Below are 57,776 nucleotides of genomic sequence, written 5' to 3'. Positions count from 1 at the left end.
TTGGCGCTCTAGGCAAGCTTCACTCCTGGCGCCCCCCCCCCCCCCCCCCCCCCCCACACGAAAACTTATTATAAAATTATTTCTTTCTTCGTCGAAGTTGCTTAGACACACACACACTAACCGTAACGCCGGGTTCACACCGGACGCGTAAGCGACGCCGAAGCAAGGCTCATTTTACCCTAATGTTAGATTAATTTTTTTAATGTCAAAGTATTGGTTGGAGATATATGTTATGGGTCCCAAAATTGATACCACAGTAACAAAGTATATCTGTAGAATACAACATGAATGCAGCAGCAGTAACAACACAGAGCATTCAGTTCCACATCCAGACTGCATCTTATTCAAATTAAACACAATTTCAAGTACAAGCATTTCTTTGAGTGTAACTGCATTTTAAAGTGCATAAAACATACATTCAATTATTATGGTGTCTCTTTCATTTACAATATAGACCTATTGAACATTAGCTTATAACTGGTCTTTATAAGACACAACAACAATACATGAATTACAGAGTCTGTGTGTGTCGGAGCTGAACTACACACTGTAGTGTAAAGTAAACAATATACTAGCGCGACCCGCCTGCAAGACGACGTGCAGGTAAAATAAACACCTATACAGGCGAATGTAGCCCCGCCCACCTGGTGCGCGAGTGTCTCCTCTCACTGCCCAGCTGAGTTTCTAAGTTTTACCAGTCAACACGTCTCAATGACACCCGATGGATGGAAGCAGCAGCAGTAACGATACAGAGCATTCAGTTCCTCATCCAGACTGCATCTGACAGTACGGGGTGCAACTGCTCCCGTGCCAAACGTTCCACCTGAGTGCTGCTGTCATTTACTGATTTCTCTAATGAAACTACTTAAATTACTGTCAGAGTACTTAAATACAATATTTTTGGCTATACCACATAGAGAAAGGGGCGCAATTTTTTTTTTATTTTATCTTATTTTTTGCTCTGCGCAGTTTTTGGCGCCCCCCTCTGAGTGGCGCCCTAGGCAACCGCCTATGTCGCCTGTAGGAAAGACCGGCCCTGGTGCTGCACTCTGATATGACCCTGCTCATCCAAAGTCCTGAAAAGATGAATCGTCTTGAATGAATAGTAAAGGTTACTGGATTCTCTGGTTGGGTAGCTCAAGCCATTTAGCTTGCTGAGCTGCTGTGAGTGGCTGTCAGTATGTTCCTGGCTCGCATGCTAGCTGGCAATCAATTCATAAGGTGGGTGGAATACATAATCATCCCAAAATGCATCTGTTTAGGTGCATTTGGGTAATATTAAGTCATCAAATATTTTTTTTACATTTTATGAAACCACATTAGATGAATTTTGATATTTACCAACACCAGGGAAAGATTCGAACACATACATTTTAAGAATGAATCACGTGAACCCATTTATCATCCACAGCATGTCTGGAGGATCACATGGGAGCGGCCAAAGATCAACAGGTCAGAGTTAGTTGGTTTCCGCTCATTAAAGCGATCCCCTGCCTCCGTCATTAGACTGAGCCCGGCTCCACCATTGACATTTGACTTCTGTGCCATCATCAGTAAACATTAATGCTAATGTCTTGTAACTGCAATAAAGAGTAAAAAAAACGCTCCCTCTTACCAGCCTCATTAGAATCTGATGGAGAAACAGCAATAATGTGTCTGTTGCACGCATAAATCTGTGAATGTAGATAGTAAGTGTGTGTGTGTTCCTGTAAGTATATCTTTGTGAGGACCATTAGACCCTACAGAGTGAGGACCTTTTCGAAAGTGAGGACATTTTGACCAGTCCTCCCTTTTTCAATGGGCTGTTTTAGGGTTTAGACTTGGTTTTAGGGTTATGGTTAGAATTGCATTTATGTGAGGGTTAGGGTAAGAGTAAGGCATTTAGTTTGGATGGTTAAGGTTAGGCTAATGGACAAGGGAAAACATTGCGTCAATGAGTGTCCTCACTCAGACAGTATTCTGTTGAATGAGACGGAGGGGATAGGAAAGACATGACAAGAAGTCAAGTAGAGGCACAGCTTCGTTACACTGTTAGCCTAAATAAGTAGAGTATACTTTAAACATTTGAGAATAAAGGTTGCTTTAAAATTTAGAAGTAATGTAGAATGAAAACTTGAGTTTATTTAACTTAAAAGCTTCATGGGCTTGAATTTATATCAAAGTTGAATACACTAAATTCCAAGTTAATTTAGCTAAAAACAAACAGGCAGTCATTGGAATTCAGTAACTGAGAACAAGAATAAGAATACATCCATCTGTTAAGACACCAGGTGTTTTACACTAATATTCCATATGTTTCAACAATAAAATCCTGTGTATCGTGTCCATTTTACAAATTAATTTATTCTGATCCTGATTTGAAAACAACATGACAAAAGAGTTAAATAAAAGGTAACAACAACAATCACATTAAAAGGTTAATTTTTGCACATTTGTAAGTAAATGATATCTTAATGATGATTTGTTTGCACAGATCTATGCAAACAAATTACATTAAAGAGAAATATCCAAAATGTCACATAGTTCAGGAACAATAGTCAAAACTAATGACCTAAATCAAACCAATTACAAAAATATATTTGTCACATGTGAGATAATACAAAATAAATATATATATTTACCTGAGACTGCGTCGAGCATTGAACAATCAATAGATAAATAAATAATATATAAAAAATAACTGTTTATTTTGATGAACTTTCCACATATATAATATTTAATAAGCCATTTAACAGCCTTTTAATAAGAGAAACCTCAGACAAACCCTCTCTGTTTGAAACACCTTTAATCACAGTTTATCTTGTTTTGTAATGGAATATTTAATACATTTTACAGCAATGACAATTATCAATTCGGGTTGTTTAATTCTCACCCAGCTGCGGCTGGGTGCAACTTGCTTGTACCACTGAAAGATCCGAGCAAGCGCACTTGAACAATGAATCACATTGCTTTTATACAAGTCAGACCCCTCCTCACAGAGATGCATAATGTTCATCCAATCAGCTCTCTGCTTTGTTGTAATCAGGCTTACATTTGGTCAACTTCAATCTGAATGAGGACCCCGTTGAAAGTAACATAATGCAATGGCATCTTGAGTCTGAAACCTGTTTCTCTCAGAACCCCTAAAAGACTCTAGGTGTGAAAACCTTTTGTCTCAGCAGAGGCACAGAGGAATCTTCAACGAATACACATCTGAGTCTGTCACATCTCAGGATTACAAAGTCTAAACCACACAGGAACAGATCTCAGAATAATATTCTCCATCTATACTTCTGTATTCCTTCATTAAACTTATCTAAATATAAAATCTGCCATCACAGCCACATGGTTCAGGAACAATAGTCAAAACTAATGACCTAAATCAAACCAATTACAAAAATATATTTGTCACATGTGAGATAATACAAAATAAATATATATATTTACCTGAGACTGGGTCGAGCATTGACCAATCACAATAGATTTAAATAATATATAAATAATAACTGTTTATTTTGATGAACTTTCCACATATATAATATTTAATAAGCCATTTAACAGCCTTTTAATAAGAGAAACCTCAGACAAACCCTCTCTGTTTGAAACACCTTTAATCACAGTTTATCTTGTTTCTAGAGAAAAGAATCAACGGCAGGCAGAGACAGAAAGAAAATGGCAGACATTAAGCAAATAGCATCATTAAAGCCAGTTAATCTTCACCTGTTGACTTCATACTTGTGGAGCACTCCATTCATCTTCCAGCACCTCCCAGGAGCTGGTCAGGTGTCAAACAGACTAACAAATGACCTCAGCTAATCGCTATTTAATTTACTACAAGAAGTCATATTGAGACATGAGTGGTAGGTGTGTGTGTGTGTGTGTGTGTGTGTGTGTGTGTGTGTGTGTGGTGGTAGAAGTTAAACCATTAGTCTGTTAGTACATTAATCATATTTGGAGGTTCTCGCAACAATAAGTTTCCGTCTATCAAATAATCATTAACCACTGCAGTAGTAATTAATGCCTCACAACAGCCTTATGTCTTGTGTTGTTGTTTGTGTTTTTTAACTAATAATGACCCCAATCAAAATATTGGTTCAATTAAAAGTCTAGCACTCATAGCATGTAAACTTGACCATATGCATGTGTGATATCGACTGTCATCTAATGACTCCTGCGTGGCTCAGCTCTATAAAATACTTAAACCAGCCTGTCTGCCAACTATAATCCTGTTAATGTGACAAAGATCACATTTATATTCATCTTGTAAATGACCACACTGTGATATATAGGTTGTAGGTTTATTGATTTAAAACGGAAAAGTCAGTGGGACCTGTATCTGTACGTTTTCTGGACTGCACAGGATGTTTTCATGAATAAACAGATGTAAAAGTATTCTCATACTCTCTTTGCGGCCCAAGTACCATATTTCTCTCTCTCTCTCTCTCTCTCTCTCTCTCTCTCTCTCTCTCTCTCTCTCTATATATATATATATATATATATATATATATATATATATATCTCATGGCAGGGCAGTGATTCAACTACCTCACTCATGTGAAGTGAGAACCTACTGTTTCAGCTGATGTCTCTTCATTAACTCCATCAATTAACATTTGAAGGTTCATTGTGTATCCTTGATACACAAAATCTTTCACTTCTACATCTACATATCCTCCATTTTAAATGTACCCCTTACACACTGTCGACATTGAATACATATATTTGTCTTAACTTACAACTTATTATTATTACAATTATTATTATTAGTAGTAGTAGTAGGAGTAATAGTGGTAGTAGTAAATGATAGCCTCTGTCTTATAAAAAGTGTCCATGAAAACCACCGTGAGCCAAGATGAACTCACACACAAAATACACATTTTGATAATACACAAATACAGTACTAATGTTTTTTACCTGTAGCATAAGCACTCTACGATTAGGGCAACATTCAATGTCTAATGTCTTTTTGAGTCAATATTTCAGAGCAGATTCTTAATTGAGAGACAGCCTTTCAGAACCATTAAAACCATTCAGACATATTAATACATCAAACCACTGGAGCCCTACGAGGTCTGCTGGTCCTCTAATGGCCTTGGTGATTAGGATCCTGACCAGCTGAATGACCTATATAAACATTACAGTGACGCAAACACACAAAGACACACACAGGTACACACAATGTCCGTGTACATTGTTGTCCATCAAGCTAATGAGTCATAAAAGTTTATAATCTGATAAAAGACTGGTGTTCAGGCATTATTAAACGTGTCTGCCCATCATTACTTTGATGACTTCAGTGATATCATTATCATATCTGATCCTCTTCATTTATTCTAACCTCACAATTTCACACTTTGTCAAAATCTGAGATTAACTGTGCAGTTTTTATGTAGAATATGACATCCCGTGTGTGTGAGTGTGTGTGTGTGTGTGTGTCTGTGGGTGGGTGTTTGTCAGGAAGACGAATGACCTCAGTGTCATGCAGGTTATCTGGTGTCCTGTCAAGCAGTGCAGAGGAGGAGAAAATGAAATGTGTGTGTGCTTTACTTTTACCCCATGTCTTCACGGACCATTCATCACATTTCAACCCCTAATTAAAGACAATAAAGATTATGAATTGAAACTGCAGGAAATGCTCCTTCCTGTACATAAATTGTGATATTTGGAGAACACCCAATAAAACACAATTCTTATTTAAATTTATTTATTTTCAATTTAAGTTTTCATCTGTAAACATGTCATTCAAGTTCTACAAAAGTGGGTAAATAACGTAATTTTTTAAGCCAACCTCTTATTTATTTAAAAACAGCATTTACCAGTTTGTCCCAGTGGCATATAATATAAACTTTGCAGATGGAGAGACGCTAATTGTGCACTGAAAGTGCAGTACAAGTCAGGTGCAATCCTGGTTATTAGAAAATTCATGCACTCATGTATACCATGTTGGAGTTTGTTTAATTGTTCCATGAAGACAGGAAAGTTAGTCAGCGAAGATTCTTCATGATCCCAATTCCAGCTCAGTTTAGCTCAGACTAAGATAATAGGTGTAATTCACCACAAATATCATCAGTGTTGGTGGGTGGTCAGGAGACAATGATGTTCCATTACATGCATCTCTAAGTGCATTCCCTCATATACTGTATAAGCTACTGATACTATTTGATTTGATTAAAAACAAAACAAAAGAAACTAAATTAGCTTATCATATCCACATCTCTCTCGTACAAACACTCGGATGATTAGTGTGATCACTCTCACTCTCATTCGCTTGGTGCACACATTTGTTCAAATCCAGCCTCCGCCTCTTCTGGTCTTCCTAATATTCAGTGTAATCCCATCAGCATGTTATTGCTTTGACTCCCTCTGCTCAACAAGTTCATTAAAGTGTCTAGGTGAGATAATGCGGTGACTTAATTGGTTAATTGGCCTGTTTGTTTGGGACCTTGTGGATCATGTTTTGTTTTCATTAGGCTCTGTTTCCTCTGATCAAATTCTCATATGCAAACAGCCATATGTGTGTGATTTCACATGTGTATATCACACATGTAGCAAGTTTATATCAGTGTGTGAAGAACATTTAACACTTAGTGTTGCCAGATAAGTGCATGATAACATTGTGTGTGTGTGTGCGTGTTGTTGTGTGTGTTTTTGCTGAAAGCAGCACAAACAATCAATGCAGCGGAACCAGAGATGTTGGCTGCGGTTGGAAAGTTGAAATAATCTCCCTTCTTATCCACTAATCATTGAACTCAATGGAAAATGTCACAACGTCAAGGAAAGATGTGAAGATGTGAAGCTGCAGTCCAGAAACTCTACTCACACTCAACTTTCAAGAAAAACAAACTACTTTATATATAACAGACGATACTTAAAGACTGTATGTAGCTCTGTGCTGTAGGCTGTACACCGACAGTTCTGGTAAAGTTTGTTGTCCAATACCAAAGGACGCCTCCTGAGAAAAAAGGTTTTCATTTTATAGATAGAAAAACAAAGTAGATTAATAGATAGAAATGCAGAGGTACTTCCCAACCACCCAATTGTGTACCTTATTTTAGGACCGTGCCTTTGGCTCAAGGTGATGGTGATGCGTTACAGGGAGTGGTCACGCAATATCATTCTGTGGCAACAGTAAAGATGATGCTGAATTCTATTTTGCCATAGCTGGCAATTGATGACACATAATCTTGGAGAGATTATTGGGGATTGGACCTATGACCATGGCATTATTTTTACTATTTATCTGACAAATGTATTCCTTCAAGATCAACCAAAATGTGGATGTTATCAGGTGTAGCCATGCTTTCAGATATTTGTGAAGCTGAGTAAGGGTACTGCTGCCCTTTGTCCCCCATATTCCTGTATAGCTAAATGGTTGCTGCTCTGGCTGCACTCTCTAAATATCTGAATAATCCTCTCAGTCAGAATGCATATTGTTTACAACATTATATTTTCAAGCAGCAGTAAAAACAACTTCCTCTTCTATCCAGCCTGATATGAAGTTAATTCAGTCAATACCTGTAATATATTTGTCTTTAGTATTTACTCTTTGTCCTTAAAAGGATATGATGAAGCCGTATTGAAGTTAGGATCAAGCTACACCGAACCCAACTCCTCTTGCAAAAAATCTACAGAGCTGGGACTGTTCATCCTTCATCGAATGAATAAATGCAAAACTATTAACTTGTTCAGCCGTTGGGGTAGTTCTTCAATCTGTCTGACGGACATTCAGAAGTACTGCGGCTGTGAGTTTAAGCTCCTGAACCAAGTAGTGAAACTCCCAAAGTTCTCCTCTCTTCATCAACTGTGGGTGAGCCCAGGTATTTTGTCTTTTCATTAAATGAGAAGACCAGATCACCATTGTTTGATGTAGATTCCATCTTTCTTTCCCTGTGTTTTTTCATTCTTATCATTTGTGTCCTAAACCATGTCATATTTAATGGGCTGTTAAATGTTGACACACATGAATTCCTGTGGTTTGCTGTGACATCCATGTGTTAGCCTGTGAGCCTCTGTATAACAGAGAGGCCACAGTACAATATTTTTGAAGCTGTCAACAGGAAGGTGACAGTAGGACAGTAAAACCTGCTCTAACTCCCTTGTTAAAATGCCCATGATCCTTGGCGAATGCACACTGTAAGATTTCAATTGGACCATCCATCAGCATCACAGCATGGAGGCTTTCTCATCCACTCTTTTCTTTGGAGGAAGCTGAGTGTTTCGACATAAATCAATTGGGCCTAGTTGATAAGATGACAAATCAAATTCATAGGGCTCATTGTGCAGTTAAAAGATATAAATGAAAGCAATGAAGATAATGTTATAAAGGCTGATTGTCTGCTTATACTGGTATAAATCACATTTGTGAAATTAGCACAGAGAAAGTGACACAGAGAGAACAGCTTCACTCTGCCAGAGATAATATTGAGTCCATATTTCCATATTCCATGCCGCCACTCTATAATGATGAATGTTTAGAAATATGGATGATAAGATAATATTTAACTGAAATGCAGATGATAAGACATCTGTCATGAAAACAGCTGGTGGAGGGTTCTTTCAGTGTGTAAATATGCATTTCACTTATCACAAAATCTGCTACAGGACACCGGTCCAACGGAAAACATAAAGCACCATGAAACCGAATATTTATGACACTGCCACATGTAAAATGATCTATGCTGATCTAAAGATTCAAAACTGTCCAGTTAGGTTAATCAATTCAAGAATTATCAGCTTAGATTTGTAAAAAAAAATAAATCTTGACACTATCTCACAAAGTACCGCTCAACGTCAGGCCTATGGGAATGAAAAAGGAATTTCTTAGACATGGCAACTCTATGTAGTGCCCCTTTAAAAAAAAAAAGAGAAAGTTAATTAGATATTAAATACATTAATGCAAGAGAGAAGTAAAGTTGTAGAGTTGCACTTGTTGCCCGCTGAGAATAAACACCATGTGTTTCCTTCTGAGAAAATGTAGAAAACTTTCCTCTCTTTTGTATAAATCTGAAACAAAGTCAGATCTCAATTACAATTTTGTTTAAACAAAATGAATTTTCAATACTAACTCTTTTTTTTTATACATAACTTGTTCAAACATTAGGAGCAGGACATTAACACCATAAGCAAATCTACAACAGAATGATGTTTTAGTCAGAGCTTAGACCTTAGCTCTCTCTCTTCTCATCCCTCTTCTCCGCCTAGCTCTCCTCTCTTCCCCCTCTTTCTCCGCTCACGCAACTCTGTTAGAGGCAGATGGACGCCTATGGGAGTCTGGTTCTAGAGGTTTCTCCCAGTTCATTGGGAACCATCAGCACTGTGAATGTTTAATGGCTCTGTTCAATGAGGACACAACATATTATCATTGTTCGTGTGATACTCTCTAATGTGATAGCAGGTCGAGACAATCATTTGTCTGAATTGTCATAATCTTGCTACAGTATTAAATTTAGTAACAATTATGTTTCAATGTTTCTGGCTTGGCTTCGTGGCTTGTGATCTTTAATGTTAGCAGTAAGATATGTGCAACTGATTTGTTTAATGCACATATTCTGTGTAACATGCATAGGACCATAGTCAGTTGGAGATTTTTTTTTATCCATTAACAAAAGGTTCAAGATTCACAATATAAAATCATATGAAATTGTTAAAAACAAATCTCAACAAGTAAGTCTTAAGAAGAGAGTAAAAAAAAGATACTTCATCCAGAGTTCCAGAGTCGAGGAGCCCGGACAACGAAGGCCTAGTCACCTTCAGTAACCAGTCAAGATTTTTGAACCGAGAATATAGAGCCCGAACCAGCTTTAAAGACATGCAGTAAAATCGAAAAACTCACAGGTAGACAGTCGAGCGCAGCAAAGATTGGTGATGTGTTCACTTGGCTTTGTACTACTGGCAGCCGTAGGGGTCAAGCCTGGAAGAAACAAAGGCATGGATGACCCTTTCTTTGTCTGCAATGGAGGGGAAAGTCCTTTTTCAAATGTCCCAGTTGGACAAAACATGACTGCACCACTTTGGTCACCTGCGCTTTCAAACAACAAATCAGAGTCAAAGATAACACCTAGATTGTGGGCCTCTTTACTCATATTATTGGATGAGGACCCCAGATTAGCGGAAAGACTGTTAATGAAGTAATGGGGACAGGGGGGTTATTATGATAACTTCTGGTTTAGCCTTGTTTAACTGCAGGAAGTTTATTGTCATCTAAAGGGGGCTTCAAAAATAAATGCTCTCTCATATTATCATGAAGAAATAAGAAACTACTTTTAAGATTCTCTGTGTTTGAGAGGCACAGAAAATGTAATCAGCAACAAATAAGTAGTTGTTATAGTGTGCCTGAAGGTCATGTTACAGATTAGTGACATCCAATATCAGTCTTGAATTAACAAACACGTATTTAGCTTGTAAGCTAAGAATAGATTGAAAAACATTTTATTATTCCACCCTCAGTTTACATTTACTTCACACATGCTCAATAACAACTGGAGGCCCACGCCAAACTAAATGTCAATTTCAAGACACACAGGAAAGCGTGGATGCTTACCAATGCACCTCTGCAACCACACAAACAATAAACAACTCACACACACACACACACACACACACAAAGTGGTGGGTAGGACAGGAAGTCCCCTCAGCTACCAGCTTGTGTCTGACATTAAACTAACTAACTGTCGAGCAGTGTCTAGTCCCATCTGGGGAATTCCTTATTTACATAACTGCATTTGGACAGATGTAATTCATGAGGTTAAAATGAAAAGCATTGAAGCATTCTGTGGGTGCCCACGGTGCTTACCCCAACGGGCAGTTCTTATTTTTGTTCTATAGTCATTTCATGATGACATCACATACAGACAGATATACAGGGTTTTGAAAAAAGGTTTCAGTGGGACAAGTTTAGCTGGACCAACCATATGCAGGTTTTTACTTATGCGGTCCATAATCAGTGTGTGAGTGTGTGTGTGTGTCTGTATGTGTGTGTTTGTGTATGGTCACACCGGGCACCACAAAGTATCTCTCTGAATACATTATCATTTAAAGGCTGGACGAAGACAGATCTGGGATCAGTCTATTTCTTACTGCATTGATCCAGTATTACTAAAACCCATGATACATGGGCAACATTTATGACCTCTGTTGTCCCTCGCAGCCCATTATTTCACCCGTATTGATTCTGTGTTGACATTAAAATGCTTCTTTGCTGTCTCTGTCTCTGTTGTCACAAGACCTGACCTGAGGTACTCTGTCCATCGCAATCTTTATTTTGTTCTTTTTATTCAGAATTGTTTGTATCTGCCTTTTGTGTGTTTCATATCCTTGTCTCAATTCCTTCTGCTGTCTCATCGCAACACTTTGAGTTACTTTGTGGTTTAACGGGCCATATCTTTAAAATGCATTTCCTAGGCTTTTAGTATCCATAATGACTTGAAGGGGGTCAGTGGGGACCCTCCATGGACTTTTTCACTCAGTCCATTCTAAGAAATATGTTATTGAAATGTCGTGTTTCATACTTCCTCCCCGTATGAGTCATTCGGGATCGCACATGTCTCTCAGCCCCACCCAGCTGGTAACAGTCCAGCCTCCGAACCCACCATCCCCGCTCCCCATCACCACCCCGCCACACCGGTTTAAAGGTGCAATGACTATGAAGTTGCCATGTCTTGTAGAGGCCTGCCTGTATTGAGAACACATACTGAGCTCAAGCATTAAATTAAGAATTATCAATGAACATATATATTCATTAAAAAAAACACAACTCAGGAATTTTACAGAGCAGCAAAAGCATAACTAGGCCGTGCAATAAAAACAGTTGTTTTCAGAAATTGGGTCCAAACTTCTCTGCACATTGAACCTGGTGTCAGTTGTTATCACCACAAGACTTCTTGACATCTTTGTTGTGTCTTCTCCGTGCGCGGCGCCGCTTCTCCGTCCAGAGGCATTTGTTTTCATCCTGTGAAGGATCTCCTGCTGTGTTCTCAGAGCAGCTCATCCGTTCTTTCTTCAATCAATCAATCAATCAAATTTTATTTGTATAGCCCATATTCACAAATTACAATTCATCTCATAGGGCTTTAACAGGGTGTGACATCCTCTGTCCTTAACCCTCAGCAAGAGTAAGGAAAAAATACAAAAAACCCTTTTAACAGGGTAAAAATATGTAGAAACCTCAGAGAGAGCCACATGTGAGGGATCCCTCTCCCAGGACGGACAGAAGTGCAATAGATGCCACGTGCAGGAGAACATCATCAATAATCAAAGTCTCTAGCAGCATTGATGAAGCACAGTCCATGCTCAGCAACCATCTAGACCACGATCCACCATCCAGACCAGACGCCACTTCAGTCCTCAGTCACCGTCCACCGCCGCCCACCAGGAGGACCCATCACAAGCCACCACTGCGGTCCTGGTCCACCGCCCGTGCCCAATGCCAACGCGACACAGGGTCCGCCACCAGCACCACGATCAGCCCACATGACTCAGAATCCGCCACACTGGATCCAACACCGCGACCCCCGGTGCGCGATCCACAAACCGTAATCCATGGTGCGGCCACAGAGGCCCTGGATCTGCGGGTGATAAAGCAAAGGGATTCCGGGGAAGGGGGATAGGGATGGAGAAGAGGAAGGAGAAGCTGGAAAGAGAAGCTCCGTGTGTCATGTGTCATAAAATAGAACAAGTAACGTTCTGGCGCACTAATTAGCTCTAACTATAAGCTTTATCAAAAAGAAAGGTTTTGAGCCTACTTTTAAACGAACAGATGGTGACTGCCTCCCGAACTGAAAGTGGTAGATTATTCCACAGCCGAGGGGCTTGATGGCTAAAAGCTCTGGCTCCTACTCTACTTTTAGAGAATTTAGGGACGACAAGTAGGCTTGAATTCTGGGAGCGGAGTGCTCTAGTGGGTTTATAAGGTATTAACAGCTCTTTAAGGTATAAAGGCGCTATATTATTAAGGGCCTTGAAGGTGAGGAGGAGAATTTTAAATTCTATTCTAGATTTAACTGGAAGCCAGTGTAGCGATGCTAATATTGGAGAAATGTGCTCTCTTCTCTTTGTTCTCGTCAGGACACGTGCTGCAGCATTTTGGACAAGCTGTAGAGTCTTTAACGACTTCCTGCTGGAGCCTGATAATAATGAATTACAATAGTCCAGTCTCGATGTAACAAAGGCGTGGACTAGTTTTTCTGCATCTTTTTGTGAAAGGACATGTCTAATTTTTGAAATATTACGCAAGTGGAAAAAAGCGGTCCTAGAAATTTGTTTTAAGTGACTATTAAAGGATAAATCAGGATCGAAGATCACTCCCAAGTTCCTGACTGTTTCATTGGAAGCAAGGGCAATGTCGTCTAGCGCAGCTATATCATTAGATAATGCATCTCTAAGGTGTTTGGGGCCAAGTATTATAACCTCTGTTTTGTCTGAGTTTAATAAGAGAAAATTGCGGGTCATCCAGGTTTTTATGTCCTTGAGACATGTTCGAAGTTTAGTTAATTGATTACTTTGTTCAGGTTTTATTGACAAATATAACTGGGTGTCATCCGCATAGCAGTGGAAATTTACCGAGTGTGTCCTGATAATGTTTCCTAGTGGAAGCATATATAATGAGAATAAAATTGGGCCGAGCACAGAGCCCTGTGGAACACCATGATTAACTTTGGTGCGCACAGATGACTCATCATTAATTTGCACAAATTGGGAGCGATCAGAAAAATACGATTTAAACCAGTTAAGGGCGGTTCCATTAATGTTAATTAACTGTTTTAGTCTTTGTAATAAAATTTGATGGTCAATTGTGTCGAATGCTGCACTGAGATCTAACAGAACGAGGACAGACACAAGTCCCTGATCTGAGGCTATTAAAAGGTCATTAGTGACTTTTGCCAAGGCTGTCTCTGTACTGTGATTGGCTCTAAACCCCGATTGAAAGTCTTCATATATATTATTTTCCTGGAGAAACTCACACAGCTGATTGGCTACCACTTTTTCTAAGATTTTAGAAATGAAGGAGAGGTTAGATATTGGTCTGTAATTGGCTAAAACCTCTGGGTCTAGGGTGGGTTTTTTGAGTAGGGGTTTGATGACAGCTATTTTAAAAGACTGTGGTACATAACCTGATGATAATGACAGATTGATAATGTTAAGTAACGAACTATCAATTAGGGGCAGAATGTCTTTAAGTAAGTTGGTAGGAATGGGATCTAAGATACAGGTTGTTGGTTTAGAACCTGAGATTAATTTGGTAAACTGATCACGGGTGATCAGAGAGAAGCTGTCTAAGTAATGGGTAGGATTCTCAGCCGTTTCTGAGATCTCTGTTGTTGGGAGGGTATTAGTGCCAATTGAGGGCAGGAGATGGTTGATTTTATTTCTAATAGTTTGAATTTTATCATTAAAAAAGGTCATAAAGATATTGCTATTTAGGGATGGAGGAATACTGGGTTCGGTGGAGGTGTGACTCTCTGTCAGCCTGGCTACAGTGCAGAAGAGAAACCTGGGGTTATTTTTATTCTCTTCTATTAGTTTTGAATAGTAGGCGGCTCTTACTTTGTGGAGAGCCTTTTTATATTCTTTAACACTATTCTTCCAGTCTATGAGGTTTTCAACATTGTTGCTGGAGCGCCACTTCCTTTCTAGTTTTCTTGATAATTGTTTTAACTCATTTGTCTGGGAATTATACCACGGAGCTAATTTACTATGTTTGACATTTTTCTTTTTTAGAGGCGCTATTGAGTCTAATGTTAATCGTAATGAGTCTGCAGAGCTATCGACGAGGTGGTCGATCTCAATGGAGCTCAGGGTTTTAAAGAATTTGTTGTTTATATCTACTGCTAATACGGGTTTAAATGTAATTGGGATTATTTCCTTAAATTTAGCTACAGCACTATCAGGTAGACATCTAGAAAATGAATTTTTTATTAGTGGCATATATTCAGTTATTGAAAAATCAAAGGTTATTAAATTATGGTCTGATAGAACTGGATTGCGCGGAAGTACTGTTAAATTTTCAATTGCGACACCGTACGATAATACAAGGTCAAGTGTGTGGTTACCACAATGAGTAGGTTTGTGCACACACTGACTGAAACCAATAGAGTCTAGTATTGAAATAAATGCTACGCTAAGGCAATCTTTATTATTATCAACATGAATATTAAAGTCACCAACAATAATAATTTTATCGGTCTTTAGGACTAAGTTTGATAAAAACTCAGGGAATTCCTTTAAAAATTCAGTATAAGCCCTGGGAGCACGGTAAACTACGGCAAATATGATTGGCTGTTGGTGGTTCCTTGATTGGCGTGGAAGACTAAGAACCAGACATTCAAATGACTTGTAGCTGAGTTTAGGTTTAGGATTAATTGATAGACTGGAGTTAAAAATAGCAGCAACTCCACCTCCTCGCCCAATTTCTCTAGGAACCTGTGAATTGATATGACTGGGGGGAGTAGATTCATTTAGACTGACATAATCATCAGGATGCAGCCACGTCTCAGTGAGGGACAATAAATCTATGTTGTAATCAGAGACTATTTCATTAACTAAAAGAGCCTTTTTTTCCAGTGATCTAATGTTTAAAAGACCACATTTAAAAGTCTGGGTTTCCTGTCAGACTTCTTAATAGGGGGCCAGGCGGAAAAAGACTTCAGAAACTCCAGAGGCTCTTACTTGGACATTTGCGTTCACAATTACAGCTCCGGAGGAGGAACTCTGAGCAGTCTAATATTTCCTGCTGTTTTTATGGCAAAGTGAACACATTCTACATGGAAACATATTTACTGTAATTTCATAGAAATATCTTTGCAACCACATAAATACGTGAACATTTCATTAGTAGTTACAGTATCATTTGTATAACTTTCAAAATAAAACTCTGAAAAATTCAGGAATTTACACTGATCACAAAAAAAATGGCTGATGTTGGTAAAATGCAGTTCCGGGCAACAACACACACACTGCGGCACATGTGCAGGTGTTCTGTTGTCGACTTCCTCCTTCCATTGCAGATCCATGAGTGTTGGTCCAGAACAGGTAATGAGCTGCACATCTCGGAAACACGGACACGAGCGTGTGTTTTGTTAGACACAGAGACTAATCGTAATCGAGTCATGGATCAGTAACTCCACCAACCTCAAGCATGGATGGTATGTTCATCCAGACCTCTGAGTAAATAAAACATGACTTCATGTCCTATTCAATGCAAATAAACAACGATGGCTTAATGGAGGTTATCAGTGACGCACAACCACAGGGACAAAATAGCCAAAGTAGAAAATTGCTCCATGAACTGCGAACAGTCCTCTCAATGACACACACACACACACACACACACACACACACACACACACACACAGACAGACACACAGAAGCATTGTGGAGTATAATGGTGCACTGGAAGGGTTTTATGTATTATGACCTAATGCGTCACAGATAAAGAGGCTCTCCACTTCTCGTCCCACTTCCCCTCTCTTTTCCTCTTTTCCTTTTCTCTCCGCCCCTCTTTTTTTCCTCTCTCATGTCCCCAATTCTCTTCCTCTCCTGACCTCTCCTCCGTTTTTGATCCTTCTATTCACTTCTCTCGCTTTCTCATCCCCTCTCTTTCCCCTTACCTTTCTACCATTTCCTAGCCACAGTTGATGTTCTGTCTTCTGTTTTGCTGCATCCTTTTCTCATTCTTTCTCATCTCTTTTTTTTGTCTTTTCTCCTTCATCTGTTCCACTTCTCTATTGCCTTCTTCCAATTCTTCTTCCCAAGCTTTGATTTTTTCTCTCCTCCTCTCAATTTCACCACTTCTCTGATGTTTTTGTTTTCTGCTTTTCCCTCCATTCCATTTCCTCCCCATATTTTCATTTCCTCTCTTCCCCCTTCTCTTTTCCTCCTTTTAATTATTCAACCTGTCACTGTAAAAAATGTGACTCTCCATTTTTCCTTCCTCTTTCCTAATTCTTCTTTCATCTCTCCTCTAGTTCCCTGCTCATCATCTCCTTTCCACCTCTCCTCCAATATATCCCTTTCTTAACTTCCTCTCCTCCTACACACCTTTGTGAGTTTCACAAAGATAATTCGTATCATCTTGCAGCAATCACACACACACGCACACAAAAACACACAAACACACGCACGCACACACAAATGCAGCCTATTATCTTAAGTGTTATGACCTCTGACCTCCAGTTCTCTTGACATCCAAAACATCTTGAAGACTTAAGTTCAGCATTAATTACCAGTATATAAATCAGACGCTCATAATCTCAAACTGAAAAAGTAAAAAAAAGTTCACTTTTAATAACCGCTGCTGCTGATGAGTAATATAGGCCTACCAACCCCCTGCGTAGCACATAGACACACACACATCTCGTTTGTGAGTGATTACATTATATCTGCTCACTAATGATGCTGGTGAGTCTCATGTTTCCTCCTGGATAAAACTGATAGGAAACCGTACCTGCCCCAACACTTTAATGCTGTTAAAGCAGCGTAGGAGACGCTCATCCACTCTCTGCTTTCATCTAGCTAGGGATGAGCTAGAGGAAGGTGGGGGCTGTGGGGAGGGTAGACATCATTATCAGGTATTATTATCAGATGGCCAATGTGTAGAGTTTAGATAACGGGAAGGAAGCGGGTGGGTTGGGGGTCTTAATGTTGTGACAACAGAGTAGGAGTGAATTAGACAGGGCCATAACCTCCGCGCTGATAATAGTGCTCATAATTGAATGTCATTCAGTTGTACAGACACTAGTTAAACAACCGGCACAGTCAGAAGAGAAGAGAAGAGAAGAGAAGAGAAAAGAAGAGAAGAGAAGAGAAGAGAAGAGAAGAGAAGAGAAGAGGAAGAGAAGAATTTGAAGAAATTTCAGAACAAGTATTAGTTTAGTACAAAACTTATTTACAAATGATTTTCCTTTTTTTAACAGAAATGAGGGTATCTTGTTATTTTGCAGGTTCCACACACAATCTTCTGAATGTTAGCAGTGAAATGTAATACAATGAGACAACTTGTTTCCAGAAAACAGGCAAGTTTATGGCACTGATGCTTATAAGTGTGTTCTATTTGTCTGCCGATCCAAATTAGAAATCCAGATCTAGTGATTATCAAAGTGGTTTCACAAAGGGACTGGTGAGCCTTGGTGGAGGTATGAGCTCTCTGAGTGAGTTTTCATCTGCGTTTGTCTGTCTGTCTGTTGGTCTGCAGGATTATGCAAAACCTATTGAACAAATTTCTAAGACATTTTGTTGCAGGGGTTGACATGACCCAAGGAAGAAGCAATCACATTAGGAGCAGATCTGGAGGTTTGCGCTTTCCAAGCCCATGATCACATGATTTGTTGGTCTAAAAGAAAAACAACACATCCCATGATGTTCTAGCTGAAGGAGACATGCATGAACACCGATAATTTGTCACCCAACATAAAAAGAAAACAAATTGTTGTTAAATCACCCAGAGGAGACTACGTGTCTCTTTATTACATGTTAAAGCGCTTACTTATGGAGCAGAACCTTAAATGTCTAGTTTCACTTTCACTACAGTTCATGGTGACTGGGAATACACTGTATCTAATATATACTGAAGGATCTTTGCATTCTGCATGTTGGGTAAAGGTCTATGTCACACACAGAAACCATTTCCACTACTGACGTCTGAAAAGTCAAACACTGCCATTGTTCTTTAAATAACGGCTGCATATTGAAACCGGCTCTTTCTGTGGCAGTTAAGCAGCGTGAACTTTTCTTCTCGTGTAAATCTTATCCTGCTAAATCAAGAAAAACAAATCACCCCGCACCTGCGTCTTGTCATTAAGGAACCATGATTATACCATTTATTGGATTTCGGTGCCACTGGAGGATGGCTGGAAAACCACAACACTAGCATTAAGCAGAACTCGATCCGGCTGTCTTTGCGCTCTTTAGCGGGTTTTAATTGGTGGGGAACAGAAGAGAGGCGCGAGGCCAAAACATCATTACAGTCTTAAACTACCACAACAGGGTATTGCTAAGATTTAATTACACCGCGCTATTGTTCAATTTGCCTCTCAATCTCTCAATTAAGTAAAAAGGGAGCGAGCAGGTTCAGGTTTCAGGCTCATCTGGGCACGAGAGGAGAGAGTTTCCCCTGTGAAGTTCATATAACATCACAGCAGAGATCAAATGGATTTGTCATTGTTTGACTAATGACAGGGAAGAAGAATAAACCATATTAGAAAATCATCAAGAATCCCTCTGTCACTGCTGATCGTCGTTGTGTGTGTTGTGTTTCTGCTGTAGAGAGGCCTCGAAGCTGATGCTGATGTGTTTACTGTTATATTGAATTGTGCAGATGATGTGATCTGAGGATCCAAAAATAGGAAGAATCTCTTCCTCTCTAGAAATGTGCAGAAACTCAGATAACAATTTCCCTTATTGGTTTTCGAGTCATTCAATCTCCATCTCCTTTTTTTACCCACAAATAATATTCTTTCATTTGCATCCAAAGAAACATTTAGGGAGTAATAAAGGAACTTTGAACTGCAGTGAAGTAAAATCTCTGGCTGGGAAAAGATGGAGGGTGGAAGACCCCACATCCCCAGCCACCCAGGTCACCTGACTAGTGTTGTAATTAAAGTTTAAACTGCATCCCATTTTTTCTTTTTTATAAATATCTATAAAGATTCTGCATCTGTATTCTGATATTTCAAGTCAATATCTTCTTGTCTGACAACTACACGAGGACAAATTGTTATACAGTTCGCGAAATTCAGAAATTGAAGGGTCTGTTCTTCTTGTATTTTAAGCGCTGGTCAACAGTCTCTAGATGTGCATAGTAGAACAACCCATAGTGTGAACACACCTTCTGTTCTGTCAGTGTGTTACTGTCAGCCTACGATGGAACCTTGTCATTATTGATTACATTGGACATGAGAAAACATTTCCATCTACATGGATTAAGAGCCAGTTGCCATGTGCATAGACAGGGAACTATCACATAACAATTATTTGTTCATTTCTCTCTTTTCAGTTCAGAGCACAGACCCGTATGTAGAAGCAGAAAAAAAAACATGTTGTTTAATTTAACTGCAGTAATGATCTTACCCAATATTAGGGAAGGGAAGTAATTCTAAGGCCCTTTCTTACCCTTTTTTCATAAATAAATACAAATTGTCTGCGATGTCAAATTCAACATACACAGTACTTAGCAGCTATATGTACATACAGCATTTTAATTAAATAGATGAAGTTAAATTGGCTATGAAAAGATAGGACTGACCATGATGTATATGTGGTAAATGATATCTATCCCTGGAGGGCAGGGGTGGAGACACAGATTGTCTTTTCAGTGCATGTTAACTTTCCTCCATAACCATTATTACTCATTACCTCATTACTTAAGATGTCATGATAAATTCCAGCTCCCTACATTTATCAGGAGAGCTGGCTGGGCATGTATCTTAGGAAGCTCTTCTTATCTACTATCATATCCTTTGACATCTTTATGGACGTCACAAGTGGCTGTTGGATTAAAAGTCACTTTCCTGTCTCTCTAAGCGACAGCACATTTTCTCCTGGTAATAATTAGGGGGCTGCTGAAATGATGTAATTCCCCATTCAGTCACTCCAACTCTGCTCCCATTGGCTTTTTGTACATTTTGGATATGCAGTGGATTTTAGTGTGATGTTCCTTCTAGAATCTACTGATTTATGGAGACAAGATGTTGTGCCATCGGTGTATAACCATCAGCCTGCATTCCCAACATTCAGATGAGGTTCTTGAATGCAATTCGTCAGTCTCTATCCGTCGTCCCATGCAGATGGATGGCTTGACATTCTCTTAATGCCCTGTGGTCACAAAATAGTCCAGATCAATACCTATTACCCATAACTTATCGTTGCAAGGGTCATACATTAAATACATTGTCGGTTGTTATGCTTAGAACACGTTTGGAAGAATGTTTCTATTTTTTAAATCAGCTTTAGGAGAAGTTTATACGGTGAGTGATTTTAAGATTTAAAAAAATAAGATAAAGAAAAAAGACATTGTTCTGTCCTAAAGTATTCATAGTCAGGCCTGAGGTGTGTCTTTGTCTTAGCACCGTGGGCACATACACAGCTGGATCAATACATGCCGGTTATAAGTTATCAACAATCAATATCTCAGGGATTTATTGCCAGGCTTTTTGGAACGTTTATTTTACCCAGAGTATGTTCCTTTCTTTTCACTGTTGCCTGGATCTATGATCCCTCATTCACATCCATATCTGCTGCCCGCACAATCTCAAACTACAAGCACAGAAAGGGTTATAATAGCTAAATGAAACTTAACACAATAGACAATAGAAAATGTAACTGTGCTAGATGACTGGATGTCAATGTACACATTATTTAAAGGGGAAATTGTATTGAACAAATTTTGAAATGTTCAAATTATCTAAACCTGACACTCTTTGTCTTTTTCCCTGAGCGTGGGCACAGAAGATACTATTTCATCCAAATCAAATGTTTTACCTCCATTTTTAGGATAAAGTCCAATCAAATGTCCAATTAAATGTTATAGTATTCTGTTTCTTAATGAAATCATCAACATCAATCTCTCGTCCGAGCACTATTGTTCAGAGCTGAAGACAAATGGAAACATATGTATTTCTCTTTGTAAACATCAAAAAACGTACTAATTGCACAAGGATTACCTTTATTACACAAGGTGCAAGGTTTCACAGGAGTTCACTGATAGAACTACCTAACTCTTGACAATCAACAGTTCCTGTCATATCTAAACAGCTTTAGAGTCACTCGTTTTTTCTCTTGATCCATTGCCACTCAGCAGTTTGCCCCTGTGTCCAGTCTTTATGCTAAGCTAGGCTAACATGATTCACAGAGGAAACAATCATTTATCAACAAGATAAACAAACAACCTTTCCAGCATGTCGGACTGTGTTCAGTATTTACACCACCAGGCTGATGTTTTCCATCTGAACATAATAAACCGACCCAGCACACTCTTTGTTCCCTGTAGTGTTTATGACTTTTCACGTGTATTGTACCTTGGTAATTCCTTTCTTCCCTGTGCCTTCCTTCCTCAGCCGAGTAAAAAACCACAGACTGGGTCATTATGGCTGAAGTGTTGTCACTGCTGTCTTGTCCCTACCAAAGAACAATGACGTCCAGAGATTGACGACCTCACTGTGTCTGTGACGAGACACTGACGACAAGACCGTCCTCATCACCGGGAGCTTTTTGCACTTCGTTCACGTTGCTCATTTCTACTCCAGACATGTTTTGGTTAGTTTTGTATATGTAATACCAGAAGAAGTTTTTTTTTAATTTCAAAAAGGGATGGAAAAAAATATATGTGTGTATCATAAAAGAATAACTTTTTTTACTAAATTTGGTAGGTTTAATTACTTTTGATTAGCAAACCTTTTCAAACATGACATATGATTAAACAATCTTAATTTGTCCCATGTAATTTTGACCAAATTAACACAAAATGGTAGTGGCATGAAAATAAGACAAAAAAGAGACCGTTCTGCATTTAGATTTTTATATTGGTAAGTCAAGTGAGATTCATTCCTAAAGCCCAAAATATAAGGCAAAACTCCACACATAAATACACAGATGAATTAGATTAAAAAGAAAAATGCACGTAATAGTCAATTAATAATATGTACACAGAGAGTTTTAGTAGGTTTACAATATACATAATAAAAGAGAATTGAATGATGAATCACACAACAATATCTTTAAAAAAGCTGCACTAATGTGATTAGAAGGGGGTAAACATTCTGCTGATCCCAGTGCCACTGTAGACAACCATGTGGGCAACAGGCTGTTTGGTGACAAACGAAAGTTCAGTGTAATGCTTCTTGTCCACCTCCGTACTTCCCCTGCACTTCCTCTCGGCCGACCACAGACTACAGCAGAAAACTACAGACGAGGCCGTTATGGCTGATGTGTTGTCATCCCTGTCTTGTCCCGTCCAGACAAACAAAGACAGAGGGTCCTGTTGAAGCTGCTTGATGATGAGACACTGGCAGTCTCCTGTCTGCCTCAGCAGGGCCTCAGGATGCAGCAGAGGGCCTGAGCTACATTCACTCCCATTCAGTGTGGCAGCCTGTGATGGAAAGCCTGTTAATGTTCAACCACAGACAGGAACTGATACAGTGCTTCTGCCAGGGAACGACACACACCCCCGTCACACCCCCATCACTACCCTTCATCTCCATTCATCATCTTTTTTTTGGTACACTCTAACAAGTTTAGAAAATGTCAACGTTGATCAATTGAAAATGTTCACAATATTACTACATTCTATCCTATATCAATATTTAGCATGTATAAAAAACACCCAATGGTCTGATTTTGGAGAATGTTGAAAATATTGCATTACAATAATCATACAAAGAGCAACACAGCAGGAATTAAGTCTGCAGCTGCAGCAGGAGGTGGGTGGAAAATGGAGAAGCAGTGTGTGTGAGAATTTCTTTTGAGTCTATAATCATGCTCTATTAAAAACTATACAATTCAGATTAATCTTTAAAGATAAATAGCTGCACAGCAGGATCATGAATTGGAGTTCTGATTATTTTAATTTAATGTCCAAATAACGCTGACTGAAAGTCAGGACTGTACACACCTTCACTCCAACTGTTTGCCGTTGAGGGGGCATTAAGTTAGCGTGTGGAAAGTCAAAATGAAAAAACAACAGTGATGAATAATGGATTGAAACATTCAGTGGTCGTATGAGACACATGCGGTTACATTATTTTAACTGTGTGAATATAAATATTTCCTGGGCCTCATTGAAAGAGATATACAGTATAATATAATATAATGTAATAATATAAATTCTCTGTATTTGCATCTTGATGACCACTCAAAGCACTTTACAGGACAGTATCTCATACACTGCCTGCACAGCCATCAATTGGGGTTGAGTATCTTGGCTAAGAACACCTCAGCAAGCGGAATGGGGGAGACTGGGATCAAACCCGTGACCCTCCATTCTAGCTCCTTAGCTACTGCTGACCTGGAACGGAGTGGAACTGGAATCGATTTAGTCTTCATTGTTTCGATTTCGTCTTTCACTTTTCAGCCGACTGGGCACAGGAAGTACATTGTAGCCTAACACTTGTTCAAAACAACAATACATCCAGTTTTGGGAAAACAGATATATAGAATTGAAACATAGAAGTGAATCTCATAGAAATATGTGGTGACACATTCTGATGCCAGGTGTGAACAGGCCCAAAGCAAGAGTGGAAAACTGAAGCACAAGTGCACCTTCAGCAGCGCTGTACCCCCCTGACAGAGTCATCTGTCTCCCTGTCGACAGTCAGTACTGCTACACCATGCCTCCTCCCAGCTTGCAGCCCCTCACACCCTGTAGCCCCCTGCGGCTGCCGCTGCCTTCTGAGAGGAGGCCTGTCAATCCATCCTGCTGACTTACACATTGGTCCACAGCAACTTACCTCCACAATGACTAAACAGATGGGATTGTAGTACTTATGAGAGGATGGATTCACGTGAATGTAATTATTTTATTCATCAGGTCCAGAGAGAATTCATGTTGAGCAGAGGAAACTCCAATGGCCCCAAAAGGTTTCAGCAGGGTTGTTGTTGTTATGTATATTCCCGCTAGAATTCCTAAAATGCCAATGGTCTTAGATTCCTACAACTGGAACATCTCTATGGTTTGTTTTTGACGGAGGTAGTCATAAACAATTTATTATTTATACATTTTTTTCCAAAATACCAAAAATGTATATCTTAAAAATCATGTAAAAACTTAATACATCAAAACTTTTGTCTACAGATAATTTATGCATTCACATACCTTCTTAATTTCAGGTCCAGTGGAATGAGATGGGAATCATTTTTTGTATACGGTACATTTTAATCAAACGTAGGCTTTTATTTCAAACAACAGACCTAACACTTGCTTCTATACAGACACTTACACTCTCTATATAACTGTGTGTGTCTCTGTGTGTGTGGGTGTGTTTCTTTACAACTACCAGTGTACTGTGATAGACCCCTGCGGCTCCTTCTCTCATGAACCCTCCAGCGCTGCTGTTCACCAGCTCTCACACAGCAGATCCATCTCATCCATCCATGTTTGTGAAAGTCACTTTGTTGTTTTTTGAATTGTTTTAAAAAATATTTCAAAAACTTGAAAGTGCACGTGCTAAGCTACAGAAATATTTCCGCATCTCTTGATGTTTAGCCAACTTGGACACAGACATTTTTCCAAGGTTTACCTTGTCCCAGTTCATCTCAAATTACATCCCCATTCATGTTTTGGGATTTGCTACACTGACTTTTTTTCTACTGGAGCTCTCTAAAAAGAAAGAGGCTGTCAGTGTGTTGTCACACAGACATCGTATCGTCCATCCTAGGGTGTCTTTGTCTCTTTGACAGGACAAGACAGGAATGACGACACAGCAGCAATAATGTCTGTAGTTTTCTGATGCAGCAGGAAACCAGTCAGCGGCTGCAAGAGAGGAGCACAGAGGAGGTGTGCAGAAGGAGGCACCTCTGATAATTAAGTCGTGGGAAAGCATGTGAATTCGTTTTGTGGTCAAAGGGATTTTATCAAATAGCTCTGTAGTTTTTCATAATAATAACAATAATAATAACAACTTTATATATATATATATATATATATATAGTACAATTCATGCATAAAATGAAACACAAAGTGTGTCACATAAAAGCATTTATAACATTTATGATAAAGTATATGAAATAACTGAACAAAATTACAAAAACAGGATTAGACTACTGTGATGTAATACTCAACCAGTGTTAATTCTGATTTCACATTCACACTAGAGTCTGACCATTTGGAAGTTAACTGCAAATGTCACATAGAAAACAGAGAAATAAACCTTCCAATGGTTTTATATTAGCTCAATAACATAAAAGCAATCCAGTACAGTTGGTCAAAGCAAAAGACTATAAAGCACAAATTTGGTGATATTCTATACTAACCAATGGACACATCTTTATCACTAGTACTGTGCGTATCAAAGGTTAATTCTTCTCTGCCACAGAGTTCTGATGTTATACAAAAATGTCATTAGTGCAGATACTGTCCTGCTGTATGAATAATGTTTGCTAAAGACTGCAAATTATATTATGGGTCTTGCATTTGTGATCTGCTGAAAGATTTACATCTTGAATAGTAAGTAACTACATAATATTTACAAAGCACCTTTCAAAACCAATGTTACAATGAGTTACAATAGGAACCATAGCTCCAGCCAGGTCTAAGTCTCCCAACCTCCCACTTACCTCTGATATTTTTTTATTATTATTGTGGACTAAGAGCTTTTCAGTGTTGTTGTTTTATATGCAAATAAACAGCTTATAAAAATGTATCAAACCACCAACAGAAATAGCTGAAGATTAATAGGATAAGGATTTGTAAATTCAAGAGTTGAGAATTCTATTTTCCAACATGAAGTATTCCAAGCATCCACCCTGAAGAAAGATATTAAATCCTTGTCAAAGTTACAAAAATGTCAGCCTAAAACGATAATTTTATCTACGAAAAATACAGCGGACCAGACTTCAGTGTCCTCGTTGGCCCTGTCAGACACATACGGGCTTGGAGCATCTAGAACTGATCCTTCGATAATAGTAGAACCAATCTATAATGTCAATTGATGCTATAGCTGCAGTCAAAGAGTCACAGCAGCCCGCTTCCTCCTTAACAGGAAATAAAAACAAAATCTGGCATTTAACAAATGACTGCATCTAACAAGGAAGTGCCCTTTGTGGGGACAGGAATCCCTCCTGGGTGTATGGGTAAGGTGTGTGGGAGGACTGTGTGGGCTTTCCCCATGCAGAGGGACTCTAAAGGCCAACCTACACACTCAGGATCCCGCCTCTATCCCAGCCATGACACCCAGCTGCAGACTGTCAGCAAAACAGCCAGCGAGGCAGAAAGCATAGAGGAAGAGGACAACAAGAGGACTCTAGGGGAACAAAAGCTGCGTGAGAGTGAGAGCATGAAGAAAGGGAGAAATGTGTTCATATAGAGAAAGTGTGAGGTGGATGGGGATGCAGAAAGTTTGTGTCGGTGTGATCATCCTGGTGTGTAGAATAGGTCCACTCCTACACTCACATTCCTCTGTATTATATGGAAGTCAACGGGATTGACAGTATGGACGCACACATCCTTAACAGCTGCACAGTAACTGCAGGAGGAAGACGTGTGTAGGAGGTGAAGCATTTTTTCCGATTCTGAAGGCAGCGACAGTGAGGCCTTAAAACAAAAGAAGCATCTCATGCTGGTTTTCTGTTCCATAGGTCCTGGACCAGGGATCAATATTTTACCCTGTAATCATTTTCTGTCCCGAGAGCAGAAGAACTTCATTCACTTCCTTTATGGATTTTTAAGGGGGAACTTATTTTATATTTCAAACAACATTAAATGCAACTTAACCTGAAGGCTATTATCTCTTCAAGTGGTCCAGAACTCTGCTGCTAGACTGTTGTCCATGTCCCCCAGGTCCTCCTCATCATATCAGCCTTACATAGACATCACTGCATAGTCTGGCCCCTGCTTACATCACCGATCTGCTCCATCTGGATGAGATAACTTACATCCTCTGACCAGCTCTTAATGGTCGTCCCATGTTCCCGTATAAAACTAAAGGTTCCTCAAAGTTGTGGCCCTGACACTATGGAGTTCCCCTCCTGATATACATTCACTGAAGCCTTTAAAAAAACGTCTCCATTTTTGTCTCACCATGTACATGGTGTTGAACCCACATGCTCTTAATGACTGAACGTGATTCTCTGTTTTTGATTTCCTATATTCATAATGTATTCCAACTTTATGGTGGTTATCTTATTCACTTTGTTACTTTGGTTCTGATAAAGAGGGCGTATTTAATAAACTTTCCTCACTTACCTATTTGGTGGTATTACAGTTTTTCTCAGTTGTTAACAAACAAAAAGCGAAAATTCGGCACAATTTGCACAACCTTCACTTCATGTATCAATCGCTCGCCCCAATTTGGCACTTCTTCACACTCCCTTATCTGCATTAGACTCTGACTTTCCTTCTTTACACTCTGATGTCAAGTACACATCACATTGTTGTCAAAACACTACACACAATGTTCAGTTGTTGCACACAATTCTCAAGTAAAATCTCAAAGCTTCAACCTACAACACACAAATACTCAAATCTCTAAACATTCAGGTCTGTTGAGCAATTTCACCGCATTTACACAGCCGAACAGGAGACTGAAATTGTAAATATGGTTTGTGAGAACAACGCTATCACACTCAGACAAATAAAAACTAGGATCCTGGCTGACCATGCTACATTTAGAAACGTCCAGACCTTCAGCCTCTCTACATTGGACTATATTCTTCATAGGACTGCCATGCGGATGAAACAAGTGTTCAGGGTCTCATTTGAACGGAACACAGGCATGAAGAGAGTTTGTGCTTGTAAGTACCATACATTCAGCACTGACACATGCATGTATTGTACCTGTAATCCAATATTGTTCCTTTTCTACAGTGTCTCACTGTAGCCCACTGTGTTGACCTCTCTGTATCCATACTGTAACTTGCATTCTCATGCTGTCTGTGTCAGCAGATCCAGGAGCATGACACAGCTCATGAGTTGTACCAGTACATCTTCATTGATGAGGTGGGATTCAACCTGTTGAAGAGGAGGCGACGGGGCAGAAACCTCATTGGCCAGCGGTTGTTGAGGTCCCCGGCCAGCGTCACAATTTATGCTGCAAAGAATCACCATGGGATCTTGCACCGTCATGCCCACCTAGGGGCCTATAACGCTGCCTGTCTCCTCATCTTCCTGGATGGCCTGCATGACCTGCTGGTACCACCTGGCCAGATAGATGACCCACAGCGGATCCATCACGTTGTCATCTGGGACAATGTGAGCTTCCACAGGGCTGCTCAAGTGCATGAGTGGTTCCAGGACCACCCACATTTTTCCGTTCTATAACTTCCACCTTATTCTCCTTTCCTGAATCCCATTGAGGAATTATTTTCAGCTTGGAGGTGGAAGGTATATGAACGGAACCTACAGGACCGGTTCCCACTACTCCAGGCCATGGAGGAGGCTTGTGGCAACGTGAGTGTCGAGGCCTTTCAGCATTTTGTGTGTGAGGTTTTTAGTTTTCTGTGTGCAGTTTTGAGAAAGCCGTTATTGTTTTGAAAACGTGTGTAAACAATTGTGAAAAACTGTAATTTTTTGTGAAGGGGGGGGGGGGTTGAGCAGGCCGGTTTACAGTACTGTACTGTTCTCTGTGTGTACCGAAATAAACCTTTTTATGCTGCATATTTGTTAGCTGTTTTATGTTTGACTATGAAAAAAATGGGCCTACACTGAGACATTTTACAAAAGGAGAAATGGCTCATTCTCCAGAGTCATTGTCATTCATATGGTGTGTTCCATTTTGATGATTGTGTTTTCAGTTTTGCACCTCAGTGTGCTGTAAATGCTTGGTAGTGTGCAAGCAAATGCTTAGTTGTGTGTACTCAATGAATGGTGTGTGTATGTCATTTGAAAATATGGCTGTGTGTACCATGTGAAAACACGAGTTCCATTTTGTGAACAGGTAAGAGATTTGATGGCAAAGAGTCATCTTGCAAAGGGAGTGTCGGGTTTAGCATTTTGTGTGTGAGGTTTTCAGTTTTCTGTGTGCAGTTTTGAGAAAGCTGTTATTGTTTTGAAAAACGTGTGTTAACAATTGTGAAAAACTGTAATCATTTTTACTGTGAAAAAATTAAACATTAGAATGAACATGATATGAACTTCACATGCACGTTGCATGAAGAACAAGATGATGACAAGCGTCCGTCATCAGTGTAGCTCTGAGATATATGTTTGTTGAATATGAATCTGTAGTGTGCCGTCATCTCTGCCTGTGAGGTATGAACCTACTGTTCCTGAAGCTTTGGGTTTCACTATCAGTTTTGTCATTCGAAGAGAACTACTGCAACAAAAAAAAAATCCTGAACCTTCGGCACATTTTAACAATCACATCTTCATCTTTTAGAGAGGTCTCCACACAAAGACAGGCATTTTATTGTAGGTGAACTAAGGTGTCTTAAGTGTATCAAACACTAAGGCTCCAGCTCTGACAGGAGCACCAACCACAGGATGAGATCCATGTGACTGATGGTGGTCCACAGCTCACTCCCAGTCCCACTGTGGTACCTGCAGACCAAACCAAAATCCAAAAAGATCTCTCTGCCAATGGCTTCTTAACGACAACTGAACGCAGTCCCTTTCTGCTGTAGTCAATTTACACTCAATGTATATTCCCAGTTTATTGGTTTATATTTAGCAGAAAAATGAAGACAATCTCTTTTCTTGGGATTAAAATGAGTCTGCACATCCTGGAAAGCTGGTGTGGAACAGGTGAATGACATGGCTGGCAGACAAAGGAGAGTGGGTTATCCTGAGCACTGAGAGTTAGCTGGTTACTATCAGGTGGCCGAAGACGTAACAAAGTCTCTGGGTTGATCTCAGGGATTTCAAAGTCACTGAGATCACAGGTTTTTAATATTCTGAAGTTTAATGTGAACATTTAAAGCTCTGAAGCTCCTGTATCTGTAGTAATTCAAACCCTGCATTGCTGCCACGGGATTGGCTGATTCGGTAATCATGAATAAGCTCAAAGAGTGCTCAAAGAGTGTTCTCAAAGTTAGAGTTTGTCAAGTGGCTCCCCCTTATGGTCAGACTTCACTGAACAACGACAAAGCATATATTATATACCTATAGATCTGTATTGTTGTGTATGACCTATACATTAGTAATTATTACACCAACATTACACAGTAAATTGATTTATGTAAAATTATGATTTTTTTTTATTTAACGTATAAGGTTGTATCAGTTTTGTGAGGTAAAAAAGTTGTTTTCACTTTGCTCAACACAATAATACACACAGGTGCACACAACAACATATGAAGGTAGAATGGGAACCATAGCACATCAGACAGAAGGGCCGCAGCTGCACAAAGACATTTGAAATAATAAATATTAAAAACATTAATTTGACTTTATTAATCATTTTATTTTTAAATGTTTCTGAGACTCACTTGCTTCTGGACTTTGGAGCTGGACAGCCTCAGTGCACAGTTCCACTGTTTATTCACTGAATACACTGAGCAGGTTTTATTCATAATAGGGAGAAAGAACTGATGTGTAGGTTTCAGTCATTTATATTAAAACAATGAATTATTTGTATTTTCAATGATTTTTGTCTAACTTAAGTGGAACAGACATAAAAATGAGTTGGGATAAAATGACAGTGAACAAATATGTGTTACAATCTGAACTCATTTTTAGTGAATATCCCTGAAGAGTTTGACATTTTTTGTGCTTTTGACATTAGTATTGAATTTTGGTTTCCTGGCTGCTCTAGACTTTAAATGTTGACTATTTATGTGTGGAAAGTGTAAAAGGTGTTTAACAAAGACAGAAGCACACACGGGTCATAATCCCATGAGCTTCACTATGTCCGGTCCAGAGCTCTTCCTGCCGAGCTGCCACCTCTCTCCACGCTCTCTTCACTGCTCTTGTTCCTGTGCTGAGGGGCTACTGCAGCCCTGCGACAATGACACTACTGTGTTATCGAGCTTCGTGTTGCACTACATTCACCCGGGCCCTCACCAAACCAGCCCCCCTTCATCTCCCTCTTCATCTGACCCTGTTCCATCTCACTCACAGCCCTCTTCCTCTCCGGCAGCTACTCTCTCTCATTGCGCTTTTTCTCTAACCAGTTTTATCTTTTATTCAATGAGCCATGACTCAGTCAATTCACATGTGTGTCTTGTTTGCATCGATGGCTACAGAGCTGAGAGAGCTGAGGGCCTATGGGTGGAGACCACCATCTCCATCGAACATCTCCGTGGACTATAGGAGTTCACCTCTAAATAGTCAAAGCATGTTCGGATATTCATTATTTTCTTAAGATGAAATGTTCCAGTTTAAAAAAGAGGCAATGTGAGAGTAGCTGTGATGGCTGAACAACTCTGTGGAAACTGCTGTGAGGATTCTTTGAAAATCCAAACACAAACAATTCACACAAGCGGCTGTGGTTCAGCAGGTACAGCGAGTTGTCCACTAACCAGCATGTTGGCAGTTTGATTCCAGTGTCTTTGGTCAAGTTACTGAACCCCATATTGCTGCTGACGTGAGTGTGTGAGTGAGTGAAAAATAAACTGCAGCACAGATGCACTTATGTATGAATGTGTGTGTGTTTATGGGTACATTTTAAAAACGCTAGTGTAAAAGTATTATATTAATACAGACCATCTACCATTTATACACACAGCATTTGATGTAGGAGAGAAAAGGCAAATTCATAAATCAAGTTCTCTGTTCGTTGGGCACACAACAAAAAAATGAATCTAATTGTATTTGTGCAGAGCTTATCATCATTTAATGAACTACAAACCAGTAACTCATACATATAGCAATAAATAAACCCTTGGGGATCTACTTGCTGACACCTATGATTAAAATGAACGTCAAATAAAAATGTAAGTGATGCAAACAAAAAATGACATTTGTGCAACAGTGATGAATCAACTTTCTGTACATTGTTTGAAACATGCATATTAACAGATTCTATGTTATCAAATTGACTGTCAATTGTTGTTTGTACTATTATTTCATCTCAGAAATATTGAGAGTTTAGGTTATTAAATTCAAGTCAAATCAAATGTATTTGTGTAGAACAAGTTTCAACATACATTTACTTGAGGCAGTTAATATAATAAGGTGAAGCCCTTACTATGTTTTTTAAAATGTTCTTGAACTTTTGAGTGGTAGTGTAAGTATTAATAAATATTTCATTATATTCAAATATATTAAATATAAATGACACTGAAATCTTGTCTAAACTCAAAAACTACTTGGAAAACTGTGCATATTGTCATTAATACATCTTCATATAGACTTAAATGAAAGTATGTTCTATCTTTTGCTATAGATAAGATTCACACATAAAAGGAGTTATCGTTATTTTTAACTGCTACTCTGTTCTTCTCTGGCTCTGATCAACATTTGATCATAAAAACTGAATAATCGAGAGGCTTGCTTCATGGAGAAGGCTATGAGCATGAACTAAAAACTGGTGGGAGCTGAGCTCCATCTGGTGGAACACATCCATTAGTATTTTTACAATTTATGTTTAGATATGAAAATGTCTATAAGCGTTCTCATACGTTATACATACTGTTACATCTTCCGCATGTTGTTTCTGAGAACTGAGTTATTGATGTGAAAATGTTATGTCTATCATTTACTATATTTCATTCTCGACATTCGGGCCCCAGAGAAGCCACATCACTGGCTCTGTTTCTTAGATGTTCTGGACTGAAGACATTTAGGGCAATAACAGCTCTACACAAGCAAAAATACATAAATTGTAATTTATTGATATAAATAAACCATCTAAGTTGCAAACATTATTTTGCTGAGTTATGTTGAAATCCTTTTTGGGGATATCATCTTCATATTGTGTGTAAGTTCAAGTGTGGCTGATATGTATCAAGTGTGATTTATTTCCTTAACCGGTGTTATTTTTTTACACCTTGCATGTCAAATATTTCAGGGGTCTGATAATCAACTGACACAATCTTCAGACCTAAGTTAAAAACTCTACTAAATAAAGGCTCTGTAATTCAGGAGCATTGCAGCAGAAAGTGATTCTGTGTATGTTGTTGTTCCATGAGAGCAGTATCCACTGCACATGTGTGTGCGTGCATGTGTGTGAGCATGCGTGCGTGTTTATTGGTCAAAAATGACCACAGCACATCAACACTGGCACCTCTAACACAAAAACACTGAATCTGTGACACAAAAAAGGATGAACATCAGAATGTGCAGACAGCCACACGGTACCTTTCCAAGTCATAATCTCCTGTTCCATGGGACTGAACGTTATTTTGTTGGAAAGTTAGACTTGGATCAGAATGAGACTGGATGAAATCTTTTCATTTCTGTATTTATTGAAAAAGTGAGGACACATAACAACAAACACAAGCATAAGTACACACAGATCCACATGAGCAGCTGGAGGTTCTGCAGTGAAACCACAGACAATGAATTTATGACATAAAATGTTGGAAATGCTCTACACTGGCCACGTGACAGTAAATAAAAAAAAAATTCACAAAACCAAAAGTTACAAGTGTGAATATAATAGGTGTATAATAAATATTTCAACATTACATTACTTATCATTTAGCTGATACTTATCTAAAGCACAAGTATTGACAAAGTTTTTATGAATCGATCTCTAACCTGTTAATATCTTACCTGCCTGAGGCTGAAAGGCGCTACCTGGAAGTACATGCAGTTTGACTGCAAGACAGTCGGTGGCCTGGACATGGGAGGAGCCGGTCCAGGTGCTGGCAGGACTGGCTGATGCAGACTCCCAGAGGCATGTGGCACTCTGTCTGAGGCTGCTGGAGGCCAAACTCTTCCTCAGCAGGGGCATCATTTTAGAGAAACAGAAGAGTCAGTAACGTCAGACTCTACAACTTCCATTAACAAGGCCAAGTCCAAAGTACTGTAGCTCATGGCCTCCATCTCCATTCTAACCCTGCCAATCTCTGGATTTTGGTCCATCATCTTTGCAGATAACAGTAGAAATACTCGTAAAGGAAGACGAAAATTACTCTGCTCTGCAAGTGTCTCTAAGTCGCACAGGCAAGGAAATTAGCAAATACGTAAATTGTGTGCAATATATCTAATTTGAACTTTCTAGAAAGCGTTTGAGGAAGAGATGATAGAGATGAATGGAGCAGCATTGACAATTGCAATGGAAAAATAATTGTCAGTGATTGGTGGTATATGTGAGGAGGCATATTGTTATCCAAGCAATCTTGTTGTAGTCATAGTCCATGATCAGCTGCCACCGCGATCATGATCAGCAACTACAGCAACAACGGCAATAACTTTACCAATATGTGGCTTGAGTAAAGAAATGGTGATTACCTGCCTTTGTGTAAACAAAATATTTCTGGTTGTTGTATCTGAAAATCTGCAGCTTCTGAACCCGTTAGTAGACTGTAGGTGGGTCTCATGAGATTAATAGTTTTGTTAAATGTTTTAATATGTAACGACTAAATGTATGTAATATTGTTGTTACTGGACATAGACACAGTTTTAAATGTGAAGCCCTTTAACTGTCTATGCTATCAGTTAGGATCTGGAGGTGGAGGGGGACCAGGAGTGTCCCTGCAGGCCCCGGAGCATGTGAATGGTACGCCTTCCTGAGTCAGTGCCAAGGCCCTTTGCTCCAACATTGATAACTGAACTAAGCCCAGGAACCAGCCGGCACCAAGACAGTCTGTGGTGCCGCCACAATGATCAATAAACCCTTTGTCCTGTGGGACAGTGGCACATTGGCCACACTGTGGGAATCAGCTCTCAGATAATATAAGGGAACTCTGAACATTCTGCTTGTTCACAAAAGGTTTCTGCAACACGGCTGCCGATTAGCTGCCAGTGCAGCCATGTCCTGAAGCTCCATTTGTCTGGCACATGACCTGCTCTAAATGAGCCAGTAAGTGATCCGCCCATGTCAGATTTCTGCAGCTATCTTCTGCAGGCTGGAGGACCACACAGTGGTCATAGATCCTATCATGTGCCAGCAGAGGTGTCATGACCAGCATCATGACCAGCAGCAAGAACCTCCAGAAATTGATCCACCGGCAGTTTGGTGTGTTTGTGGGGGAGCTTATCCACACAACCCATCAGGAAAGACTTGCTGCTAGCCAGCGCCACCACGTAGGCATCACTAGTGTGATATGGTAGGAGCACGGCAAGTGTCATTTTTCCCCTTCAGCCTCTTCACAGTTCTGTGTCGGCTCTAATGCAGTCTGCTCATACACCACTGCCACTGGCTTAGCTGATAATGTCCCACTCTCGATTGGCAAAAGCAAAAATGGGCTCGTGGAACATCATTTGTCCTTCTCTGGTAGGATGATGGTTGGCAAGACCGGCAGTGTTAGTATCCTGAGGGGGTTTCAGCATTGCAGGGGGAGGACAGAGATGCTAACAAAGTTGCTGGGTTGGTGGGTCCACTTGGGAGAGCAGTGGTGGGCCTCCTCCTTATAGTTACATGACTCATCCTCCTTTCTTGTCCACATCTCAGTGTTTGGACCTGACATCTGAGGGATTGAGCTACTGGCTGCATCCATTGGGGTCTGGTGATCAGGGCCAAGTACTAACTAATCCAAAAATATTCTGTTTCACACACACACAGATATATTTATTGGAGGAAAGTTTTAAAATGCATTTCCAACAATTAACAAATAAAAGGAAAGAATTCAAAGATCTGTATGGAAAGAAATACGTGCATATACATTTCAGTGCACACGCAGACCAAGATGTGATTTAGGATTTAATCCAAACACCATTCTAGCCAAACACCACCTCATTATAAAACAGTAGTTTTCAAAAGTAAATGATAACAGAAATGTGCATCTTTGGAAAATATCAGATGATGCTTATATTACAATTGTATTAATAAAAGAAAAAAAAGTTTAAATATGACACTACAAACATCTTTCCTATTTTAAGATAATGCAATAATTCATTCATCATCAGAAAAAAAGTCTGGTCTTTCACTCTATATTTTTGGAATTTAATTAAGTGTTGGTAAAAGCATCAATAACATTACATAGGAACATCTGGATCACTTCAAAATCCCAAACTCCTTCAAATACAGTTAAGCAGAAACAAATCTATTCCCAGATTGTCTTAAAATGTTACATTTTACAGAGTTGAGAAAAAAAAACAAAGAATGATCTAAAAATGGTTGAAATCAAAAAATGTTTGCTAGGAAATTGCCTCAAAATGTGTTTTAACACATAACTCTTTTACTCATTAAAGGTGTATTTGTGGTATAAGGTAGAAAAGTAAGATTATTTTTTCTCAGCATTTTCCTTGATTTGATAAAGCCCCTTTCAAATTAATTGATGTGGAGATTGGTGGAGTGTCCCTTTACCATATGAAACACATATCTTACAGGAAACATTTATTCTTTGAATATTTATTTTGTTCAGAAAAGAGTTTCCTCTGCACTGCTGTGCTTCACTCTGCTGGAGTACTGTCCAACTAACAGCAGTAAGTGGCTTCAAATCCTGTATCACTTTCTATTTCACTTAATATCTCAGTTAAATTAATCTCATGTGAACAGTTATTACAATGCACTTGTCACAGTAATGATTATCTCAGAACACAGATATATACAGCGAGACAGTAATATACATAGATATCAAGATTGCTGATAGAAAGCAATACAATATAATAATTCATCAGGAGGAATGAATCAATTCTCTATTATGAAGTGCTGTTGGGTTCAATCATATATTAAGACCACTCATTTGACTGTGTGCAAAAAACAGTTCAGTTCTAGCCTTTTATACATGTGCAACCATACATGTCACCTCAACAGGTTCCCCGTGTTGAGTTTTAGACCTCTAGTAGCATTGTGGGTCCCTGTTTTGTCTCTGGGCCAGACACACAACGTGGCGCAATGCACAGTCATCCCAATTGCATCATGATATTCCTGATCAACGCGTGGAGGAAATATGGCTATAAACAATTCCGAAATTTTGGCGTTAGGGGACCAATCACAGCCAAGGGCTATCCGTGGGCTCTCCGCCATTTCGACGTGTAGTTAGAAAAAGGAGAGCTGCACGAAAAGCTCTCCGAGGAGCCGCGGAGAGGCACGGAGAGGGCGTTCCACGTTGGAGAAGGCGGTCCTATCTGTCCGTGTCCGTCAAAACGGAGAAGCATACATTGGCCTTCACTACACGTCGAAATGGCGGAGAGCCCACGGATAGCCCTTGGCTGTGATTGGTCCGCTAACGCCAGCATTTCGGAATGGAAACTTCCTGTTCCATTCCCTACATCACAATAAACCAAAATCACAACTACGACTCTATGATTAATGTGACAAGTGTGTTAAGCCAGCGGCGTTGTCCGGCTGACGGTGGCTGGTTAGAGTACTTACGGCACGTGTGTACGGTCACATACTGTTAAAATGAACTTTCATAACGTGGCTAGCGGGCTAACCACCATGCTAACTGCGGTGGGAACAGCGCAAAAACCCGCTGACTTTAATCCCACGGCTCATGACACTGTTTCTCAAACACCGTCAGGTTAGAAGCAAACACTTTAGATCGATACTAACTAACGGTAGTAGTTAGTATCGGGTGTCCCTGCTGACTGTGTGTGGAATCTGGGGGGAAGCTAGCTGCCTCCGTGTAGCTTCAAGCTGTTGCAGCTGTTGAATTAGCAACGCAGTTTGGAAACAAGACCGGGGAACCGCTGCGTTAAGACACGATAACATAAGCATTATGACCCGCTGGGTGTCACTTTATTCAGCAAAAACTGTCGCGTCATCAACATCCTTTTTCTGTTAGCTGCCATCGTTCACTGTGTGTGAGGAGCAGGGAGGACGTAAATAAACCAGCGTGGACTTCTTCTATATACCTCATGAGGTAGGCTTCTCTAAGCTCGACTTCAGTTGCGCCATCTACTGTTCTGGCGGTGAATTGTTTTCACAACAAAAAGGCTCGTAGAACTATAAATCAAAAAGGGTCCGTCCGCTCCGTCCGTCCGTCAGTCCGCAACGGACTCGGAGTAGCATACATTGAGCCTTGCAAGCAGTGCAATGTCAAGGAAAGTAATAAGAATGGCACATAACTTCACAAAACAGTATACCCATCAACCATATGTTAATTTAGCAATTATTGATAACTATTGGTTTATAAGAACAACAATTATCATGATGTCCTTATTTATTGTGGAGAAACCTGCTTTTATTTACCTGCATATTCATTTATTTTAGTAGAAGTCGTTATGTTTCAAACTTTACATGAGCATTTTTCTAACACTAAAGGATGGAATTTGAATTAAACAATACATTATTTTACTGTCAAATAAATACTTTGTTGTCAATGGTTCTAATTACACTGCAGAGGTAAATACTGAATATTATGGTAGGTTTACACCAGCAAATTCTTAGTCAGGGGACCTGTCCCGATTACGATTACTTTAAATATGTCTAATATTATTCTGATAGTCTTGCATTGTGGGTGGATTTTTTAAATTGGACTACCAGGCACCACAAGCCCATAAATACGAGCCTCTGTCTTTGACTTCACTATATTTAATGTGATGATATGAGTGTGATATGAGCTGAACCATTTCAAATTTCTCAAATTTCGGTGTCTGTGTGGGTTTTGCCAGGTACTCTGCTTCCTCCCAGCCAAAGGATATGCAGGTAACTGGATTCACATGACGGCAAATTACATAAGAATTTGTGTAAAAATGTTTTGTCCATTTTAAAGTTAATTATTTCATTCTGATAATTGCCACAGTTTTCAAAAATGTTAATTCTTCACTTAAAGCCAAGTGCAGTTCTATGGGAAACTCCCACCCAGACTGAAGGGGGTGAATTTCTGAGCCTGCTGAGCTCCGATCTCAGCCACATACAGGGCTCCAGTCTTTAGGTCTAGGTCGACCAGGTGGGGCTTCACATCATCAGCCAGCTGGATCACACTGACCACTTTGCACTGGCCAATTAAACCCACTGGTGGTGCGTCCAGCAGGGAAATCTGATTGGTGTGGAGCTGGACAACAACAAAGTACTTCTTGTCGGGGGTCAGACGTACAGAGTAGGGCGCGTCCTCCGTGAAGCAGCTCCCCCACGTCCCAAGCCAGTCTCCTGTGAGGGAGTTAAAGACCTGGATCCTCTTGTTGCCCCTGTCGGCCACCCACACCCTCAGGTTGTTATCCACAGTCACGCTGTGGGGGATGTAGAACTGAGCCAGGCCTTGTCCTTTCTCTCCATGCATCCACAACACCTCCCGATCTTTAGAAAGCTTGATGAGGCGGTTGTTCATTCCGCCATCACCGTCCACAATGTACATCTCCCCGGAGCTATGGACGAAGATCTCAGCTGGCTGGTCAAACTGCAGAGGGTTCAACGAAGAACCTGGGTGCCCTTGTGTGCCAAGCACCTGACACAAACAAGAAAATAATCAAAAACAAGCAACAGACGGTCGAATATTACAAAATATTTTAAATAATCAAAGGTAAATCCTGCAGGGGGAACCTGAACAAACAATCCCTACCACCGAAATCCTCCTGTTGATAAAGCTGTTACCTGAAGGAGCTTCCCTGATGTGGAGTACTGTTTGATGCAGTGGCCATGCGGGCCATTCCCCACATCTGTGATCCACAGAGAGGGGTTTAATGAGGCTGCATCTGCTAAAAATATCCCATGAGGCATCTCCAGTGTGGTATTGTTCCAGGACATGAGGAGATCTCCATTTGTAGTGAACACCAGCACCTTGGGCACACCATCACCTGCGATACAACAAAGGCAAAAACTGGGTGAACATTTATTATCCACTTGATTTTCCCTTGAGAAAAGAACCACAGAGGAAAACAAAAACGGCGTAAATTACAATAATATTCAGCATGTTGGGGGTTTTTAAACAACTATATAATGGAATACAATGGGTTCATATCTGCCTCTAATTCAGGTTAACTTTATTTCAGTCAACTTGGACCTCAGTCAACTCACTCAGGAAAAGCAATAACCAGAGACAGGGTAGTTGTGGCTTTAGTCAACATGTTAAATCAACACTCAGCTGATTGTATCAGCCATGACAGAAGATTAAGATTCGTTTATTTACCAAACACATGCACAGACATTCACAACACACTCATGCAATGGTAGGTAAATTTATCCTCTGCATTTAACCCCCATCTGGTGCAGGACACACAGAGCAGTGAGCAGCCATGTACAGTGCCCGGGGAGCAGATGTTGGGGGAGTAAGGTGCCTTGCTCAGGGGCACTAGACAGGGTAGGGAGACTCTTGGATTTTTGGACAGATCAATCCAGGTTCGTCTTTTTGTTGTCTCTCCGTGGAGTCGAACTAGAGACAAACCAGAGACCTTTTCTGCCCATAGTCCAAGTTTCTACCACTAGACCACCGCCTCTCAAGCTGTCTTCGGCTTCTAAATCTTCACCGTTCCCAGCTGGAACTGTTAGTCCACAACCCCAATGCTGTTACAGTCCATGTGACTATCCCTCCACTGACAGCAAACATGGGTACTGGGACAGACTATCAGCCAGCCCAAATGTTCTTCTTATTATTAGCTTATAACATATATTAACTTATATTATTAAATACAATTTTGGCCATTTATGAAGCCACACGTTACAACTTTTAAGCTTTGTCTTGATTAGAAGATCATTTACAAATTATATTACCACTTCTTTGGAGATTCATTAATCTGTCTCAATTTTTACAAATCACTGAGAAGAAATTTAGGCTAAAACATGGTGTAAATTACGCCGTTTCGAGTCAATTGGAATGTTGTCACTTATGCACACTTGGATGACACCACAGGAGCAGTATGGATGCTTTTAATGTCGTTTTCAGTTGTTTTTTTTTTTAGTTTTAAAAAGCTGTCACCATTGACTTCGATTGTATAGGTTTTGTCTGCAACACTGTTTATCCCTGAAACTACAAAAGTGTTCTGTGGACTCACAACACTATATCTGGCCCTCAGTCAGCATAGTGGTGAGTAGATAATGAGTGAATTTTCATTTTTGGGTGAACGATTCCTTTTAAGTACAGGTAAATATTCATATATCTCATTTTCAGTTGCGGATTTACATGAAAGTCTCCAAATGTATTTTCACATCAGGATTCACATCCATAAAATGTGAAATGAGGGAATGCTTTTACCTGTGTACAAACATATTGATCACACAAAGTGCTCTGAGTGGATGTGCTGTTGTGTGGTGAGTGTATTTACCTCTCTGTGCCACATACACTACACCAGCATACTGGTCGACTGCCACAGCAAACACGTCCCCGGTGAAGAGCTCCGGGTTCCGGGGCCAGCCTAGGTCCAGCTTGTACAGGGGTCTGCCCAGCAGCTGGTAGTCCAGTCTGAGGGTGGAGCCGCTGCCCGACTGGGAGCCGATGCTCCCGAACAGCACCATCATCAACAAGACAAGCGTGCCCAAACCTGAGGCGATCAGACACGCGTGGCCTCTCTTCTTCAGCAACATCTGTATTACGTTCAATGTCCTGCTTCCCCGGCCTTAGCTGACCCTGTCAGACAGACACCGCTGGAGAGGAGGACACTGGCCGGAGTCCTCAGGCGTTAAATACACGTTCTACTCGGAACACACAACGCGTTCAGTCCGTATATTTATCCGTATGAGGAGATTTGAAGCCCACCAACCACAACAAGAAGAGGTGAATCCACTTCCTCCTGAGACGTGAGACAGAATAACTTCCGTCCATAACATCACAATAAAAGCTAAAATAATAAATACACAAAATACACAAGAGTATTTAAGACAATTTAACTGCTGCACTATAAGTGTCCTCCTTTATGTATTGTTGTCAATGGAAATATATTTATATGCACCCCCTCCCCCTCACACACACACACACACTCGAACAAATCTACACACCACATACACCCCATTTGCTTTTGTATTGCTTTGAGTGTTTTTTTTTGGCTAAATATTTTAATGTAAATTTGCTGACTCGGGTAGCCATAACATTATCCTTCACGTCAATTTTGGTATCTAATTAAAGATTATATATTTTTTAATTTGAACATTATTTAGGGTGAGGCATTATAATAAGCTCATTGGGTTTTCTGCGTACTTCTTGTATATTATAACTTGTATATTAAATGTTTCTATATATAGATCTGAGCTAGTTCAAAAATATAATCTAAATTCATTTATGAACTGACCGATTTTAAGGCCTTTTAATTCTAAAACAAACCTTTCTGGTTCCCGGAAGCTTGACGCGGCGTCGTGTGACCATCGTGACGTCAGGACGTTTTGACGCAGCCTGGCTGTGTCCGAGCTCCTCTCACTGTAATTTCCTTCAGACTGGATTTGGAAGATTCGCACCCGCGTTGTGAATGACAGTCGGCGCGGGGCAGAGAGAGACACCTTTCATGCAGCGGGACCCTTCGGACAATCGACTCCATGGAGGTCGTGGACAGTTCGCTCAACCTCGTAAGTTCCCCCACTCGATGTTGCAATAACAGGCTAACGTTACTGTAGCTAGGGGCTCGCAGAGGTTAGCTACCTTAGCTAGCTCCCACTGGAAGTTAGCGGCTAACCGCGTCGCCGTGGCCGTGTTGTTGTCTCTTCACACATGAGGCTACGTGTCGTCTTTGTCCACGACAGAACGGGAAGTCGGAGTTTCCATTGTTAGTTTATATTAGTCTGGTTCACCTACAGATGTTGTTGTTAGCTCGGAGGGACCAGTGTGTTACTTATTAACTTGTTTGCAAAGCTGTGTAATGATTACTAGTTGTTTTAATGGTCCTAATATCATCCACACAGAGTCACAGTGACACTGAACGCCACATCAGTAGTACAAACAGGGTCACAGTGACACTGAACGCCACATCAGTAGCACTGGATATAATCTGTGTTGTCTATTAAGTACATAGACATTACCGGCACGGACATTGCCCTCGAGACAAGTTCTCTGTTCCACCAGGACTGTGAGTGGGTGATAATCGAAAGGAAAAATTAACTTGCCATTTAATGAGTCACCTCAAGTTCTGCTTGTTATAGATTCTCCGAGAGTGAGGACCTCGACAGGAGTTCATCTTCAGTTATTCTCAGTCATGTCCCCTTATTTCATCATCACATGATAGTGATAGGGGGCTAGGTTTAGGGGTTGATCGGCTCGGTTTGTGTCAGCCATGTGTTGTAACACTCAAAGAAGAGCATCTGTTCTTTCTGAGAAAATTAAGATACGATAAGATAAAAGATAATGTAGCTTTATTGTCAATTTCCTAACATGTTCAAGACGTACAAGGAATCGATACGACGTTTCCCACTCTACCACAGTGAAACATATAAAGTGCACAGGCACAATAGATAACACAAGACATTTCCTAATACTAAGTAAACATACAGATTTAATCCGTATAGTCATGTAAACGTTTCGAAGTTTTTTGATTAACACATATTTTCACAATCCTCAGACTCCCAAACTAATAACCAGATCTAGTATGTGACCTCTAGTTTGAGTTAGGCCTGTTAGATGCTGTCAAAAGAAGATTGCATACCTCCTCCAAGGCTCAATGGACTGCCTAAATGTAATAAAACCGCCATATTGCACAAACATAAAGATATCAGCCTTAAAAAATGCATGTTTTTTCCCGAGATCCATGAATTATACCCTGGTAAATCTGTCAAAGTGTCCTTTAACACTCTATCTCGCAAAAAAAATCCTGGATACGCCCCTGATCTGGATCTGTAGCCAAAACTTTATTTGTTCTTCCCCAAACTATACCGAATCCTTCCATCAACTTTCATGGAAGTAGTGTAGTTTTAATCCTGCTGATAAGCAACCAAGCAAACACAGACAAAAACATCACCACCTTGGGGGAGGTAATAAGGAACCTCGCTGTGCACTGGGATGGCATTGGTATCGAATAACAATACTAATGCCCAAGTTAAAATAATATTTAATAAAAGCCATCAGTAAAATGCGAATGCGGTAATCAAAAAACTACAGACAAGTTACTTCAATCAATCATCAAATGAGTTACTTTAAACTGTGAAATGTTCGAGCTTTGGCTAAAAATTCAAAGTTGCTACTTTAATATTGTGTGCATTGTTTGCTCAGAAGAGTATCAGAAATAGGGATGGACAAACTTTGAAATTAATGTAATTATCTCTACATCTTTGTCAATTGTCTGTTTGAGTATTTAATAGGGCTGAACGATTTGGGGAAATAATCTAATTGCGATTTTTTTCCCCAAAAATTGCGATTTCGATTTAATATGGAATTTTTTTCTCCCCAAAAAAACAAAATGAATGATTTAAATATGACCAACACAATATTAGATATATTAACTGTACAATATTCTTTCCCACATTTTTATTTAGCTGCTCATTACAGCAACAAGAAAAACAAATCAGTGTGCAGTTAAGTAATTTAATAAAAGTCATTGTAAGTATAAACACAAGGATTGCACTTTCTTTTTTTATTGTAGGTGTCTTACTTCTCCCAAGTCAGTAACATTTCCAGTGTTGGGAAGTTTGAAAACCTATTCCGTTACAGAATACATGCCCAACCAATTTGAGTAACGTATTCTGAATACTTGGATTACTTCCACATTTAATTTATTTGTGTGTTGGAAAGCGGCGTTGTTATAGTCAGTGGAGCAGCAGCAGTTTAAGCTCTGTGTCCGTGGATGCGGCGGGCCAGCTGGATGCGCTGGAAGGGCAGCGTGCGGATCAGCAGCTCCGTAGATCCCCGTTCATGTCCGGCTGGTCGTGCAGCGGTATGGGGGCGCCGGGCCTCAGCAGGAACACCCCCATGCTGAACACCACCGTCTCGCAGATGTGCATGTATGTGACTGGGGGGCTCTGGAGCCCCGCCGCCCCGGAGCACGGCTTGCTTTTCCGCGGAGTGATTTTCAGGTCGGCCGCCCGCACCGCGGTCAGCAGCGGCATGAGCTCGCTCTGTGAGTCCGCCACGTCGGCCGAAGACTTTAGAACCCTGTAGGTGATGCAGGCTTGCTTCGCTATCTTCTGGATCAGAGGAGTTTTGTGGTCCTGCGGCACTCTTGCTGCGGGTGAGGACAGCAGCCCAGAGCCCTACTCTCTTTCGCACGTTTTAATCGCGCACGCTGCGATTAGAAAATCACGTTTTATCAAATCGCGATTTTAACGCAAATGCAATTAATCGTTCAGCCCTAGTATTTAATGATTGTTTCATTAGCTGTTTGTCCACAATACACTTTAGGAGGTACAGGGTAAACAGTGTTATAGCCCAGATGACCTCTTCTTCCATGTAATAAAACAACTGAAAAAACATATAATGACTCCATTCTGCCCGTATGGTGTCATCCAGTTGTCCACAAGACCCGGAATTTATATTTGACTTGAAACAGCGTCATTTACACCATGTTTTAAGCCCAATTGTCCTCTGATACCGTCCTCTGAGATGTGTTCACGGACCCTTGGGCACACTACTGTGTGGCTACATCCGCTAGCATTGCCACCTACTGTAGTGGAGATTTACTCCTAAAACTTAGTGTTTTTTTTATACCTAAAGTCCAATATGAATGTCAGGGGTTGCGGATGTTTTTTTTCCTAGTTTCTGTTGATTAATTACGTCTGGGCTAAACCCCTTTTTAGCCCTGAACGTCTTAAGATGTTTTGTGGACTCAAACACTTTACCCAACCCTCCAACGGCATAGTGGTGAGCAGATGAGTGAATACAAACTTTCCGGTGAACTATCCCTTTAAGCACCTCTGACACAGGGAGGGGGATTGGTTTGGGAACAGGGACAGGAAAGAACTGTGGCAGTAAGGTTTAACAGTAATCCTAAATACTTTCAGCTTTCATTGTAACTTCTTCAAAGCAATTAGTTATTAGTCTACCCAGCTCTGATTAACACAGAATTAGTCTTGCTGGGTTTTGACTCACAAAGGTTTACTGAGGTAAAACACCAAATCATAGTTTTCCATCTGATAAGGTCAATCAGAAACTTCTCTTCAAGTACAGATACAATGCTCCTGTGTGTACGGATGGGCACATGTGACTTGCAGTGCAAAGTGTTTTGAATAGTCAATAAAACTAGAGAAGTGCTGTATAAATGCATTTATCATTTACAAATATTAAATTATATACTGAACCAAACATCTCTTGCCCCATTTGCACCTGTCTCTCCTTTCTTACTTCTTTGCCACTCATTTGCTCTGATTTTTCTTCCCCAAAATCTGGGCACTATGCTTCCATTTAACACATTAAATCAAATCAAATCAAATCAAAGTTTATTGTCACATGCACCAATGACAGCGTCATCGGAGCAGTGAAATTCTTATGACATGGCAGGCAAACATCTACGCAGTAGGCGACTTTACAAAATGACAAAAAAATAACATACTATGTAATATAACATAACATTGTAACATATAACATATAACACAGTCAAGTGAATATTAAATTAAGTCATATGAATATATGTATAACATAGTCAAATTAAAGTCAAAGTTAAATGAAGCAGCAGTTTACAGGGTGAAGGAGTGGGGAATATTAATTAAAATAATATGAATATATGTATAACATATAACATAGTCAAATAAAATCAAATGAAGCAACAGTTTTCAGGGTGAAGAAGTGGGGAATATTAAATAAGATAAGTATATGTGAAGTTAGTGTATTTGTATGATTTGGGAGCAGAATGTACATGGTGACTATTCAGAGGATAGAAAAAAAAAAAAACATGCTATCTAACATAACATATAACATCACATCGTAACATATAATGTAGTCAAGCAGTAGTTTACAGGGTGAATGGAATATTAAATTAAATTATATGAATATGAATATATGTATAAATATAACATAGTCAAGTCAAAGTCAAATGAAGTAGCAGTTTACAGGGTGAAGGAGTGGGTAATATTAAATTAAATAATATGAATATAGGTATTACAAAGGCAGATAAAAGTCCAAATGAAGCAGCAGTTTACATGGTGAAGAAGTGGGGAATATTAAATCAAATGAATATATGTGGAGTAAGTGTATTCGTATGAGTGTGGGAGCAGAATGTACATGGTGACTGTTAAGGGGGTCAATGTTGATTGTTCAGAAGCCTGATGGCCTGGGGTAGAAGCTGTTTGTGAGTCTGGTAGTCCTTGCTCGGATGCTCCGGTAACGTCTGCCAGACGGCAACAGTGTGAGAAGTCCACAGCCTGGATGGCTGTGATCCTTGATGATCTTCCGTGCTTTTCTCAGACATCTTGTGTTGTAGATGAGTTTCACGGAAGGGAGCTTGCAGCCGATGATGCACTACGCTGTCTTCACCACCCTCTGCAGGGCCTTTCGATCAGCAGCGGAGCAGCTACCAAACCAGGCAGTAGTGCAGCTTGAGAGGATGCTCTCAATGGTGCACCTGTAGAAGTTTGTTAATGTTTTTGCAGCCATGCCAAACTTCTTTAGTCTCCTCAGGAAGTATAGACGCTTTTTGTGAAGTTTTCACCACAGAGTCCGCTAGTTTGGACCAGGTCAGGTCATCCGTGATGAACACACCGAGGAACTTGAATTCGGAGACTCTCTCCACTACAGCTCCATCAATGTGTAACGGGCCGTGACCCCCCCCTCTGCAGCTTCCTGAAGTCCACGATCATCTCCTTGGTCTTGCAAACATTGAGAGACAGGTTGTTCTCTTGGCACCATGTCTCCAAGCCTCTGACCTCATCTCTGTAGGCGGTCTCATCGTTGTTGGAGATGAGACCCAGGATGGTGGTGTCGTCTGCAAACTTAAGGATGATGTTTGAACCATGTGTTGCCACACAGTCCTGTGTGTACAGGGAGTACAGAAGGGGACTGAGCACGCAGCCCTGAGGGGCCCCTGTGCTCAGGGTCAGCGAGGAGGAGGTGTTGTTACAGATTCTCACCACCTGGGGTCTGCTCGTCAGGAAGTCCAAGATCCAGTTACACAGGGGGGTTTTAAGACCCAGGCTCCTGAGCTTGGGGACGAGTTTGGCAGGCACAATTGTGTTGAACGCGGAGCTGTAGTCCACGAACAGCATCCTCACATATGTGTTGGCCTTTTCCAGGTGGGAGAGGGTGGTGTGTGTTGTCAGGGCGATGGCATCGTCCGTCAATCGGTTGGGGTGGTATGCAAACTGGAAGGGGTCAAGGGTGGAGCATATGTGGGTTTTGACCAGCCACTCGAAGCACTTCATGATTGTGGAGGTCAGTGCTACAGGTCGGTAGTCGTTTAAGCAGGTGATGGTTGATTTCTTAGGTATGGGGATGATGGTGGCCTGCTTGAAGCAGGTGGGGACTGTTGACAGTTGTAGGGAGAAAAGTCCTTCTCTCTATTTTTGATACCTCTAACTTAGCTGTGTCCAATTCTTTCTTTGTCCTTCTCCCCTTGTTCCCTCCACTCTCTTTAGGCTCATCAGCAGTGCAGGAAGGCAGACCGTTTGGTATCGGCAGGAAAGTATGAAGAGGCTATATCCTGCCATGGAAAAGCAGCAGGTATGTTGAATGACACTGACACAGTACGTAACATTGTCCCCACCGGAGTCTGTCTTTCGTTCTGCCTGTCACTGTGTCTGTCTGTCCTTCCTTCCTTCCTTCCTTGTACCCATCCTTGCATCTCAACCATCCATTCATTCATTTCCTTCTACTTATCTGGGGTCAAGTCGCAGTGGCAGCTCCTCCAGACAGCTTCCCGAGGTGTTAGATATCTCATCTCTGGCTAGATGAGATATGTAAAAACTCCAGCAAGTTATGGGTCTACTTGCTGTGTGTTGTGACCATGCAACCAAGTAGTAAATAATGAAATGTCCCCCAGCAGAACGCATACCTACCCCAAGATACAAATGATCGATCTTTTAGTTTTTTTAGTGCTGTCAAACGATTAAAATATTTAATCGCATTTGTGTCTTAGTTAACTCAAAATTTATCTTGATTAATCGCACATTTTTATCTATTTTAAATGTCCCTTCATTTATTTATTTTTTTAATTTTAATGTTCTTATCAACATGGAAAAGTGGATTGGCTTGCTTTATGCAAATGTTTTATTTTATTGAAAAACAACATTGCCAAACAGGGCAGTACAAAATAAAATTATAAGGGGAACATTTCGGGTAAACAAGGACTCCGCCTATAGTGCAGTTCAACCATGGCTTAACATTTTCTTTATTTCAAGTTTGCTGTGAACATAGCAGTCAGGCTCCTCCTACTTCAGAAACAATGAACCGTAACAGCTAGTTTACCAATAAAAGGTAAGCCTAATACTTCTTTGCTTTCAGCCAGCTACTCAAACAGACAAGCAACAAAATAACAAACAAACAAAATACACAGGCAAGTGTCGGCCTACTTTTAAGTAAATTAATAAAAAAATAATAAATCAATAAGAAGTACCCTATTTTTTAATAAATAAAAACATATAGCTGCAGCTTAGTAGCTTAAAAACATATATTTCAGTTTGCGAAATATTAAAACAAAAAGCGAGAGCAGGTCAGACTGGAGGCGGTCAGTCACTGAGCGGCTGCTTCACGTGAACAAGCTCTGATCTCACTGTGTCTTACTGAGTGTGGGGGCGGGAGGCGGAGAGCGGAGCCCCCAGACCAGTGCTCTATCTGGGAGGACACCCACACACACACACAGACACACAGACTCGCCCGCTCATGGTACTTCATGACGGCCTGATACGATTATGTTTTGAAAATGATTGTGACTTAGTCAACCACCAACCAAAAGCTCTGCGTTAATCTCGTGAGAAAGAAATTGACGTTAAAATGGGTTTGCGTTTACGCCGTTAATAACGCGTTTAACTGACTGCACTAATTTTTTTTCTAAACTAGATTCATGCATTATTCCCTTGTCAATTGGTGAAAATGTTAAATAAAAAAAAAAATTCTTGCAAAGTTAAAGAAAGTGATAAAAACTTTTCCAAATAGTTTCTGTCTCCCACCATCAGTAAATTTAAAGGGCAGTAGTTATCTGATATGGACCTGAGACAATACTTGTTATTCTTTGTCTAACCTTCAGTGCAGTGCTCGTGTAAAAACAGCAGCTACCTCAGTCTAAACACTTTATGACTCCACTGTGCATCAAGCTGCAGGTTTTATAGTAATGATGCACGTTACCACATCATTGTGTAAGTACGTCTGTGTTTTACAGCCTTTACATTTTGCCCCTTTTGTAATAAGTTGTTGTTTTTTTGTCAGTTAGTGTAAGACTGTTGGAACTCAAGAGGCTGCAGGCAAAGTTGTTGTTAATCAGCCCTCTGTCTTTTTGTCCCCAGATCATTTAACAGATGCAATGAAGACAACAGAGTGTGAGCAGGTGAGACACTCGTGTGTGTGCGTGTGTGTGTGTGCGCGTACGTGTGTGAGTGTAATATTATTATTACTATTTATTGGGATATTAAACAACGCCTTTAACTAAAATCCGAACCAGAATATCAGTGTCGCTGTTTTCATAATTTAATAAAGGGTCAGTAAGGAAGTTGCGCAAATTAGATGAGTGAAAAAGAATGTAGAAGTCTAATGAATGTATTTGCCAGAAACCTTGAATTTTTCTTGGCAGGTGCAATAATGATAAAAACCAGGTAATAATAGTGAAGGTATACTGTGAGTCAACCAAAGTGTTAGTGAGTGTCACATGTATCTTCCTAACCTGATGCAGGACAACAATATACCTACCTTGTATTACAAATTTTGTTTACTAAAGTTTGTGTTATCAGTTTTGTCTGCTATTTTCTGTTAAAGATCTCTACAAGTAACCTTATCATATGATGTACTTAGGGAGAGCACGATACCCAAATTAGTAGTTGATACCAATACTATGAAATTCCAGGATACAAGAATTCCCATGTTTTTCAACATACACTCCTTTTTTATAAGAAATATTTGGACATACAAAAAAACAACAGTGGTTATATAGCCTTCAAGTTATGACAAAAAATAAAACACTGTTAACATTTCAAAACAACAGTGGCATGTTGGAAATTACGAGAATTCTGTTAATGTTAAGTGCCTTGAGATAATGTGTATCTTTATTTGGCAATATACAAATAAAATTGAATTGATTGATACAGCAGATGCTGCACCTACAATGTACTAAAACACACACACAAACACCAACCTATATACTGCGGCTGTGGCTGAGGGGTAGAGTGGTCGTCCTCCAACCTGAAGGTCGGTGGTTCGATCCCCAGTCTGACCCATCTGCATGCCGAAGTGTCCTTGGGCAAGATGCTGAACCCCGAATGGCCCCCCATAGAATAACTAAGTGCTGCGAATAGATGCAGAGTGTGAATGTATGGGTGAATGTATAACTGTACTGTAAAGCGCTTTGAGTGGTCATCAAGACTAGAAAAGCGCTATATAAATACAAACCATTTACCATTTACTCGCCAGGCTTCAAGCAGCAAGTTACTACAGTAGTGGGGTGGAGACCGGCCATTAAAACATTAAATATAAATCTAAAGTGCTGAAGTTATCCGTAACCACGGTACTGTAAAAACAGAGCACCGTTATGTTTTTAGAATTTTGGCCTCGACTTGGTACCAAAGTCCTTTGATGATGGTTCCCATTGACTAGCAATTTGCAAATAACCACTTTACCATTTGATACTTGTGTCTGTAGGCTCATCTGTCCATGGAGCTTCAGAGGGACAGTCATATCAAACAGCAGCGACTGATCCAAGAGCGCTGGAAGAGAGAAGCTCGCCGTGAGGCAACGAAGGCCCGAACAGGCCTGGTGCAGCCCTCCAGCAGCGCTGCCCTTCATACCCAAGCCCAGCCTGCAGGCCAGCCCCAAGGCTCCGAAGGTCTTTCAGCAGCAGAGTGTGAAGGAATCAGGGATAGGGAGTATGACACCTTACTCTACCAGCTTCAGACTCGGCAGACTGGGGGCTGCCAGCCTTTGACTCCACCGTGCCCCGGCTCTAAGACCACTAAAGATGATAAAACTCGCCTGGAAGAACAACAGACCACCATCAAGGACTTGCGGGGCGTGGTCGAGCACGTGATGGAAGAAAACCAACGCCTGGTGGCCGAGAACGATCGGCTGCGATCAGAAAATACCCGGCTGAGAGCCGAGGCAGCAGACTTTGTGGAGCGCTCCGAGCTCTGGGTGCTACCGCATGCGGGCGGTGCTATGGGAACAGGGGGTGGGCAGGAGAGGAAAAGCACAGGTAAGGGGAAGGAGATTGCAATCCCCCAGCTGCCACCGCTGGAGATGCCTGCTCAGGAAGACCTGTGTCTGGATGACCTGCCTCCACTGGAGCTGCCAGAGGACATCCAGAATGAACTGAAAGAGCTACTGGATAGAGATAAACTGTGATGACACACACACAGTCATTATCACCAGGGTTCAATCACTATGACTTTTGACTTCAGATGTGTTTGACATGAGAGTCATGATCAGACCTCTGCCGAGTGCTGAGAAGAATCAGGCACATGGAGTTGTTCCAATAATACAACTCAGTCAAAAGTAAAGGCTTAGTTCACCCACAGAGTCAGTTGAAACATCAGTGAGGTTGTGAGTCAGTAAGGCGTCCAGTGGTCTTTGTACCATCTGAAGATGTCAGGAACATGTTTTTCAGATGCATGTGAAAGGTCATTCTTGGCTTTAAAAATGTAATTTGACAAAATAAATCTCAATTAATGAAACATCCACCTCCCAACTTTTTTTTCAGAGCATTGAAGCATATGTCACAGATGTTTCTGTCAGTTGATGACAACTGAGCAGAGACTAGAGACGTGACTAATTGGGTATTTTATTGTGAATATGTGGAATTATCTTGTCTGGAAAAAAGCCATAACATGAGTGTTCTAATGCTACATGATGGTGGTTGTTAACCATTGGTCAATCATTAACATAACATTTTGGACTTTGTGTCAGTATAGTAGTGAATACATTATCCTTTTATGTATGAGTGAGAGAGATGTTGACATGAGTTATTGACTACAAAGGTGCAGGCTTCAGTGTCACTTGGTTATATCCAGCCGATGACTTTAAGTTGAAATTATTAGTAGTGGACTATTTAGTATAATGAAAATTAAGTAATGACCTTTGGTTTGTCTTGATATTACGTGGATGGATAGTTAATTGTTTGTGTCAATTCAAATGTCAATGTGATGTTGAGTCACTTTTTGACTATTTGCAACAGAAGTTGTTTTTGTTTGCCTCTTTACAGGAAAGAAAGAAGAAAAAAAGATCAGTTTGAAGTTATAAATTCTGTAAAGTGGGAAAGTGCCTATCTCCCTGTGTTTATAATTGTCTGACATCAGTGGTGTCTAGATATCGTGAGAATGTTTTTCCAGGAGATAATAATGGACCCTGGGATTCAGAAAACTTGTCTGTGCTTTGGTTGGTACATGTTCCTGTGATCGTCAGTTATCACAGAGAAGTTTGGACTGACTTCACTCTCACTGCATGTTACACAAACTCAAATGTTGATATGTGGATGAACTGCTCCTTTAACAGTATCATCAGAAGTGCTCAGCTCTATCTCGGGAACTTATTTACAGTTGTATTGGTCTGACCCTAACACACACACACACACACAGGCAGATCAGGATTACATGTGCTGGGTTCAGTCACAGTAAGCATATTGCTGTTGATAAAAAACTACATTGCTGCCTTTTATATTTTACTTTATCAGATTTAAATTAAAGGCTTTGATGAGTTTAATGTGTTGTGTTTCTTTGTCTTCGGGAAGAAGCACATCTTGTTCAGATTGATGCCTTTTTTGCAACATCAGCAATATCTCTACACACACACAAACACTGGCATGATATGAAACCCTATCACATGAGATGAGTGTGATTGAAGTTGAAGCACACACACACACGTGATAGAGGCTTGCAGACAAACAGATCACTGTTTACACCAGTTTAAGGTTTTTCGGGATCTTTAAGCAGACAGACATGTCTGAAACAAATAATTAATGTGGCAGTGCAGTTGTAGGTTTATACTTATTTGCCATGCATAGCCATGTGATGACATCAGGCAAGTTATCTAAGTTTCCTTTTCATACTAAAAGCTTATGAAGGACATGTGGTGGCTGCATGGAAACAGGAATACATTCAGAGGTGTACCGCACTGTTAGATGTTGCAGGATTCCAGATAAATGAACCTACAGCAACATTGTTATGGTTCCTGTAAAGCTGCATTAATGAATTCCATGTCCCCGGAGGGCTGACCGCTCCAAAAGACATTTGACACTGCTTGAGTTGATCTCAGGTAAAAGCACATGAGCAGTGAGCATTCATAAACGTATCTTAAACTGTAGCTTTGTTAGATCAGCTCCTTGTGGAAATATCAGGCTCAGAAGCAGCTTAATGCTCCAGCATGTTGACCAGCTGCTCTCTGACTGTATCCGTCTGCTGCTGAGCAGGTCGAGGACATTGGCTTCTTCCAGCAGCTTCTCACTGCTGGACATAAAAAACTGAACTCTATGTTGTAAACGTGCAGTAGAATCTAGTGATGAGATGGCGCAAAGTACATTTTCATGTTTTTTATATTACTCAACTACATATATAAGCAAATATCTGTAATTTCTACTCCACTACATTTTTACAAAGCATTAAAAGTAATCAATCAGCAAAGGGCGCCTGCCTCATTGGTGAAGAAACAACTCAAATGATTTTGCAATGATGTAGTAGACCCATATATTAGGGTTCTTGAATGTGAATGAATGACTGACAGGTTGGGGTAGGGTTAGATCTCGATGTCTCCCCCTACCTGGTTCGTCCCCTGGGTCAGGGTTGAAGTCTTCATTGAAATGTGAATAGATCATGGGGACGGACACAATGTACAGATTAAGGGAGTCCCTTCCCATTGGCTGACATGCACAGTGAATATTTAACTGGCAACTCTCAGGTTAGTGTGAAATTTTACATTTTATTTGGCTCCATGTTAGGTGCCTTAAATCTGTGTTTATGTATATTGTTGTATGTATTCGGTGCTACTTATGTTGTCTCCTTTTACACCGCACACTTCTTGAAGTGCTGCTGAACCGATTTCCGTTGTTTTAAACGATGACAACAAGGAGCTTTTCAATCGATTCTATTGCAGCATTCATCAAGGCAGCCCCAGCAGCTTCTACAACTCTTCAAAGAGCTGTACCTTCACAGCAAAACCAACTTCACTGTTAGCTCGTTACTTTAATTATATATTGTAGTGAGATCGGGACCCTTGGAAAGGTTACAAGCCTAGCTATTTTGTAACGGCCTATTTCAGCCTTGCGCTTTGAAGGTCCTTAGTGTCCGTTGCACTATCGCCGATTGCAAAGTGTAAAAGTAAAAGTATTTAGCCTGTTTGCTCAGAGGACGATTCACGTTTGGAGACGCTTTAAAGGCGACAACCAAGAGAGTCATCAATTCTCAGGGTTGTCTAGGCAGAATCCGGTAACCCTCAGGTTATGACTCTAGACCGACAGATAAGCTATCACTCTTAATGAACGTAGGGATTTAAAGGGCTAAGGTAGCTGGAGTTGTTATACTGGGCCAGTCTTTGCACCGTCCCCGCCTTGTAAGCATCTTACTTCCCAGTGTTCTAAAATGTTCCTAGTGAGTCCACCCCTTACTGCTCCTAGTGAGTCCACCCCTTACCTCAAAAAGCACAGTTAAGGTAACCACCTACCCATGCATACTCACCCTTCAGACAGATGTCTCTGGCGTATACAAGCCTAGGTCCAAGGAGGCAACTAGCTAGAAAGTTTTGCGACTGTTACACAATGGGTAACAGCTAATTTATTCCGAAATTTACAAGATACTGATTGTCCTATGCTAACAAACTCTTAAGTCGAGTTCTATCACTTCAATCCTTATTGGGGCACTTCGTAAAGTGATTTCTAGATAAAGTAAAGTCAGTTCCTCTGCGAGGTTCTAAATGTGAGCTCTCTAAGTCTTGTAAGACACAAAAGCATATATAAACTCGGGCGAGGAGGTGGAGTTGCTATTTTTAACTCCAGTCTATCGATTAATCCTAAACCTAAACTCAGCTATAACTCATATGAATGTCTTGTTCTTAGTCTTCCACGCCAATCCAGGAAACACCAACAGCCAATCATATTTGCTGTAGTTTACCGTGCTCCGGGGGCTTACACCGAATTTTTTACGGAATACCCTGAGCTTTTATCAAACCTAGTCCTAAAGACCAATAAAATGATTATTGTTGGTGACTTTAGTATTCATGTTGACAATAATAAAGATAGCCTTAGCCTAGCATTTATTTTGATACTAGACTCAATTGGTTTCAGTCAGTGTGTACACCAACCTACTCATTGTTATAACCACACACTTGACCTTGTATTATCGTACGGTGTCGGAATTGAACATTTAACAGTACTTCTGCGCAATCCAGTTCTATCAGACCATTTCAATAACTGAATATATGCCACTAATAATAAACTTAATTTTTCCAGATGTCTACCTAATAGTGCTGTAGCTAAATTTAAGGAAATAATTCCAATTACATTTAAACCTGTATTATCCGTAGATATAAACAACAAATTCTTTAAAAACCCTTAGCTCCATTGAGATCGATCATCTCGTCGATAGCTCTGCAGACTCATTACGATTAACATTAGACTGAGTAGTGCCTCTAAAAATTAAAAATGTCAAACAGGGTAAATTAGCTCCATGGTATAATTCCCAGACAAATGAGTTAACACAATTATCAAGAAAACTAGAAAGGAAGTGGCGCTCCAGCAACCATGTTAAAAATCTCATAGACTGGAAGAATAGTGTTAAAGAATATAAAAAGACTCTCCACAAAGCAAGAGCTGCCTACTATTCAAAACTAATAGAAGAGAATAAAAACAACCCCAGGTTTCTCTTCAGCACTGTAGCAAGGCTGACAGAGAGTCACACCTCCACCGAACCCAGTATTCCCCGATCCCTAAATAGCAATATCTTTATGACCTTTTTAATGATAAAATTCTAACTATTAAATATAAAACCAACCATCTCCTGCCCTCAATTGGCACTAACAGCCTCCCAACAACAGAGATCTCAGAAATGGCTGGGAATCCAACCCATTATTTAGACAGGTTCTCTCTGATTTGGTAAACTGATCACGATCAGTTTACCAAAATAATCTCAGGTCCTAAACCAACAAAATTACTTAAAGGAATTCTGCCCCTAATTGATAGTTCGTTACTTACCACAATAAATCTGTCATTATCATCAGGTTATGTACAACAGTCTTTTAAAATAGCTGTTATCAAAACCCTTCTCAAA

The 57,776-nt window shown here is 40.2% G+C and overlaps 2 protein-coding genes across 2 annotated transcripts; one reads left to right on the top strand and one right to left on the bottom strand.

Annotated features, from left to right (window-relative positions):
- Positions 1 to 38,324: 38,324 nt before the first annotated feature.
- LOC133931536 (NHL repeat-containing protein 3-like) lies at positions 38,325 to 42,278 on the bottom strand. The gene is made up of 3 exons (XM_062378441.1): positions 41,810 to 42,278; positions 40,143 to 40,345; positions 38,325 to 39,996 (listed from the first exon to the last, which is right to left on the bottom strand). Exons 1-3 carry the CDS (start codon positions 42,066 to 42,068, stop codon positions 39,397 to 39,399), a joined length of 1,062 nt encoding a protein of 353 aa, XP_062234425.1. The 5' UTR covers positions 42,069 to 42,278; the 3' UTR covers positions 38,325 to 39,396.
- Positions 42,279 to 42,830: 552 nt separating this feature from the next.
- nrbf2b (nuclear receptor binding factor 2b) lies at positions 42,831 to 54,222 on the top strand. Its single transcript, XM_062414162.1, has 4 exons — positions 42,831 to 43,040; positions 48,963 to 49,047; positions 50,826 to 50,866; positions 52,171 to 54,222. Exons 1-4 carry the CDS (start codon positions 43,011 to 43,013, stop codon positions 52,867 to 52,869), a joined length of 855 nt encoding a protein of 284 aa, XP_062270146.1. The 5' UTR covers positions 42,831 to 43,010; the 3' UTR covers positions 52,870 to 54,222.
- Positions 54,223 to 57,776: the final 3,554 nt, after the last annotated feature.

This window comes from Platichthys flesus, chromosome 20, assembly GCF_949316205.1.
Source record: "Platichthys flesus chromosome 20, fPlaFle2.1, whole genome shotgun sequence".
Taxonomy (NCBI): Eukaryota; Metazoa; Chordata; class Actinopteri; order Pleuronectiformes; family Pleuronectidae; genus Platichthys; species Platichthys flesus.
This window is presented reverse-complemented; position numbering and strand designations above follow the sequence as displayed.

Coding starts and splice junctions, on each gene's coding strand:
- nrbf2b (XM_062414162.1), top strand. CDS start 43,011: ATGGAGGTCGTGGACAGTTCGCTCAACCTC. Junction 49,048..50,825: donor CTGCCATGGAAAAGCAGCAG/GTATGTTGAATG, acceptor TTTTGTCCCCAG/ATCATTTAACAGATGCAATG. Junction 50,867..52,170: donor AGACAACAGAGTGTGAGCAG/GTGAGACACTCG, acceptor TTGTGTCTGTAG/GCTCATCTGTCCATGGAGCT.
- LOC133931536 (XM_062378441.1), bottom strand. CDS start 42,068: ATGTTGCTGAAGAAGAGAGGCCACGCGTGTCTGATCGCCTCAGGTTTG. Junction 40,346..41,809: donor AGTGTATGTGGCACAGAGAG/GTAAATACACTC, acceptor GTTGTATCGCAG/GTGATGGTGTGCCCAAGGTG. Junction 39,997..40,142: donor CATCAGGGAAGCTCCTTCAG/GTAACAGCTTTA, acceptor TGTTTGTGTCAG/GTGCTTGGCACACAAGGGCA.